This window comes from Coenobita brevimanus, chromosome 95, assembly GCF_032717465.1.
Source record: "Coenobita brevimanus isolate Jiangsu-jjx chromosome 95, ASM3271746v2, whole genome shotgun sequence".
In the NCBI taxonomy this organism is placed as follows: domain Eukaryota; kingdom Metazoa; phylum Arthropoda; class Malacostraca; order Decapoda; family Coenobitidae; genus Coenobita; species Coenobita brevimanus.
Window position 1 is genome coordinate 33,809,984 of NC_137048.1, and position 72,089 is coordinate 33,882,072.

The 72,089-nt window shown below is 40.9% G+C and overlaps 2 protein-coding genes across 2 annotated transcripts in view; one reads left to right on the plus strand and one right to left on the minus strand.

Moving 5' to 3' along the window:
• Positions 1–1,470: 1,470 nt before the first annotated feature.
• Positions 1,471–38,233, minus strand: Pgant35A (polypeptide N-acetylgalactosaminyltransferase 35A). Its single transcript, XM_080283012.1, has 13 exons — positions 38,135–38,233; positions 35,661–36,056; positions 30,139–30,233; positions 28,174–28,337; positions 26,367–26,494; positions 25,898–26,029; positions 22,551–22,663; positions 20,219–20,336; positions 16,725–16,877; positions 12,494–12,736; positions 10,318–10,551; positions 8,420–8,550; positions 1,471–1,753 (listed from the first exon to the last, which is right to left on the minus strand). The coding sequence occupies exons 1-13, from the start codon at positions 38,231–38,233 to the stop codon at positions 1,471–1,473; spliced, it is 2,289 nt and encodes a 762-aa protein (XP_080139138.1).
• A 32,166-nt stretch (positions 38,234–70,399) lies between these two features.
• mRpS35 (mitochondrial ribosomal protein S35) overlaps positions 70,400–72,089 on the plus strand; it is an 11,348-nt gene continuing 9,658 nt past the window's right edge. The window contains exon 1 of the mRNA XM_080282884.1: positions 70,400–70,526. Coding sequence (XP_080139010.1) covers positions 70,412–70,526 — 115 coding nt within the window. The 5' untranslated portion in view covers positions 70,400–70,411. The remainder of the gene's footprint in view (positions 70,527–72,089) is intronic.

Here is a 72,089-nt window from a genome sequence, read left to right on the forward strand (position 1 = left end):
CAATACACTCCAGTCCCATCCTACATCTCACCTCTTCCATCGTAAACCTAGCCCCCCCAGGCCTTACACTCAGGAACACACTGCATATCCGCCTAATCACTGTCATTTCTGTACGTTTGAGCCTGCAAATATCCTCTTCCTTTGCTGCCCAGGTTTCACTACCAAACAGCATTACACACCTAACACATGCCGCATACAAAGATCCCTTAGCATGTAGGGAGAGCCCTCTCAATGTCAGGAGAGGCAACAGCTCCCTGAACTTCTTCTAACCATTCCTCACCCTAGCCACAGAGCTACCTCCAGCCCCACCTCCAGCATATAACATGTCTCCCAAATAACAAAACTCTTCCACACATTCAAGAGACTCACCAGCAAGTTCAATCCTTTCATGCCTGACAATCTCCACCTGCTCTCCCCGACAAACCGCACACGTAAAATCAGCATTATCTCGCAGTCTACCTGTAATACCACTACATCTCCTATGTACCCACTTATCACAAACACTGCACAAGATGGAATTTTAAGTGTACATATTCCGTGCTGATATACAATGTATTCTTAATATTACGGCAGTACTTACGGATACCTCACATATTCAGGCCCACTGTTTTTCAGTGTCATGACTGGTTTTGGGTCTAGGAAAATACAGTGCCAGCAACTGGGCTGCAAATCCACCTTCAATCCACACAAACAAACTCTCTGCATCTCCCATTGTGTGCTATAATCATGGATTCTTTTACTTTGACAGTTGCAACACTCAGAAGCTCCTAACACTTCTTACAAGAGACATTCGTACAGCTTTTCAGTCCATCCCTCAACAAACTAATCACCAAAAATTAAATACAGACACTGAGATCAATAACAAAGGCTAGCTTACCATCTGTACTTACATAGCAGACAAGAGCATGTAACACTCCATGGCAAATTATCACGAACACAAAACTTCCCTAACAGAGTTCTACAGGGCTCAACTCTTTAACCTACACTTTTCAACCTATATCTGTATGATATTCACACATCCCAGCTCATCAAAAATATTGGCTCATTTGAAGATGACATTACCATAACATTCACCCACTACACTGTAGACACAGCCTGTACATTGCACCAGGACTACCTTAACACACTTCTGGCACGGGTCAAGGACAAAAGGCTGACAATTAAAACGGGTCGAATCTAATACCTCATCCATCACCAGCAGCAACCATGAGCACCAGTGCACACCAAACATCACACTTAACAATGAACCCATGCCACACACTCCCACCATTAAGTGACCTATGACACTGGACTCACCTTCAGGGACCACATACAAGACATTGGGAGATGACACACCCCTAGAGTCAATGCACTTAAGGCACATAGAGGGGAAAAAAAAAAAAATCTTACCAAACAATAAATCTAATCAATGATATCCTATGCCTCCCCAGCAAAGGTCCCCATCCTATCTAACACCCATTACAATATCTCTCAGATCATTAGGAACAATGCAGAGCTGGGCACCTCCGCAATCACTTCCGCAGTCTGCAAATTCTGCAATAGCAGACCGCATGATTTCAGCTGCGGAACAGCAATTGTGACAAACTCATCCGAAATTTGCGGTATTGCATTGCGGAAGTACTTCCGCAATCGCAATCCTGTTAGCAATCTCCCATGTGGCAGTCGGTGGCGGTTAGCACAGGCTACAGCATGACTCATGAATATCAAACTTGAACAGGATTCCCGGCCAGCAGCAGCAGCAGGCAAGGCATCGCTGTGTCAGTTAGCAGTAGGGATGGGCAATACCAGGAGAAATGATTTATGATATGATATACTATAAGCCACCATGGCAGTAAATTTTGTGGCATGCATAGCTAATCATGCACAGTTGTTCCACAAATTGACAGATGACGATCTTAAGGGTTAATGTAATGGTGATCACTGAAAATACTTATTTTTATGGTCTTACTGAGTTATTATCTACAAGAGTAAGCATACTTCTATGAATTATCTATTTAAGTTCTATGGACTGCATTCCGCTGCCGGTCAGACTGATTTTCCCGAGTGCCATAAAGGCTATTTCTTTTCCTTGTAATATTATTTTTTAAAGTTATGAACAGAGTCACTAGTGTGTAGTGCGGGTCACAGTGACATAAGTGTCAATGTGGGAAATTAATGTCATAAATAGAATATAAATACAATAATTCACTACATTACAATCAATTTACCCCCCGCTTGTGCACTTTGTACTGAAAATTATGAAACTGGATTGTGGTTGTGGTACTGAGGTAGTGGAACTGCACATTCCAAGTTTACTGAGGAATTGCAGCACCAGAAGGTAAGTGTCAGAGGTTGCAGAATTGCAACTGCAGAGTTGAATTTTAGACTGCAGTGCCCAGCTCTGAAACAATGTTTACGTACCATCACTGCACCAGTAACATTCTCACAGTTGACTTACACTGTGAAACTAAAGTCCTTCCTGTGAGAGAATATATTGATAAAAAAGGCAAAGACTTCTATGAAGCCATCTATGCTCACAAACAACACCCTTGTCATTATATGACTATGCCACACAATACAACTAGGCACATAAAACATTCACCATACACTCTCAGCAGATTCTCTTCAACAACATCCCACCTGCAGACATTCCAACATTAACAATGAAGAAACACCAAAAAATGTATTTTACATGCATGGCACTACAACACTTCAATCAGAACACTATACTAAATGCTCCTCCTCCCAATATTCACCCACCAGAGATACCCTTACCCAGAAATGATCGAGTTCACCTACCTAGGCTTAGATCAGAATATCACCTAGCCCTCCTTGGTTCTCGGCTTAAATCTGGGCTGGGTGGAAGCACAGATGACACATGCCCTGCTTGCAGACTACATCCACATAACGTGCACAGTGAAAAATTGCAGATCACATGCCACACTAAGACACAGACACAACTTTAATGGTGTAGGGAACTTATGAGATGATCCCATAGGGGCAGTTGCTTACCTGCAGTTGAAGGACCTGCTGGGCAGGGCAGGCTGGAGATGAATAACAACAGCAACAACAAGTGCTCTCCACATTCATACTCACTACAAAGAATAATCAGGAAAACAGGTGCAATGTACATGTGCTATTTAAATCTGATCTGTAATCATGTTTGTGGAAGATGTAACATAATACGGGAGATTTATCACTATTACGAAAACCAGCATAAATCACCACCATCAGTATTATCATCCCATTATTGTTATGAGTCATTACCAACATCTTCATCCTCACCAGCATTATTATAATCATCATCATCAATATCTATCAGTATTAGACAACACAGCTGCCGAAATTCTATTATAACAACCAGTAACATCACCATATGCATCTATATCATGACAATACAACAACAAAAAACAATCACAGTATCACAATCTTCATTATCATCATCATTACAATGTTAAAACACTGGATAATTTGTATGCCATCAGTATTTACACATTTAAAAATATTTTGATCACCACCTATAATTTTTCTTAAGCTCCTAGAGTGTGAGAGATACATTAAAATCATGGTGTGTGAGAGGGAGGCAGAAGGAAAAAGAAGAAAATACGTGTAGGGAAGGGTGAGAATACGTGAGTAAAGGTATGCTGCACTATGAGGACTGCAGCAATGAACAAAGAATGACAGAAAGAACCATATTCTAAGGAGTTTAGTATGCTTTCCAGCACTTTTTTTTTTTTTTTGTCATATAATATGAACATTATGCCTTGATAATCTCTTCAAAAATATAGGTGCTTTTCCATTATTAACATACTTTGCATATATAACATATAGGAAAATGTTAATAGGTATATCTTCAAAAAAAAAAAAAAAAAAAAAAAACATGCTTGGGAGCCTCCCTCAGTGATAAGAGTATGGGCAAAAGAGATGACACTAAGCTCAATCATATACCAATCACCAGATTCACTCCTACAACCTATCTTGTACTCAGTTCCACTAAGACTTTGAATATCACAAAAAATATATATATTTCTCAACAAACTATACACTTATGGTAAGAACAATGACAACAGGTTAACAAATTACATCTTTTCATTGTTAAAGAAACTACTGGACTGTACACTGTCATCTTCCTAACACACCTTATTAACAAAATATAGATGACTGGAATGTTAATTATGAATTTAACATGTTCAAATCTACCCAGTAAACACCTCCATCAAAAGTGAAATATCAGACATTCATAGAGACCATACTTCAACAGCAAAACACAAAACAAAAGCACTGCCAAACTAAACTGCTCCCTTAAAGTATCTCAGAAAAAAAAAAAAAATCCAATGTTATTCCTACAAAGAATCTCATTTATATAATTTTTTTCCTGTACACCAGGAAACCATTTACTATGCTGGGTGGTAACCATATAACCAAGCTATGGCATCTGGAGGTTTAGTAGGTAATTAAGGCGCTTCAATTGGATTGAGCCTGTGTCAGTTTATAGCCATGGGGTGGTTGGGCTTTATTGCTCACATAATGCCACTCAGGGATGAGTGAGGCTTAAATGTCAGAACCAACCTCCCTGGCCCCGGGCTCCTACACTCATCATGGGGCAACCCAGAATTAGATGATGCATTCTTCCTTAGCCAGTATCATTCTTTTTCTGTGCCTGCCCTCCTCTCTTCCTATTTCTCCCATCTTTCCTGTCACTTCTTATTGCTTTTCTCTCCTTTACAGGTGGCTTTACATTGAGTGACAAGCCTAATGGTTTCCTGTACTCCAAGAAACCATTTAAAACGCTGGGTGGTAACCATATAACCATACCATACATGCTCCCTACGTGTCAGTAAGTGGGTTGGTGGAGGGTTAGTGCCCCTCCCCGTAAAACAATTAACTCGAAGTCAAATGGCCACCCCTTATGGGATTATGGCATCTAGCAATAGATAGACAGATAGATGTATGTATGTCTTCATCATCAATATGAGGTACAATGGATGCTCGATTTAAGGAATTAATTCAGCCAACCCCCACTCCATTATTTTGGATTTTTCGCTAAATCGAGTTCTGTAACCAAGGCTCAAGTTAAGGAAAATTTTCCAGTATTTCAGAAATGCTTTTTTTCTATTAAATTCTTGAAGACAACTCGAAGCTAGCAAACTATGCTAACTCTCATTGCTACACATTTCAGTCTGAGCCCATAATTAATACCCCCAGCAATGCATTACAGACAAAACCCCAATATGTGATATGCGATACCCCGATAAGTGATAACTCAGCTTAACGATGGGGTTAGAAATACCACCATACCCCGCCTAATGATGGCCAGATCCCAGTATAACGATGGGAATTGTTTTGTTTTTTAACCAATTTTGATTATATTTTAGACTTAAATTTTGTGTTTAGGTATATTTATAGTTTTTTTTTAGACTTAGATTAATGTGTTTTAGTCACTGGTGGGGTGAACACTGTCATTTGGGGAACGGATTTTCGCCCATCAGATGAGGTACAAAACAGTGTGGACAAGTAGGCGACTCAACAAAGAATATTTTGTGTATTACTATTGAACATCTAACATAACAAGGAATACATAACAGTTTTAAATAAATATCAATAATTATGAAAGCCTTAAAGAGTAAATATTTCCTGCATTGATGAAAACTGTGACATCGATAAATCATATGTTTACATTCTGGCTGTTCAAGGGAAAACACTTTGAAAAAACAATGGTTTCTAAATAAATGTTGGAAAATAAGAGAGAAGAAAATAAAGGAGTTCAGCAACCAGGGCAGTAACTAAAATAACAAAAAGAGGGGCCACTGAAAAGGCTATCCCTCAAAATCATTGCATTCCCCCTCAACACAATTCCTCGTCAAAGCATCAACGACTCCCCGCAACAACAATTTGCACCTTGGACGATTCTCTGTCACTCATACATTATCATGCATAACAGACGTTAATTTAACTGTTCCAGGACTGTCTGATGGTGAGATTGTATAATATACTCCTCATCCTTCTTCTCTACCAAATTTGAATACGAGTCAGTGATCTGATTCTCAAGTGACCTTGACTGGGTAGAAGTGAGACAGGCACTGGTTTTAGGCTTAGGTTAGCTTCTTTTACAGCTGCTAGGCCATTTAGATTACCTATAAACTTGTTTTTGGACTCATTTGGGTGGGTTTCTTGGTTGCAGGGGACTCCCATGGCTCAAAAATGCATTTCTATAGTTTACATGTTAAATCAGCCCCAATATATGATATCCCACCTAGTGATGGGTTTTTACTTAACACATCCCATTGTTAAACTAGAGTTTGCCTGTATTGTGTACGGATTTTCCTTAACTTAATTATGCTCAATTTAAAAGAAATTTTCGGTTAAATAAGGCAAAAATGCCAGAAAAAAATAATTCTGTTATCTTGGGCTTCCGCAACACCAGAGTTTGTTACATCGAGCACCTAATGTAATTATTATCGGTATATCTGTTCCTAGATCAGACAATCTTGCTAGTATGTACAGTATATATGGTAAGGTAAAGGGGCAGATGCCATGAGGTGCTTGGCTGTGGTGCTGATTTCTATAACTTAGACCTATGAACCTAGGGCATTCAACAAAACACATGAAGTCTCCATAAACAAGGAATAATATCCTGCTAGCATTATAGAAAACTAAATTATATCAAGAATTTTAAACTAGGCTAAAAGAGTACCAGTATTCAACTTACTGTACAGTAATGAATCCAAGCTTTCGAAACTGTTTTCAAAACTCATTCTGGAATCATTGTACAGATAACCAAGCACTATGACTGCCACTTTTAAACATTTCTTTGCTTTGTTCACTGACAGATACATACTGTCTCAAGACAGTATTAGCAGATGTGAGTATGAATGAACAAAAATTTACATGTCACAAAATAATTAAACAAGGAAAACAAAATAAACAAAACATACAGTACAAAAAGTCTGGATATACCATATACCCTTCAAATCTGCAGATTCTATTATTCATGGGCATTCAGGTGCTGCAATTCATCCAAAGCTTAAATTCATATAGGTGAGAATTCATTCCATATTTGGAAGTTATTACATATTTACTATACATTACACTTTTATTGTGCACATTTCTTTGCAATAATACTATTCACTTTATACTCTACTGTATTTTCATTGATGTTCTGACACCTGTTTATGGTCATTTAGGAAGGGGAAGGGCTTTTAAGCTGTTATATGCTGTGTATAATACAGTGTATAAAACATCAGATGGCTTCTGTAATACTGTATTATCAGTGAACTGCACATTAAATTTTAGGTCCATGAAGAGTATATGCAGATCCATGATGCATAATCACAGTTTTATATTCATGGGATCTGGGAGAACCTAACCCCACAAATATCAAGGGTATAGTATCCTGTAAATGAAACCTGAGGTAAACGACATCTGATGAACCATCTGAATAACTGGATTCTAGATGAAAAGGAACAATATACGGATACCTAAATTTCTATGACACACTCATGAAGAGCAGCAATGAATGCACTCCTCTGTTCTGAAGGTAATGAACAATGCTTCTGACTGCACTGTTTCTTTCCCTCTCTCACTACCAGTATTCTGATGATCCTGAGAGGAAGCAGGTCAATGATACAGTACTAAATCACTACTGTTGGCACCCTTCAGATGGCAATACCCTTATTGACCAATGATACAGTCAGCAAGGTTTAGCAATGATGGAAATTAATGACTGCTTAATGCCAGGGCAGCATATGCTATCCATTATGGCATTAAGAAAGCCTGTCTACCAACAATTATTTGAATACATAAAAATACATTCATGTAATAAGCACATAATTATATGAAAAATAATAATGGAAAAAAATATTAAAGGCAATACCTGACAGCTCTATTATAGCCTTCAGCTGGGTGTGGGTGTCAAACGACTGTTACGTACAAATGAGGACAAAAGGTTGCCAAATATTTCATTTATACTTCTTACTTTCCTCTCCAGATTAGCATTCTTCAACCAAGAGAAGCTTGGAACATTTCTCTGGCCATAGATCATGCAATTTAAGAGTGTGTGATAGATCAGGGAAGAAAGTAATGAACATGCTACACTGAAGCATACACTGGAATAGTAAGCGAACTTTGGTTTTTTAGTGTACCCATAAGTATGAATAATTCTTCAGTCCTGTAATGTTTTTTATGACATTTTATTCCTGCTCTCTCCTGATGATGTTATTCAGCTTTGAGGAAAATTATTATACTGAAAAGGTTCAGAAAGATTATACCAAACCCTTCTAGTTTGAAAAGTTTCTCCAAAACTGAGAAAAATCATCTATAACAAAAATAAAATTAAAAGTATATCATCATACTGAAGAGGTTAAATTGCTAATTACCTGCTCTCACCAACCTTCCATTCTCGTCACATGACAGCAAAGGTCCTGCCAGACTAACGAGTCACGTGGCATGGAGAAGGTCCCAGGAGGCACGTGCAGGGACAGAACACATCTCCATAACCACTGCTGCCCCCACACGCACTTCCTCAACAGCCAAACACAGACCCACAGCTAGGTTGTACAGCGCAACACCAAACTTCAAGAGGAAATACCAAGAATTTGCATAAAAGTACTGGTGGAAATATAAATTGATAAAATGCATTTACTTGATCAGTTCATCTCAACTTTCACTTCTATGCTGAATGTTTATCTTACAGAATTAAACACGGCACAGGAGTATGTTTGATGATAAAATGAAATAACAAAGTCTTATTTCCACCTAGAAAAATGGGTGGGGTGAGACAGAATCCAGAAACAAAGAAAGAGAACCCATAAAAGTGGCTGAGCTATCAATAACACCCCAATGAAATGGGCCATGGTCATTCAATCCTTCAGAATCTATTTATCTACTACCAGAAACTAAACTGCACACTCAATAGAGACTGGTTGCAATAAAACAACCTAATTTCTTGATAGCCTCTTATCACAATTCCATCCTACTGTACTACATCCAGCAAAGATTGCATTCCTTCAAAATTATATGGTAATGGCAAGGGCAAGAATGTGGCATGGTTGAATTGTCTAAACAGCTACATTACAGACTACCTGCATGATCTCTTATAGCTTGCTGAAACAGGGAAATTTAAATAAGTTGCTGATAATGACTGGGTGCTTCTATAGCAGTGTGAACATTATACTAAGTTTCATTCATCTGTCTCTATACTCTCTACACTTATCTCCCAATTGGTTTACTTTCTCTCCTTCCCACCATGCACTCACTAGTTCGTATGCTGAGGATGTATAATTATCTGTTATCAATGACAGCACTTTAATGTGTTTGGACCAGCACGTTTTTGTCACCATCGGACAAAATTATTAATGATTACCACACCAAAGGTTGGTGGCTGTGAATATTCAGTGTCGAGGTAGTTTTGGGATTCCATACAATATTAGTCAGAACTACATCCACTCACTCGATGGAGTACTGTTCTCAGGTGCCTGCTCTTTCTTCTCTTCCTTCTTTCCATCCTTCCTCTCTGTCCTTTTTTCCTTCATTCTTTCCTCTTCCTTCTGTCTATGGGTGGCTCTACACTGAGTGACAAGCCAAATGGTTTCCTGTACACCAAGAAACCATTTACTATGCTGGGTGATAACCATATAAACAAATTATGGCGCCTGGTGGTTTAGCAGGCAATTAAGGTATACCACTCGGATTAAGCCGGTGCAGGTTTATATCCATGGGGTGGTTGGGGTTTATTGCTCATGTAATGCCACTCAGGGATGAGTGAGGCTGGTCACTCTCATCTTAAATATCAGGACAAACTTGCCTCGCCCGTGGCTCCTACACTTCTCATGGAGCAACACTGGATTAGATGATGAATGAATGAATGAAAACAAAATACTCAGTACGATTTGGCTCTCTGCTACTCAGGGATCATACAGGTAGTCTGCAATGCTGTTACTTACACAAAGCAACCATGCCAGGTCCTCACCTAGGCCATTACTATATGCAGCGGAACACAAGCTTTGCAGGCTACAGTTCTTACAAAATAATTTGCTGGAGTTATGGCATGTGCAGTTCTCAACAACACATACCTAACCCTAGATTCCTGTCGACATAAGCCTAAGGGTACAATAACATACAAGGTGGAAAGAAAGAAATACTCTGATGTGGTTCATTCATGGGGTAAGTATGGTGAGTGAGAGACTGAGTAAGAGTATGATGATGGTGGGTGACTGGAAGAGGAAGAAGCAGAAACAAGGTGAAGGGACAATAAGGGTAGCACATGATGAAGGAAGGGTGTAATGAGAGGAAGTGTTCCCACCCACTTCAAATTTTGAGCAATATCACTCAGCAACTAACCTGCTTGGTAAGTCGCCACTCCTGAGTACCACCCATCTCATGACACTTAGTGAGACGAGGCTGGTGATGGGAGGCCTCAAGACACAACAAGCGGTCCAAGACTAATTCATGGCGAGCTGTCTGGTAGAATGTCTGCCGTGGCACCTCCCTGCATGGACCTAGTTGGAGTCTGGATCCTTTCTTGGATGTCTCACCCTCAGATTCCACACAAAGGTCACTACCTGTTAAACGTATCTGTCAAAAGACAAGAAATTAAGGTATTAATATGAGGTAGGTATGTACACAAAAACACATACATACACTCTATCTATTCTGTCTGTTGCCTGATGTCACAACATGTGAGAAGTGGCCATGAGTAAATCACCCCCAGATATTTCTGCACAGTCAGGTCTTGCTATATGTTTGTTCGCCATATGGTAAATCGATAGAATGATGAACTAAGTTATACTTAGTTTTGCAATAACAATGGCAAAATTTGCTTATACGACAACTGTACTGGCCAATTATGACAATGCTGTGCATACTCAGTGCCTCTCGCTCACACTGACTGTCAGATGTTTAACCCCTAGATGTCATGAATGTTTTGGGCGTGGCTGCCCTCTCCTTATGGATATATTTCCAAATACAGCCTTTTTTCAAACCATTATATCTGGGAAAGTATAGCAGTTAGGGAAACAAATTAAAGACCATATTACTCACCAACTTTTCTTCTTGTGAATGAAAGCATCCTCTGGTCTGCAGGTGGTCGTGTCGATGAGTATGGATGTGAAGATAAGTAACTTTTGGCACTCAAAGCAGGATGTATTTGTGTGTGTAAGCACAGCCTCGGCTTTGGCTTCACTCTCAACGTGGTAACTTCTCCACTGCTAGATTAACTAGACACAGTGGTGTACAAGGCATGCCCAATGGCACTACCACTGAGCCCTTTCCTCGTATCCTTGGAAAGAGGCTTGGCAGGGGTGGATGAGGCAAGGGGTCCGTGTGAGGCAGGAATGGAATCAGAAGAGGAGGTTTCAGAAAACATCGTTTTACACCTGGCAGTCACACTGAGGCACGCTTGCATCAGATGGCAGGAGTCTCTCACTATCCTTTGGTGCTGAGATCAAATCGCAGCCAGTTTAAACTTTGGCAGGAATACATTCGCAGCTCCTCCCAATACCTGGCGGTCTCCGTCCATCCCATTCGCAGTGACTATAACGGGTAAGGGTTAAGTCACGATGGCTGCCCAGAGTTTACAATCACCGTGATCGTCTCCCTTACGTTTCATTTCGTGTGTGTGAAGCCACTGAAACACCAGTGCTGTCGCTAAATAACAGTGCAAGTTCTTAACATATAGTGAAGTGTACAATACTGGTTTGTTTTGTTTTTGAAGGTTCCAACATGCTTGTATGCGTCGGCCTTGGTCACCTAATGGTGGCTCTCCACGCTGGTTGATCTCTGGCAGCTCCCCTATTTAGTCCCTTATCCCTGAGGTCACACTCAATGACCTCATTCCTTGGCTTTTTTTGTACTTCCTCTTGCTACCCTACTCATAACATTAACACTTCTCACACTCTGCTCCCAATAATCATTCCCCATCCTCTCCACATGCCCAAACCATCTCAATCTACCCCTCCCCATCACAACACGAATATGTGGCAATGTTTATGGGCAGTCGGGGTGTAGGAATATCATGCACGTATAGGTTCAAAAGTGTACGCAAGAGAACAGAATCCCAGGAAACCCTGTTTTGGAAATTCTGTGTGATATGATAACTTGTCCTGGAATGTAACATATGTGCGTTTGCCTGACAAACATTTGGCAAGCCAGTGCTTGGCATTGTACTCCATGTTTGTGTTGTAGATTCTGGTGGTTAATTTGTGTCAGGGATGACATCAAAGGCTTTACTAATGTCTATTGTTGATAGACATACATTGTGGGGGTCTTGTGGAGTTAATGCCATCAGATATGAGTTGTGTGTGGTTGGTCAGAAAGGTGTTAACAGAGTGGAGTGCTCTCTAGCCATGCTGTGTGGGAGCAGGGGGAATATGAGGTACGAATTAGTCAATAATTAGGCATTCAGTTACCTTGGATGGCGAACAAAGAAGAGCACGTGGATAATTAGGTTCTTGAGAACTACAATATCTGGATACCATGACTGATAATGTAAGCAAATTAACTTTATGTGATAACTGACCTGCCACTTGTTAGTGTAATTGCGAAAGCGTTTATCCCAAGGCTGGAACTGCCTAGCCCCACTGTCGAAGTCAGACTGTCCTTTTGTCTTATCTTCCTCCCCAGGGAGATGTAGATCTGGGTAGATACTGCTGAGGTACCATGAGAACGGCTTACATCCAAGTTTCTCTCGTAGATGTATGCGTTCCGAGACATCACCATAATCAACTTTACTTGCCCCAGGATGCATGTTCAAGAAGTGTTCCTATATGGAAAATCAAGAATCACTTTACACTTCACACCCACCACATTCTAAGTAAGAATTACTAACCTCTTGAGTTTGAAGGTTTATTCAACAGTGAATAAAATTAGCTGGCAGTAATCAGAAGAAAAAATATGTTCTTTGCCTTAAAAAAAAAAAAAAAAAAAAAAAAAAAAAATTACCAGCTGGGTGGGTGGCGGCACCCATCATCCACTTACATGATGTATTGCTACCTATAGCTAAGTCTACACTGAGTAACATGCAAAAGGGATTCCTGAACCAGGAAATAATTTAGTAAGAAGGTATGTTGAAACTGAGGTATGCAAATTTCCAAGTCAATATTGCTCTAGTTTAGCTGTAACATGCACCAAAACAACTGAACACACACACACACACACACACACACACACACACACACACACACACACACACACACACTTTTATCAAGAACAGAACAGTAAGGCTTAAGCTTCATACAAGTCCTCAGTTAGTGCTATTAGTACAACTGTCCAAACTGGTTTGAACTAGCCAGTTTATATGTGGATGCTGGGTTTGGTAATGTGTCTTTCATGTGAATGTTCAACACAAATGCACATGATTGTTGCTGTTGTTGTTGCTGATCAACCCCAGTCTGTCTGGCTGAGCAGACTCATCAATTGCAGGCAACCAACTGCCCCTGGAGGCAATGTGCACAAATGAATGTAATAGCATTCCTGAATTATTCCAGTAGATACCAATAGCATGAGAAATATGAGAGAATTTGATGGCAGTGATCCCCATGAATATCAACCAATAGCATGAAAATATGAGAGGATTTGATGGTAGTGAACTAGTGATCCCCAAAAATTTCAATGACAGTTTATTTATTTATTTATTTATTTTTTTTTTTTAAGTGTCCAACTCTGGGCAAAGGTTTCAAGGCCTATACCATGGTCCAGCAGTCCTCCTGCACACCTCCACTTCGATGCTAACACCCACCATCCATACTGAATACACACTAGGGCTGTCTCATACAGGACTGGTGTACTGGTATTAGCAGGAGTATATTTACGACATGTCAGCGGGTCTTCTGGTAGATGAGTACTGTAAAGTTTGCTTTTATGAAATTCAAATCCTTTAACTGTTCCTTGCCTAAGCCGGGATTTGATCCTGGGTCCATAAGGACTGCAGGCCGCCTCTCTACTGATTCAGCCACAGCCTCCCCCAAGTGTGTAAAGGAAAAATATATTGCAGTGATCCCTTGGTTATGGCACATACGGTACCTGGTACCATGCCTAGTGAATGGTAACGAAAATCCACGATAACGAAAGCACAGAACCATCCATCCATCTATAATCCAATCTTACGTTGCCCCATGAGGAGAGTAGAAGCCCGGGGCTAGGCAGTTGGTCCTGACATTTAAGATGAGAGTGAAAGCACAGAACCTATGGGATTTATTCTAACTTGTACCAGGCATCCCACTTGTAAACCCAAACTTTAGCTGTTACAAAAATTTAGACCCACTAAATACACACACATATTATTATGTTAAGTATCTGAAACACACACAGGCATGGTTAGGTTAACAGAAAATGATGAAAAGGGCGCACTATGGAAGAAACAAGTACCATACGGAGACTGAGGTGGGCTTGAGGAGAGTTAGTGATCTCCATCACCTAGAATTAATTCCTCGAGTTGGACCTCACTGAATATCTCAAAGCCATCAGAAGCCACAGATTTTGCACCATCATTGTCAGCAGAAACCAACTCAGGTGCATGATAATGAATCTTTTTGGCCAAAAAATGTGCGATGATTGCAAGAGTGAAGATTTTCATCTAGCAGTGACAACGAAAATCATTATAAGCAAGTGCGCAATAGGCAAGGGATCACTGTATTTAGCACCATCATCCTGATCTTTTTTCCCACCTAAGGATGGGTGAGGTAGAATCAAGAAACAAGGAAAAGGAAATTATGAAAGTGGGAGAACTATCAACAACATGCCCAGTAAAATTGGAGAATACTGCAATGCTTATGGACAATCACAGGCTGGACCTATTAGTAAGAGGGCATATATCAGTCTGCACATATCACTTGGCACTGTTGGTGGTAGGTGGGGGTGTCCACTGTCCACCCAATTAATGTAGTGCTGCTTACTTCCATTATGCCTCATTCTTTTTCTGTGTCTGTCCTCCTCTTTTCCTGTTTCTCACATCCTTCCTGTCACTGTTTATTACTTTTCTTACCATATCAGGTGGCTCCACACTGAGAAACAGGCCTCATGGTTTCCTGTAACACGGAAAACTATTTACAATGCTGGTTGATAACCATATAGTCAAATAACGAGGTGACATGGAGTCTACTATGGTGCCCCTGTTAACCAGCTAGAGAGACATACAGTATGTGGCATCCACCCAGGAACTGAACCTTCACAAAAATCCCTCTGCCTCGGTGGGATAAGATGCTATCAGGCACGGGAGAATATTAGTTCACTGCACAGGATGGCCCTGCAGGGGCTGCTGTTTGCCTCAAGTTGATGGGTCTGCTCAATCAGACAGACTTGGGTAGCACAACAACAACCTGACACTGTTAGACAGGCAGTCTGAGCTTGAGTGTGTGTATGAAATTAAAACTCACCACTGCATTACACCTTATCTATCCAGTACTTTAAAATGTCCTTGACAGTCTGTTGGATTGAGCTAGTTTAGATTATTAGCCCTTGAAACGAAGGACAATATTTTACTTGTCTGACCTCAGTCTGTGAATTCACAAACATCACTGCATTACACCTTGTCTAGACTTTAAAGTGCTTGCGGGTAAATTGGTTTGAGCTAGTTTAGATAATTAATCCCTTAAGGCAAAGGATAACATATTACTTTCTACTCAGGAGTTCCAAGCAATCTTATTAAATTCTGAATGATGCACAATAGTAAAAAAAAAAAAAAAAAAAAAAGTCAGTTCAAAGCTGAATAGAACTGTCTAGTAGTAGCATAAAATGTCAAATGTCACCAGGGTGTTGGAATTAGGATGAAAAAAGCTAATTACAGAGAATTAAGGTGACTGGAGAATGAGGAACGAAAAACTATGAATGAGACAGAAAAAAAACAGTTAAGGAATAAATGAGGGAGAGTCATCTAAAGTGGAAAGATGAAGTAGTAATGAGTGGTAAATCCATGGCTTAGAAAAGCTTTTGTTCATGCCATTCTGGATGCATTCCCAAGATAAAGACTGACAAATAAGCAACAGAATTACTGTATATTCTGTAGGTGAGCAGAGAAAGAAATTAGGCTACAGATAGAAATACTAATATTTTGTAGGTAAAAAGACAGAGAAACAAGACTAAAAACAGACAGACATACTGTATTCTGTAAGTACACAAACAAACTAAACTTAGAATTCTGAATGCCTTCATTCTAATGCTGTCTATTGCATTTCACTCTTGGTATCACTAGATTATTTTATTCAGTTTAGGAATAATCTCAAGAAAAAATAAATAAATAAATAAATAATAATAATAATAATAATAATAATAAAAATAATAATAATGAAGGCTATAGTTAACACTGCCACCTAAAAAGTAAAATCATCTGGAGACACCAAGAATAAAATGACAAGTACATCACTAGATTAAATGTTTCCTGTACACCTGGTGACCATTTACTACGCTGGGTGGTAATCATATAATCAAATTTTGACGCCTAGTGGTTTATTGGGTAATTAAGGAGCTGCAGTCGGATTGAACCTGTGCAGGTTTATATCCAAGGGATGGTTGGGGTTTATTGCTCACGCAATGCCACTCAGAGATGAGGCTGGTCACTTTCATCTTAAATGTCAGGAACAAACTGCCTAGCCCCAGGCTCCTACGCTCCTCATGGGGCAACATAGGATTGGATGATGAATGGATGGATGAAGAAAAATTTTCATACTAACCCTAAATATGCAGTGGAAAATTAGCAGACACAGACAGATATCCACAGAATCATCAGACTGCCAGACATTAAAGCAACTGCCCACCTTGTACTCATCGAGCCAGACGTGGGCCAGTCTGAGAGAATTGCGGAGGAGAGCATCACGACCATCTGGACCAGTGTAGGGGCGGCGGCGACGGAAGATATGCCCTACCCGGGAACATGGGATCACTTCCAGGCTCCCTCCACACTGCCAGATCTGGCACAACCCAAATAAATGAGTAATACATACAGTAATCATCCTAGTTTCAAAATAACTTCTAATTATTGTACAATACCTCTAAACTGCCATGTGACTCACACAGAACATGTACAGTATTAAGAAGTCATACACAATCACTTCTTGTCTGCCTCTATACTATACCCTTGTACTATCATATCAGACACATTACACCAGATATGTACAAGTCATTAACAATCACCTCTAGACTTACACCACACTACCATGCATGATGTTCCACACTACATAATAATTAGTACAGTAAAACCTCGAGTTAATGTACCTCGTTAAACTGAATATCAGATTTAACAGACACTACAAAGCCACCAGACTTTCGTCAGGTATAATGAAAAAGGTTCATTAAATAGGGTACAATGGGTCCCAACAGATGCATTTCATAAAGACGTGCAACATCAAGGGTGTGATATAAATTACAAAAGGGCAAAATTATAAGGCCAAGTTAGTGTAAAATGGGTAGTTTTCATTTTCAGTACTAGAATATGCTACTGTACTCATTTATTTTCAAACATTTACTTGAAATCCCACCTCAGGGGGGGATCATCAGATATAACACATTTTTGGCTTTACGTATCAATTCTCCCTCCAAATCAGTCTGTTACAGTGAGATTTTACTGTAGTTCGCAATCATGTCTAGGCTCCATCCACAACCTCCACAATGCAATATCTAATACCCCAAACACAGATAAACATATACACAATCACTTTTACATTCCATCCACACAGAAAGATCTGAGGTGCCACACCACACTCCTCATTAAACACTCTGAAGATATATGGTGCCTATTTGTGCAAGAGATACTGGCAATTACTTCATGGAACTAGTACAAAGAAGAGGAAGAAAGTGCAAGAGGTAGTGGTGGCTTTCTTTATGTACAGGGTGGCACTGGGGGTGGTGGAGGATGTGTGGATAGGTTTGTGGGAAGGACTATAAGGTGTTTATGGCATTCATGGATCTGGAAAAAGCATAAGGAAAAGCAAACAGAGAAGGATTGTGGAAGGTTCTGCGTATGTAATGTGTAGAAGGTAAGCTGCTTGGTGCCGTTAAGAGCTTTTATGATGGTTGTGATGCATGTGTAAGGGTAGTCTGGCATTTAAGTGAATGGCTCACAATCAATGTTGGCGTGCGACAAGGTTGTGTGATGTCCCCAAGGTTGTTCAATATATACTGTATATGGACAGTGATGACTGATGTAAAAATACAAGTAATGGAGAGAGGGATGGCACTGGCAATGAATGGTGATGGATGAAACCCCTCAAATTTGATGGACGCTGATGATGCAGTATTACTTGTAAATACCAGACAAAAGCTTGGTAGACTAGTGCAGTGTTTTATTGATGTTGTTCAGCATCGTGCCTTGAGAGTAAATGTAGAAAAGAGTAAAGTGATGGTTAATGAGAGAGAAGGTGGCTCCCAGTGTGATGTTACTGTGAATGAAGAGAGACTGGAATTGGTGAGAGTTCAAATGCATAGGTACAGTGACAAAAAAAGGAGAGGAAAATGTGCAAAAGAAGTGGAAAGTTGAGTGACACAATGATGGAAAGTAGCTGGTGCTATGATGGCCTTGATAAGAAACAGAGGCTTGAGTGTTGCAGCAGCACGAGGCTTACATGAAGGAGTGTTAGTGTCAACTTTAACATACGGGTGTGAGACCATGGTGTGGCATGAAAATGAGAAGTCAAGAGTAAGAGCAGAGGAGATGGGACTGTTGAGGAATGTATGTGGAGTACTGAGAGTGGACAGGATATGGAATAAAGTGATCCATGAAAGATGCAGAGTAAGGAAGTCTGTGGACACCAGAATCGAAGAAAGTGTACTGAGATGGTATGGTCATGTGGAGAAAATGAATAACAATATGGTGGTGAAAAAGGTACAGTAAAAGTCCTCTCATTCAAAATCTGGTCTTATGGTATTTCTGGTCTTTCGGTTGTTTTCATAAATAGTCCCATTACGAAAGTTCTCTGCTCTTCCGGCACATATGCTGAGCCAATCAGCACCCGCTACGGAGTCGCCAGCTCATCGCTGGTACCCATGCACCCATAGTTGCCAAGCTATCACTGTTAACACTAGATCTATCGCTTTTCATAATAATACAGCGCCAATGAATATAGTATTATATTTTCTTCTATATTTAGCACGTTTTGAAGTCTGATTTAGAGTGAAAATTTGAACAGTTCACCTATAGTTTTGTGCATACTGAAGTTGAGCTTAGCACTTTTGAAGATTTCTGCTTGCCAACACTGCATACACAGTTGGCCATCATGACTTGTAAGTGTCTGGCTTTTTGAGCAAGATCTAATGAAAGTCTGGAAACTTTGTTGTGCTACTTTACGGTGAAAATATGCAACTACACCCCAGTTAAGGTAAGTTCATGTGTATTGTTTCACTAAATAAATTAAATATAAGTTGCTTATCAAATATTTAGTGCTTAGGGTTGACCAATAATACCGTACTTGCTAGGCACTGTGACTGCATTGGGGTGACTGACCATGATTGCTAGAAACTTTTTGGCAGGTTTTCCCGGTCATTTGGCACTTTCTGCCAAATAAGAGGACTTTTACCATATATCTGAGCGAATATGAAGGAGAGAGGAGGTGAGGTAGGCCAAGCAGAAGGTGGAGAGATATGGTGGAAAAGTGTGTGAGGAAGAGGGGTATGGAAGTTGGTGAGGCAAAGGGACTGACAAGAGATCGAGCTGGCTGGATGAATTTTGTGAGGAGAAGCATATGACAAGGAATGAGGCACCCCTTTTTAACACGACAGTGTTCAGACTGACTCTACTGGATAAGTATATGTGAAGCTACAGCACATGTTGAAACCTTTTGGCCTATCAGATGAAGTCAGCATTCCGTGGGCTTGAATGATTAGTGAATGGAAGTGTGGCCCATTGAAATTATCAAACTCTGGCTGTCTGGATGCTGTTACTTCTCACCTCACCCTAGGGTGAGAAAGGAGGTCCGGATGATGATGATGATGAGTAAGATGATGATGATGAAAAAATTGCTTCTGTTTACTTCAGTTTTACTCTGTGGGAATGATGAGTGGATACAATATGTCCATCATCAACATCATGACATAATCACCATCAACAGTACCTTACCTCTTTCTCTGACCATACCCATGTGGCATGAAGTTGAGAGAGAGAGAGAGAGAGAGAAACTAATCAACAGCATGAATAATGAAATGGGCCACAATGATGAACACCACTAAACTTTTGTGACAAAAATGTAAACCACAACACATAGCTGGGAAAGAAAATCCACTGGACTAAAATGATGAAAAAAAAATATAATCCACTGACCCTAAATGATATCTCAAGGTTTTCACCACCCCAAACGTCCATGCCGATGTCGTATTCCCCCAACTCGATAAAGTAACTCCGGTCTATGGCAAACAGTCCCCCTGCCATGGTGGGTGATCTGGGGGAGAGAAGAGATTGGAGGCTTTCATTAATCATCATCATCATCACTACCTTTTTTGTGGTAGGTGGGGGCACTCACCATCCACTTTTTTTTTTTTTTTTTTTTCCCCCAACTCTGGGCATAGGCTTCAGAGCCTGCTATCAAGGCCCAGCAGTCCTCCTACATACCATACACCTCTATTTGATGCAGTGCTGCTCTCAGGTGTCTGCCCTTTCCTTTTCTCAATCCTTCTTTTCTTCCATCCTCTTCTGTCTTTCTTTCCTTCATTCTTTCCTCGTCCTTCCGCCTACAGGTGACTTTACACTTCCTCTTCTGTCTTTCTTTCATTCTTTCCTCTTCGTTCTGCCTGTGGGTGACTCTACAATGAGTGGCAAGCCAAATGGTTTCCTGTACACCAGGAAATCATTTACTATGCTGGGTTGTAACCATATAACCAAATTTTGGAACCTGGTGGCTTAGTGGGTAATTATGGCACTCCAATCAGACTGAGCCAGTGAAGGTTTATATCCAAAGGATGGTTGGGGTTTATTGCTCCCGTAATGCCACTCAGGGATGAGTAAGGCTGGTCACTCTCATCATAAATGTCAGGACCAACTTGCCCGGGCTCCTACGCTCCTCATGGGGCAATATAGAATTGGATGATGGATGGATGGATGGATGAATCATTACCTTCTATCCAACCTACACATGTGGTGAGATAAAATCCAAAAAGTAAGGAAAGAGAACGCACAAGAGGAAAAGCTTTTATTAATACAAGTACTCATTAATGATAAAGATTAACACCAATCCTACATTACTCCTCTAAAGTTGTACGATCCGTACGTTAGGATCTATTTATCTATCTATCTAATGCCAGACACTATAATCCCTTAAGGGGTGGCCATCTGACTGAGTTATTTGTTTTACGGGGACAGGCACTAAGCCTCCACCAACCCACCTGTTGACACGTAGGGAGCATGTATGGTTTGGTTATATGGTTAACACCCAGCATTGTAAATGGTTTCTTGGCTTACAGGAAACCATTTGGCTTGTCACTCAGTGTAAAGCCACCTTACTGTAAAGGAAAGAAAAGCAATAAGAAGTGACAGGAAAGATGGGAATAATAGGAAAAGAAGAGGGCAGGCACAGAAGAAGAAGAATAAAGGCTAAGGAAGAAGTAGGGACTAGGAAGCACAACATCAAGTGAGTGGATGGTGGTTGCCACCCCCTACAACTTCTGTAATGAAACATTTAGTTAACCCCTGGAACACGAGGTTTCTTTGTAGCAAGGGAAAGTTTGGGTTTAGCCAAAGTAAATGTATTTGGCAATTGTACTACTGCAAACACACAAAAACAAGACAAAGGACACCTTCAATTGCCACACTCACCCCAACTACATCCACATCCCTAACACATCCCAAAATGTGTTATTTGTCTTTGGGCACACCTGTCAGACATACCCTAGAGACACCCTAGATTCTCACCAAATGCACCTTAGCCACACCCGAGACATACCCCATACACACACCAGACACTTCACCAATACCCTCCACCCCTCAACACACACCCCATAAGGCCTGGACTCCTGTGAGTGTGGCAACAATCAATGGAAATAAAACTGTGATGCTCATAAAATTCTATGGTTACAACTTAAGTCAGATTTCATTTTTTTAAATGTACAATGGTTCACAGAGTGACACAGTTAGAGAAACACTGCATTTAGCTGCCTCTATGGGATCAGTAAAAAGTGATACTTTTTAATAAACAAGTTATCCTTATAATGTTCTCTCTGACATACACTTACAGAAATGAATATAAGTTGCAAACAGTTTTGCATTTTCCACATACTGTACAGCATAAATACAATTTCTTCCTGAATCTATTAATGGTGACATTAGACATGTAGTCAGTGTTTGTCCTTATTCCCAACATCACTAATGAGACACAAGTGGTCCTAATGGGGCTTTAGGAGTTTTCTCTACAGCACAATACTATCACTATTCTTATAGCACATAGTAGCCTCATTAACCATCATAAAAGTGACGTACAGGAGGGTCTCAACATTTACAAATTAGGTACTAGGAAGGCCACACACATCACTAAATCACAGATGTGGTAAGTTAGTTTTATAGATGACCTGAAAGGTGTAATATAAATTGGCAGGCATAATATAAATTGCTTGGTTCTATTTACTTATCATTCATCAAAGTATAAAGCAAACAAAGAGCTTACCTGATTGGCTGCACATAATTTTCTTTGTCTGAGAAATATGATGCAGGGATGGTGTCCCATTTGAAGTGGAGCCCCCAGTTGAACCCTCCACGTACCAGGGGTGATGCAGTATACTGGAAGACAAAAAGGCTTGAGTGACAATAACAACTTTCCTCTCAGTCACTTGATTATCCTCTTATTTTGCAATAACAAACAGGGTAAGAAGATCCTTGAAACTGGAGTAGGAAACCATAAAAAAAAAAGTACATAAATAAATAAAAAATAAAAAAATCAACAGACTGTATCAACAAAGTGTAGTGAAATGAACCACTCCATCATCATTCAAATCCACAAGCCTCTTTACTCCACACTGTGCCTAAATCATCCAGATATTTTTAAATACTGTACAAAAGAACCTCCTGTACCGAGAATGCTACTGACCAGAAAATATCATAAGAAATAAAAAATAAAAAGCATACGGATGCAATTTTTATGTTATTTGTGCTACTGCCAGAACATTTTATTCAACTTACTGCACACCTTTCATAGTGAAGGAGTTAGAAGGCTATATCTAATAAATCCAGCTTGAAATATCTATTATACTGATTTGTTGTTGTGTTACCCCAGTTTGCCTGATCAAGCTGACCCATCAACAGCAAGTAATCAATCACTCTGTCCACATGCAGTTTATCCATGACACCCCATTATTTGGCTCTATGGTTACCATCTAACGTTGTAAATGATTTCCTGAGTTACAGGAAATCATTAGCCTTATCACACGGAGTAAAGTCACCCAAAGGGAAGAGAAAAGTAATAAACAGTGACACGTTCGATGGGAAATACAAGAAAAGACGAGACAGACACAGAAAAAGAATGACAGACATGAAGGACAGATAGCTATGAATAAGTAGGCACCACTACATCAGGTGAATGGATGATGGGTATCCCCATCTACCACCATCAAATACTGAGTAAAATCATCTGTTGACAGCAACAACAAAACACAAGATACAGTATTACAAACTGTAGGGGTTAGTTTAAAGTTTAGTTAAATAATAAGACCAAAACAAAAGATGAAAATTTTTCAACCTCTCTCTCTCTCTCAAAAAGCCATTCATCTACATACTTCTGGATTTTTTAAAGAGAATAAGAATGGGTAAAGTATGGGATCACTGCACCCCGGGCTAAGACTGAATAAAGAAGAGAGAACTGAGGAGGAAGTGAGAGGTAAGAACTCTGCTGAGTTTTGAAAACTTCCAACCTGCCACCTAAAGAAATACTGAGCTTACTTTTACGCCATATCTTTTTCCTCATGGGCCAAAACAGCCTCCCTCTGTGGGAATTTGATAACTGAAGTTCGTGAACTCTTCAAAATCACTGCTGGGAACTTCTGTACTAATCCACTACACAAGAAACTTTTAATACCTAAACAAGACTTAGAGGACTGGATGTAAAATTTCAGGTTACAATTAAACTCCCAACAGACATGCTAATACAGTTGTCTCTCACGTTATACGATTAATGTGTTAACCTAGAGTCCCACTTAACTCAGATCCATGTAATCTGGACAAATGAAACCCATTATAATGTATACAGGGTAATGTGCTACCCTCATCTATCAGCCTGACCCCTACTTCCTCCCTAATAGGGCTTAGCTTGCTTATTGATATGCTTTCTAAAGACATTCAGAGGTAAAATATATGGTGAAATTTGAGAGGCTTAAAAAGCAAACACTGGCTTGGAATGACAGTTACTATCACTAGTCCACAAAGGCTTACACTGTCATCCTCTCATTCAGTGTGACCCTCACTTCTCCCACTCTCTTTTATCTTTTCTCCTTTTTATTCTTTTTTCTTCTCTCACTACTCTTCCTCTTTCTTTTCCCCCTCATATCACTTCTCTCCCACTCTCCCTCCCTCCTCCTCCCACTCTTCCTCCCATCTCTCTCTCTCTCTTTCATTTATCTGTCACACATGGATGTTTTTATTATCTTCTACAAATGCTTTACTATTGTTGGTGTATCATTATACTGCTAAAATACAGGTAATATCTGTCAAAACCACTGGAAAAATATGGCAAAAATTAATTTAATGCTGAAGGTTTTGAAAGATCCCTGGAGAGTCAAGATCAGCCTGTGCAAGTTGTGTTGAAATTTACTTGTGCCAGACTGGGGTCATGGGTTTGTCTCCTGGTAACACAGATCTGTGCAACTTGGATCCATGCAACTTGGAAGATGGCTATGCAGAACAAACTTAGTAACTTTAACTTACATACTAAGTTCTAAAGGTGTAAGGGAGGAATGATGAAAAACTATAATACTGGAGGATGGAATCAAGAGAGCATAAATACTGAATATGGTAACAGGGCTCTTCTGAGGTAATATAAACCAACATCAATCCAGCAAGAGCAATCAGACTGATTGACGTGATAGAAGACAAATGAGAATGACCTAGAATGACCCTGTGAGAATAAATCACTGATCCTGCTAGACTGAATCTACATGGACCTTCTGAGAAAAACGCAGACTGATCTCATGAGAGTAAATCAAAATATACCTTGTGGGAATGACTAGCTATCTATCTAAAACTCATATGAGAGTGAACTTGTGAAAAAGAACTTTGTGAGAGTAGAACACGACACCTTCTGAATATTTTCCCCCATAAAACTTTGGACATCGTTAGTAAATCTGTTTCTGAAGTCCACCAATCAACTTACCAAATAGCACTTGCCCTTACACATCACCACTGGAGCTCCAACACCCACCATTTCCATTATGATATGCTATGGATGTCACATTCCAAACATGTTGTGACAATACTAGAGGGAGTGCTTTTATGATGTGCTGATGGGGTCATACAGACCAATCTGTGTTCTACTGTACACAAATAAAATCCTCACTTTTCTCTGTGCAGCAGCCAAGAAAACTAGCATTCTAACAAACTGTAATCCACTGGCTTATACACTCAACTGAACTGTCTGCTTGCATTCCTCCACCTCTACGACGGGCGCGTAGCACCCATCTGGCAGCAAATTCTCATCCTTTTTCTGTCCAACTCTCTAATGCAAGAGTTAACCGTTACTCCCAGTCTTTCATTTATGCAACAGGTCAGCTCTGGAACTGTCTCCCTCTGTCTGTATTTCTTGCTGCCTATGATCTCCAGTCTTTCAAACGCAGTGTGTCCAGGCATCTCAAAATGATCGGATCTTGAATTTGGTTCTATATTGTATTTTGTTTTTCTCTTGGAGGGAACTGTTACTGCGGGCTCATGGCCTTTGGTTCCTTCTTCCTCGCATTAAAAAAAAAAAAAAAAAAAAAAAAAAAAAAATACTGGATCTGTATAGTCACAAATGTCTAAGAGATCACTAACCTGGAAAGTGTCAGGTGAGATGACGTCAATGATGGGGGTAACCACATGGGTGCGATCTTCAGCCACTCTTGCCAACAGAGGTTCCAGCCACCCTACATTTACCTCCACATGACTATCGAGGAACACCAGTACCTGCAACACACCTCTACATCATTACAGCAATATTCAAGCACATTAATAATTTACCAGCTTTATTACAACAATAAAGTGACTGTTTTCCACTGTTATTATATCTCACAGTCTGCTCCACTTTCACTTACTTGCTCAAGGAAGCTCCATTACTTTTCCAAAGTTACTGCACCCTTACGACTCTCTCAAAGCCCTTCCAACCACTCTTATATCAATTAAAAATGCTAACTCTAAACAGTAAAAAACAAAAATGATGCCACAGTAGCACCATCAAACATTATATATGTATATAATTTATCATAGTACAGATGCAGCCATGTCCCTATACCCCTATACTAACCTGCCCTGTGGCTTGCCTGGCACCAAAGACTCTTGCCCTGATAAGTCCCTCCCGGCGAGGGGTCTTCACTAGCCGTACCTTCTCGCTAACACCAGCAGTCTTGGCTGCAACATCAGCATGGTAGCTCTCTGAGGGGAGGGAAAGGCAATCATATATCGTAAATCATCTTGTCCAAACTTTCTAAGTCATACTGAGGCAAGAAGGACTCAGAAAAAGGATACAAGACGGGAGGATCCATCACAACAGAAGTCACACATTATTCACTTCATTATGATGATGATTTTTCTGTTTTATTCTTGCTACCTTAAAAAATTTTTATATACTTTAGAAAAGACCTATCATTTTCATCTAACACTTCCACACTGAGAGATCTGTCCTACACTAAATATAACAATCTGTATTTTAAAAAAAGGGGGGGAAAAAAAAAGGAAAAAAAAATCTCGGCTGTGGAGGTTAGGGATTATGATAATGGAAAATCTTAATTGCCACTACTAGAAATTAATTCAGAAGACTTCAGGAAACTGGCTATTTCAGCTGGGCAATCCCAGAGATTTGATGCTGAAATACAGTCACTGTATGTGCCGTACGGGTGAGGGATGCATTCCAGTCAAGAATGGATCTTTACCAATCAGTTAAAGTCAATCCATCAACCACCATGTTAACAAAGGAGTGTCAAACCCATGTCAAGCACTCCTGCTTACATAATTCATCTAGCCAAATCAATCCCATCAGTTCCCCTGCCTCACCAATCTCCATATCTCGCTTTCCTAAACAATTAATTACAAGTACTATATCTATCCACTTAGCCAACCATGCTTCCTCCCACCTTCAAACTCACACAAAACCTTTTCACAACCTATTTACACCCATTCCCTCCATATGACTACACCACCAAAGGACTTCAATCCTGCTGTCAACATAATATTTCCTTACTCCACATCACACTTCCTTACAATACATCTTTCACAAATCATATAATTATTCTATCTACTATAGGCACTCTACACACATTCCTCAATAACCAAATTTCCACTGCTCTTACTCTTGACATTTTGTTCTCATATCACACCCTAGTCTCATATCAACATGGGTACTAAAATTCCCTCATACAAGTCTCCTGCACCCTCAACATTCAGACCTCTGATTACTATTACAGTCTTCACAGCAGCAGCTACTTTCCATCCCTACGGGACCCTACTTCCTACATCCTTAGCATATTTATCTCTCTTTTCTATTATTGTCTCAAATTACTTAAACATCCTCACAAATTTAAATCTCTTTTCACTCACCAGCACATCAAATTGAGGGCCACCTTCTCTCAACAACCATCCATTGCTCTTATCAACATTTACTTCCCTTGGATATAAATCTGCACGAGCTAAGTTCGACTGGAGCTCCTTAATTACCCACTAAACAACCAGGTGCCATATTTTGGTTATATGTTTACCACCCGGAGTAGTAAATGGTTTCCTGGTGTACAAGAAACTATTTGGCTTATCACTCAGTGTAGAGTTACCCACTGGCGGAAGGAAGAGGAAACAATAAAGGAAGGAAAGACAGAAGAGGGAGTGTAAAGTCACCTGTAGGCAACAGAAAGAGGAAAGAATGAAGTATAGATGGAAGAGGAAGGAAGGATGAGAGGAAAGGGCAGACACCCAAAGCAGCAATACATCATCAAGTGAGTGGATGGTGAGTGTCCCCACCTACCGCCAAACATTTACTTCAAAGCAAAATATCAACAGACATCAACAAAACTCCACCAATTAGCACATCTCTTGTTTGCTCTTTAAAGGACTCTCTTACCCACCTTCATCTGTGTCATCCACCAGAATAATTTCATGCAGCAGGGCTGGTGGGGTTCTGTCAAGGATGGAGTGCAAGGTACGGAGGAGGGCGGAATGTTCCTCTCGGTAGAAGCACACAATAATTGAGGCCGCAGGAAGCTTAGCTGGATACTTTACTGACTGGCATCTAGAAGGGAATAGGCTGTCTCAGAAATGTAAACCTCCACACACACTAAATCCTCACTATGGACTGTACTGTAGATGTGATCCTGAAAACTAATTTGTTAAATGAAAATAACTTAACTGAGAAATATGTTCCATCATGAAATATTATTTAAAAAAAAAAAAAAAAAAAAAATAAAAAAAAGCTCCCACGTTGGATCCACATGGGATCACATTACCACATCAACAATACTGTACATTCACATGACTGCTCATTAAAAGTAAAAATATTGGATTTCTTTTTAAACAAGACCCTAATATATATATATATATATATATATATATATATATCAGGGGTTCCCAACCTTTATTTACCCATTACCCCATTTTCCACACCTCCCTTCACTCATTAACCCTAATTGCTTATGTTTCCACAATTGCATTTTAGCTGCTTAACATTTTGATGCCTAGATTTTAGTTTGAATGTAGGACTTAATTAAAGGTTAGGCTAAAACCAAGAGAGTTATTGCAAGGAGTAATTTATTTTTATTATTAACACTGATACCAAATAAACATGACTTTAAACATTCATCTCTGAATTTTAGTATAGGTCTGAAAGTCTATCATAACTGGTATGATTTTTAGATTTTTTTTTTTTTTTTTTGTTACCTCCCCCATTACCCTTCACAAAAGACCAAATTACCCCACTTGGGGTAATTTACCCCAGGTTGGGAACCCCTGATATATATATATATATATATATATATATATATATATATATACACAGTATATACTGTATATATATATATATATATATGATGACAACAATAAATGATGGCCATGACAATGATAATGACAATGATGATGATGATGATGATCTACATCCACTACTGAAACAAATGTTCTACCTGAAACTACTGTATTACGATGACGACAACAATAATGACGACCACAATGATGATAATGACGACAATAATAACAATGATAATGACGATGATGATCTACATCCACTCATGAAACAAAGGTTCTACCTGAAACTACTATGATAAACACCAACCTAACCACACTCATTATCAATTATTACTTAAAACCCAGTTAAATAACACTACTACATATTACATCTTTATGCATCACTCGCTTAAAGGCAGGTGGCCTCTGCTTGATGTCAAGCAAGAAACTGACAAACATGCAGAAATTGGATCATTATAATACAGATTATACTATGCCATTATACTAGACAATTTTAGGAGTAAAAGGAGGGAGGAAGGAGAGGCGAGAGAGTGATAATACATGAAACACGTCACTCTTTTCTCTTGTCATGCTGGTAATTTCAACGCTGGACCAAGAACAAATCCATCCCCTCCACTCTACACAAAAGGCCAGAAATGAGTCATAACTTGGGAAACGGCAGCCAGATTGGCTTGGAAATTGTTCTATTATTTCAACTTGGAGCATCTTAACAGTAACCTGCTCTAACAAAAAGTTGCGCTACACATGCTATTTTTGCTGTCTTAAGGTAACAAACCAACAAACTAACAAACATACAGAACTCAGATCATTACAATATAGATGCAGGAGGGAAAGCCAAAAATATTTACTTCAGGGTTATACAGAGAATCTGGGAGTAACATCTGGATTTCTGTGACACACTGTTTAAACCACAAAAGTTTCTTATACCACCAGTAATATAGACTCTGACTATAAAACGGGGAATATATTAAAATGGTGTAAACTAAGGACTCATTGTAATAGTTTCCACAAAAAGATGTCTGTATGACATCAGATAACTGAGCTTTTATGAATCTGCTGAAGGTTATGCAACTGACCTTTTATTTCTTGTGTCAGGAATGGGTCGATGCAGGGAGAGGCGTGATGAGATGAGTGTGTTGAAGGCATGTAGTCGGTACCCAGCCTCCTTCTCCTGCATTCAGTGGTTAAAAAGGGGTATTCAGTACCTCTGAACATGAAGATAACACTGGTACAAGGAAGTAAGTAGAGGGGAGTGGAATGATGGACTGCTGTTGGACCAGGATACAACTGAAAGCTGTATTCTAAGTGGCTTTGAACACTTTGTAACACCTTTCCATGCAATTTAATATGAAAATCACACCTCAACCTCCCCTTGCATGCTAGCGATGCAATTAGGTCGATATCAAAATTACATAGGCAACATATGAGAATAATAAAGTACAGTATAACATACACTATCATCACATGGGATGTAAAACCACGAAGCTTCCTATACTACCTAAAATACTAGCCCTGAATGGTAGTTCACATGCAAAAATGTGAAAAAAAAGTGAAGGACTGATGCTATGATCTGAAAGGTGCATTCTGATGGAATAAAGACATACAGTAGTCAAGATACAGCAAGAAATATATACTGGTACATGTTTAGTGGGTAATTAAGGTGCTCCAATTGGACTGAGCCAGTGGAGGTTTTTATCCAAGGGGTGGTTGGGGTTTATTGCTCATGTAATGCCATTCAGGGATGAGTACGGCTGGTCACGCTCATCTTAAATGTCAGGACCAACTTGCCCAGCCCTGGTCTCCTACGCTTCTCAGGGGACGACATAGGTGTTGGATGATGGATGGATGGATGGACATGATGGTTAAGTAAGGCAGACTGAAGGTCAATGACCAAGTCAGGATAAGATCAAGTTTATGCACGTGGGAAGAGTGACGATGGCAAAAAAAAGACCGCAGCTAAGCAAGGATAAGATTGAGTAAAGCTTTTTCTCAATGCTACCATACATGAAAAACACAACATGGCCATCAGATGTGACAAAAAATCAGTGTTGATTTTAACATTATTTCATTTCTACAACTTCTAAATTATACAACTCATACACATTAAGATTTCTCAACATAAAACTCCACATGAACACACCTGTCTGCACACTGCAATATACATCATAACAGGCTCAGGGAGAGTTTTAAAATAAATCAAAAGTTATATAAAATAAATCATAAGTTATATCTGACCAGTGCTTGCCTGCAAACTTTGAGGGACTGGCTAATAAACTTTCCATCACAAAATGTTTGTAAATACCATTATATTTGTTTCCATACTGTAACTGAGCCCACAATGATGAATTCTGACTCAAAAGTCAAAAAAATTATTATCTAATATTTTCACATCACGATTTCTGAAAAATTTGCACCATCACATCATGCGCAATCATCAAAATTTTTGTTTGGTATTTTATGACACTCCCTGCATTTCCTTGACCTAATGCAAAAAGAATTAGGTCGATATCCATCACCGTTCTTGTGAAAGAAATGAACAAATGCACAGACAGACATACAAATAAACACTTTGACTTTATTATTTAGACAGCCATTCCCTGGTCACTGAATAAAACTGGTTAGGCACATTTGTAAGTAAAATAATAATAATAATGAATATAAAAAATAATAATAAATGTGCAATTAGGAAAGCCAAGAACACAAGACTGTACACAAAAATAAACAGCAATGACATACTGCGCATATATACAACCATACATTCTGAAAGGCAGTGTTCCATCCTTGCATGGGTCAACCTTGCTCACTTGATGGCCACCCTCCAAGCTATGCAGTAACCTTATCATGTCCCCTAACTGTGAGGTCCCTTCCCACCAAATCATCTCATTTTCCTTGCTATGCTAGCAGGGACTCCCCTTTCCACATTCAACCATATGAAATGCTTCACTTAATTACTCTTACATGTAAAATGCACTTGTCCTAATCATCTTCACTTACCTGTGTGCATTACCTCAATAACACATTTGATACCCAAATGTTCTATTACCAGTAACTCTGCACACAATGTGCTTCCCCTCAGTGTAATATCACACAGTTGTGTAACCATTTCCATTAAATCAGACACTGCTGTTACTAGCTACTCTACCACAGATAATTACACTTCTTACATATGAAGGACATAACTTCACTGTCATACATTTCCTTCGCTCCCAGTAATGGCTAACAGATCTCTACATATCTTCTAGCCATTTCTGATTGTCACAATTGAGCTAGCTTCAGCAACTTACCCTAAATAATTGTGTCATCCAAGCAGCAGAACATTGCTAGACTCCCTACGGAAGTCTCTTCCATATTAAACTCCTCTCTGGCATATGGCAAACTCAGAACTTACAGTTTACTGTTCACACCACTCCATCTCTTATGTATCCACCTTCCAAAAACAAAACACTACTCAGATGAAGTTACTACGACATTGTGGCCACAGGGGTGGCTGGGGTGGCACTGGCCACCCCTGATAATATGCCTGGCCACCTCAGGGGCTACTACAAATTTATGGGGGAATAGCCCTAAACCCTCTAAAGAGTTCTCCTTAACCCAACCCATAACAAAGGTTGGCTACCCTATTGTTCAAATCCTACCCATGCCCCTGTACCTCAAATCCTCTTTTTTCATACAGTACAAGAATACAGATTATTCCCTATCTCCAGCAACATACATGTCCAGCTCACTGACCATAACCTTTTTCTTCTACACATTCACTCCCAGATCGCTGGACTCTGAAGGAGGTAAACAATGTTTAACCTCCTAAAGTCTGCACAACACCCTCATTCTTATCTTCAATAAGTACCAGATCACCTGCATACAAGTTACAACCTTCCAGAAAGGCCAAATGAAGCTGCTACTTCCCTTGATCTCACTTAGAACAACCTTACACCTGCCAATCAAAACACATGGAGCGGATTAGAGGAACTTCCATTTGGCCACCTCCTCAGTCATATTCTACATGATCATATCAGTTCCAACCAATGTCAGAAAAAAACAAATTACAAGATGACAAACTAGGTACAATTTACAGAAGACATACAAGCAGCTGGAACATTCAGTGTGATCTCTCTCTTATCCTCCAATAAAGCATTTGTCTAAGTCAACAAAATTAGCATAGCCTGCAAGTCCCATATTCTCAGAGCCAAATGAACACTGAACTCTAACTTCCCTCCCCAGATCAAACAGTTCATAAATCAGAGAACAATTCTGAAACAAATAACTCAGACAACACCTAATGAGGGAGAAAACAGCATGTTGCTTAGTAAAAAAAATCCCTATATCTGCAATAGGGAATAAATTGCAGCCACCCAAATAAACTGAGATCTCACACAGCAGAATTGTGACTAGCATAATTAAAATCTTGGAAAGCTGAAGGACTGGGTGGAACTCACTACAGGATGCCAGAAAACAACAAAGGGAGTTAGCTTCCAGCATGTTTTATCTTCATGAAATTGAACACTAACCCTGATGTCAAGTCTTGTGATACTGCTTAAGCATCTACAGATGCTGGCATCACCACTCTTTCATAGGGTATAAACAACAACAGTGACTCAAAGTGTGTGGATGGAGGGAGGCAAAGAATCTTGAAAGAGTGACAGAGACAGGAAGGCTCCACTCATTCCCTTTAACTGAGAGATTTCTGACTGGGCATTTTTTTTTTTTTTTTTTTTTTTTTAATAATCTACAGTCATTCCAACAAGTTATGCACAAGAAGGATACCGGAGACAGAGGGTGGACTGTTGGTCCAAAGATAAATTTGGAATAACCTGAAATAAGAGAAGCTTTATGCATTTTTATCAAGGGTGGCTAAGCACTGTACAGTGGTTCTATTATCTGTACCATCATATTTTCCTCATAATTCTCTATTATACAGTTAAGAAGATGACAACAGAACCCTGCTAGACTACATTAACTACATGAAAAACAAAACAGAGAAACAAGGAGTTGGTGAAATTTAACCACAACCAGACCGACATGTCCTGACTGAAGTTGCCCTGCAATGCATAACTGTGCAAGCCGAGAACATGTAAAGGAAGGGGTTACCATATGCTATGGATAACACCCTTCCCTATTTTTGCATCAACATAAAATACACCTCACCAACAACTGACATTGCACTGACAGTAATGCAGCCTCTCACATCACAGCTAACACACTCACCTCATGTATCTCATGCTCATGCTCACATCAACACACTCACAGCATGCACCTCACTCTCACATCACAGGCAAATCTCTAACATAATCCCAACAGCATATATCTGTGAGTGCCTGGTTGATGTGGTCAAATTTCTATATTTCATCAGACTCATGTCCAAATGAACTTTGGGTCATCCCAACAAATAGTACCTTCATTCTCATCCTGATTCTCATCTCTATCCTCCTCTTTCTCCTCCTCCTCCTCCTCCTCCTTCTCATCATCATCATCACCATCATCATCATCATCATCATCACCATCATTTGCATTCAATAAATCCCACAGCACCCTGACCTGCATACCATAATGAGCAGTAGAGGGTTCAAAACAGACTCCTGGCACAGACTCACTTATACAGTAGTGTAAATTCTCCACTTTCTACACCACTCATTTCCACACACTCTTAAAAATATTATTTCATCAACACACAGACTGGCCCTTTGTTTTTAATCCCCAGCCTTCTAACTGCCCACTGTGCAACCCTTGTAAGCATCCTGCCAAGTGACCTCTACTTCACAAAAACCACATACTGTATATGCAAGTAGCATTTAATGCAAGCCTGCGTGGAATAAATCCAAAGTACATCTTATCAATCTTCATTCTCTCCCCAGCCATACTCTCCCAGATCCTTTTACCATCTTTATTTGGTCCAATGGTTCCAGACCCCTATCACTGCTACACCCAGGAGCATCTCCCTCCTCTTCATACAGTACTCATTCACCATTTCACATGCGACCACTAACCAAGTACATAGTTTTCTCTATTTCAGCTCGACTAAGTCAGCTGCAATCCTCACATCTACATCATCAAAAAAGTTTGAACATTTTAGTGAGAACCTAAGCTAGCAGCTGCCTTTCATAATATTTATAAAAATACTGCAGTCTGCATTCTGTCTCATTCAACTGGACAGAGTGGGTTTTGCATGGTGCTGCTCTGTTCAAGCTATCCTTGCCCCATTCACATTCCACGTTCAGCAATCATTTATAATACACATGACTTTTCTCCACTGTGCACTAAAAAGGTGCACTGGAACTCATATAAATCAATTCAAAACTTTAATCTCTCCTTTAAACCAAATGGGACTGAACACTAACTTAATAAACTACAAGTTCACACTTTTACTATAAGACCTACCATTATCTACTCTTCCATTCATTCATCATCTAATCCTTTATTTATTATTCTTATCTGAACTGCAGGGGCCATCAGTTCAGACATTCAAGGCAAGGGTGGCCTGACCCTTTTCCCCTGGGTGGCATTCAGTATTAGCTAATGATGATGTTAACTGATTAGCAGAAAATGTCTAAGATGGATCATACCAATATAGAAGTGACCTTCAACCATGCATGATCAAGCCTACCTCCTGGTCCTGGTGTGTCTTGACCATGCCCAATGCAGCCAAGTCAGCCTCATCTTCTGGCACTCCAACCAATATCTGACCTTTGTCCTGAGTGTTCTGCTTCTTGTTCGGTGATGCTTTGTCCAGGAAACTTCGCTTCTCTGCCAGACTGGCTTTGTCAAGGCGGTTCTTATGTAAGGCGTTACTCTCCTTTTTCCTGATGTCTCCTCGCCCTAAGATCATGTTGCTCTCTACATCAAACACTGGGAGTTCTGCACCCATCCTGCCAATGGGAGGGTGGAAATGGTTGTCCTTCAGTGGTTCCACTGCTCCACCTCTGCTTCTGTCCAGTGCCTGAGCCTTCACTCCATCAGATGTGCCCAGACTGTGACGAAACCGAGGCGACACCCCCATTTCCTGTTGCAACATGAATAGTAGAACATCATAATGTTTTCTTTTGAAATACTGTACAAATTTTACATCAGATACAATTAAAACTCAATTCAGCAAACATACTGAGACGTAAGATATAAATTGAGAAAAAAAATGCTTACCTATGATTCAGTTTAATAACTGATATACCTGTACAACAAACAGTAACTACAGCAACTACTGATGCTGCCACACCAATACAGTATGGTATTTGGCTCCCTAAATATTCTGATCACACCATCATGATATCCTTTAATCCTACTGTTAACTATAGTGACATTACATGACTTAAGTACTGTATTATTATTAGTTGTATTTAATTTTTAATGAAACTATTTTGGAGATTTGTGCAAAATATATTCACGCATAATAATATGATTCGTGTATAATATGATATGAAATTGGACGCACTTCTGAACAGTAGATTGCCAGGGTATGATAATGACAACCTGTATCCAGATCTGGATCCACTTCAAAATCTAATCAGCTCCTCCTTGACCAAATACACACCTATCCACCAGATCTCTTTGAAATCTGATAACTTTTTTATATACAGTAAAACCTCAATATAACAGACTTCAATAGATATACAGTAAAACCTCAATATAACAGACTTCAATAGATATACAGTAAAACCTCAATATAACAGACTTCAATAGACCAGAATTCGTTTTTATCGGAACTGAGAAGGTACCAGGCTAAATTCTTATATACCGGAAAAAGTCCAATAAAGCCAGAAGCAGTCTGGACTGCCTGACCAGTTCAGCTATGTTCACCACAATAAGATAAATAAAAGACATGTTTTTCAGTGTACAGTACAGTACAATATTATTATATTTATTATACTATTTGATTATTGAAGTGAGGTTTTACTGTATCTTGTCAACAAACTGAGAGGCTGACAAACAAGGATGAATACTGGTAAATAGCCTCCTCCACCTCAGATGATGGAGGTAATAAAAGTGAGAGCTGTCTGACGGAGTTTTTTGTTGTTCACATCGAGTACTACTCAATTCTAGTGCTAATGGTTTGAAAACTAAAGTTATTCTACAATGCTGAATTATCAATATATTTTGGGTTTACAGTTTAGTCTCTCATTATTCCATCCTTGGATCCTACAAAACATTCTGTACCTTATAATCTGGGCATGTTATGCAATTAATCATGGAAATATAACATACTCATGTCTAACTGATTCATTCATTCATTCATCATCTAATCCAGTGTTGTCCCATGAGAAGCATGGGAGCCTGGAGCTAGGCAAGTTAGGCCTGGCATTTAAAATAAGAGTGACCAGCCTCACTCATTCCTGAGTGGAATTGCATAAGCAATAAACCCCAATCACCCCTTGGATATAAAGCCGCACTGGCCCTTCCAACTGGAGCACCTTAATTGCCCACTTAACTACCTGGCGCCATAATTTGGTTATATAGTTACCACCCAGCATACTAAATGGTTTCCTGATGTACAGAAAACCATTTGGCTTGTCACTCTGTGTAGAGTTATCTGTAAACAGAAGGAAGAGGAAAGAGTGAAGGAAAAAACAGCAGAAAAGGAAGGATGGAAAGAAGGAAGGATAAGAGGAAAGGGCTGACATGACAACAGATATTAATAACAGATAAATACAGATAGATAGATAGACTAATTAATAATACTGTTAACTTAAAACTACCCTGTATGCATCAGAGAAAGGCAAACTGGAAAATACATTGGGTTACTGTTAGTCTGTGGTCATCAATCTCAGGTTCTCCTTCATTACGCTTGTCCGAATGTTCTGGGTTTTCCTGTCTTCCCAATCCCATAGGGGATATAAAACTGATCTTAATTTGTTCATTACATCCTACAATAACATGAAACTTAGCTGAAGCTTAATGAGACAGGTCAAAGTACAGGCTATATGTCTTACAGAAACAAATAAGTTCACTTAAGTTTAATTAAATAAGTTTTAACATACAGTATAGTCTAGGTTGTTCATCCAACAATAACAGGAAAGCTCACCTAGGGCTTAATGAATCAGGTTTTACAGTTAGGGTTATGTGTCTTACAGTAACAAGAAAGCTCACCTGGACAAGTGAGAAGTATAAGTACATGACTGTGGCCCACGTAACAGACGCAACGATCACCCCCAACACAAAAGATCGATTACGCAGCGACCATGCCATCTTGTCACAATGCAAACTGCCCACCTTTATATAACAGAAAATTGTATTTTTTTAGATCTTTTGGTCAGTTCATGACAATGAACATGCAAATGCAAACTTACTGATTATTCCATTACAGTATTCATTAAAAAAATAAAAACTTATAAGTAAGTCTTGGTTATGGCTGTGACAACTGTACAGTAAATTCACTACAGGTACAGTACTTCGTTTTTCTTTAACAATAACCATTCAGTATTATCCAGTCACCATCATATGACAGCAGTTAAAAACACCATGTGTTGACAAAGCTGATGGCATATGGCATCTTCATCTGTGGGGCACTCCTGCACCTCCAGTAAATGTGTCAGGTACTTAAGACTGGCTGAAAATGATGTAAAAACATCTGAAACAGCTATGGCTGATGTTGATGCTTAATCCCAGGCAGTCTGACTGAGCAGATCCATCAACCACAGGTATGCAACTGCTTCTGGGATGCCAACGTATAGGTATAAGAAAGGACATATACTATGTAAGAATCTGGCATCCCCTTGTGGTGGACAGCATCTTATGAGAGTCAGAGTGACAGGTACAGTACAGTACACTGTGTGGGGTAACGGGTAATGGCATACCCTCGTGACAGACAATGCCCCACCAGGGTTGGATCAGGGTCCTTCCTATGGCGAGGTGGAGGGAAATATGACGAGGTCTTGCTCCTGGGTGGACGTCACAGTTGCTCCACTAAGGGTGCATGGTGCTACCACATGCAGGACCCTCATCAGCACCAACTGCAAAAGTATACTCTGTAGATGAAAATATTATCGTGACTATGAGGCAATAATTTACACAGTGAATTCATGACATGCTGAGCAATATGAAAACTAATACTGTACATTAAACAGGTACTGCATGTGGAATTCACCATGAGTTATCATACTGGTGAGTTACAAATAACTACCAAGAGTAGAGCAGTAATATCATTAAAAGATACCACATACCCTAGTACTGCAGTATCTACCTATCATTTGGTAAGCATCTTAATCCAAGATGGTGTGGTCACACCACGTACGTTTCTAAAAAAGTTAATTGTGTGCCTTCTCAAAATTCATACACTATACATACGATATCATAGTTATATGCAGTTTGCATTTCATACTGTTTTGTTTATACAAGCTACGAAATGCTTGCATGAGTTGGCCTTGGTCACCTAATGGCAGCTCTCTATGCTGCTAAATCTCTGGCAGCTTCCCTATTCAGTCCCTAGCCCCTGAGGTCCCATACTATGAGTATTATAACAGACAGCTTGCACCTGCCAGTACAGCTGTTTTATAGGTCCTAGTGGGCAACTACTCCACAGCCAAGAAATAGCACTTTCTGTTTCTTAACAAAAAAACCATCCCCACCTCATGCTTCACAACTAACACAAAGCCAAAGTAAGGAAGACTTCTGAGTGTTGGGTGAGATATGCTTGTAAGAATTACACTGCAGTGGTTCTGACTGTGGCAGAGACACTGTTTATGTTATCAATGAAACCCTGACGGGTTGAGAACATGAGAAATCATATTAAAGGATATATTACTGCTGTTACTTAAATAACAGAGGACTTAGTTGGAGAAGAACAGGGATGTTTTAGGAAGGAAAGAGGTTGTGTAGATCAGATATTCATTCTTAGATCTTTAGTGGAAAAGTTTCTAGAGAAGGGAAAGAAGTTGTATGCAGCCTTCATGGATCTGAAGAAAGCATATGACAGGGTGGATAAACATGGACTGTGGAAAGTACAGTAAAAGTCCAATTCTTCGGCATCCAATTCCCCGGCAAATCTGACATTTCGGCAGTTTTGAGAAATAGTCCCATTTACGAAAATCTCTGATCGTTAGGCAGATTTTCCAATTTTTTTCGTCCCCTCTACTGCTGGGGACTTCTTCCAGCAGTAGCAGACTCCAATCAACCCCTTCTATTGTACATATGTAAATAAGGAACTTACTATAAGTTTAGGTAAGTGCATATGAACTTGTAGGCCTACTGTATCATTACATTTATATACAGTATGTTCACTAATTTCTTTATTTTTCATATTCATGTATAGTACTGTATTCATTACAGTATTGTACAGTATCAAACAGTATACAGTACTCTCTCCAAACACATTTGTAATGATATGAGTAGTGATGATAATGTTCACCGAAACATATAAGGTACTGAGAGGGTAGGGTTTTTGATAATTTGGCAATTTTGATATTTCGGCACTTGCCTGGTCCCATAGATGCCGAAAAATTGGACTTCTACTGTATTAAGAATATATGGAGTAAATGGGAAGTTGCTGAAGGCCATGAAGAGTATGTATGAAGGTGCTAAGACTGCAGTGTGTGTGAATAGTGAACTGAGTGAATTTTTCAATCTGAAGGTTGGATTGAAACAAGGATATGTCATGTCTCCAAGGTTGTTCAATCTGTATATGGATGGGGTTACAAAAGAGATACAAGGTGGGGCAGTGGATGTTGAAGGGGCCCTAATAAGATAGGGCAGTGTTTGGAAACTCCCTGTACTGTTGTTTGCAGATGATAGTGTTGTCAAGTGAAGACAAAGCGGAGCTGCAAGGCTTGGTGAATGAGTTTGGGAGTGTGTAAAAAATTGAATCAAAAGGTGAATGTTGGGAAGAGCAAAGTTATGGCCTACGAAAGAAGTGAAGTCAGTGAATGTACAGTACAGTGAGGTTAATGAGGAGGAAATGGAAAATGTGAGTGCATTCAAGTATTTGGGTAATGTGATGAGTAAGGATGGAAGTTTAGAGTGTGAAGTGCTTGAAAGCATACAACAGGGAAGAAAGGTTGTTGGTTCCTTGAATGCAGTGATAAGAAACAGGGAAGTGAGCATGGAAGTGAAAAAGCTAATACATGACAGTATTGTGATACTAACTCTAATGCATGGAAGTGAGACTTGGTCACTGTTGGAGGGACATAAATCAAGAGTGAGAGCAGTGGAAATGAGACATTTGAGAGGGGCATGTGGAGTCACATGGAGAGACACACTGACCAATGAGGAAGTGAAGGAGCATTGTGGTGTGGATGTGGATGTGATAAGAAGCATTAGGAAAAACACACTGAGGTGGTTTGGCAGTGTGGAGAGAATATTCCATTCTTGGTTGGGTCAAGCTATCATGTTGGGATTATTGCAGTTTCTGATGGACATATATTTTTTTTTTTTTTTTTTACAAAATTAGGAGGGCTTTGACTTTTCTGTCACAGATACTTTGTTAGTAGCACTTAGGAAACAAGGAGGGGGGGGAATTCTGCAGCTCCTACCTCTATCTGCCATTTCATCTACATTAAAATTAGGTTAGGTTAGGTTATGTCAGGTTTGATTAGATTGGGTTTTGCTTGGCTACATTATGGTAGGATGGCTCATTTTAACACAGATGCACTATCAGACTGAGCTAAAAGACAATGAATTCTACCCTCCTTATTTACCACAGGTGGCTTTAACCCAGACATAAAAGGATCACTCTACTTCCCCCCATCTTCCCACTTGGAAAGGACACTACTGTTGAAGGTGATAACCCCTCCCAATTTACAGGGAATGGAAAAAGAGCACAAAAATTCGCAAATCTTGGCATGGAAGGAAATGGTATTTATCCAGTATTTTAACTAATGGAGCTTCAAATTCGGCTCGAACTAGGGGTATGGCCTAAATCAGCTTCTTAAGTAGTTTGCCTACAAAGAAAAGATGGCAAATAATACATAACAGATGTCTGTCTGAACAAAACACGGATAGTTTGGTCACGCCAAAAAAAAAATAAAAAATAAAAAAGCTATTTCCTTTCCTAATAAAAATACCAAAAGTTTATAAGCTATTCAAAAATAACCCTTACATTATAGTATAAACAGCTTTCTTGCTCACCAAATGACAGTCACCAATGCTGTTCAGAGTTCTGTCGGCAACATGATAGGACAATGAAATGAAAATATGTATTATCCAGAAATTTCACCTGCTGAGTCCCGAACCTACTCGCATCAGTCGTGACAACCAAAACACATGTCCGGATAGCATGGCTCTGGCCTCTGGCTTTATCCATTAATTACTCTATTCTAGAGCATGCATATATAAAACCATATATAATATATCTGACCTTCAAATATAATTGATAAAATGATGTAAGTCTCATTACTATCCTGTTTATTACAAAATTTAAAAAGGAGTAAAAATCAAAATCAGCATCACTACAAACGAACGTATTGTGGTCATTTACGTATTTTAGCATTAGCCGCGGGGAATTTAAAGGTCAACCATGTGTCCATCTATAGAGGTGAAACACTGTAAAACTAATAACAGCATTATAACTGTACAAACTACGTCAACAGCAACATAACTGTACAAACCGCACATATACAAATTAGAGAGAGAAAGAGAGAGAGAATATTTTGGAGGTGGCAGTAACTGAATTAAACAAGTACCTCCTCGCGTTGAAGGAGTTAAAACGTTTAAAAATCATGAAACAATGAAAATAATGAATACCGAGGGAATAACGCTAGTAGGAAGGGGGAGGAGGGTGTGAAATGGAGAAACTATACTCTTTTCACCCTAACTTGATTTTCGTCCTTTTGCAGCCTATTTCATGTATAAGTTCATGGGCAGAAAGTTCCCCATCCATTCCACAGTACTTGTTTGTGACTAGTACCATATTCTAGTCTTAGTCTATTGTTACAGCTTCGTATTTATGAAGGACTCATGGCAGTTTTATGCCAAGTTATAGTAAAATTAGTATAAATAGTAGAGGAGGTGGAGGAAGATCGAGGAAAAGAAGAGCCACGAGTAATATCTGAGAGGGAATCAAGGAATAATAATGAGGTGGGGAAGAAGGACAGAAGAGGAGTTGGAGGAAGTTTTATTTGTGACGGAGGAATATTGGAGACAGGAGAGATATGAGAAAGAGAGGAATATAGAGAAGAGGGGGGGATATCTAGCAAGGGAGGAGTATCACAGAGATAAGAAATAGGCACCACAGGAAGAGCGGAGAGGAAAAATATCTGGAAGGGAAGAAATAACATAGGGGAGAATATCTGGAGGAGCATTAGGAGGTTGAGAAATACCTGGGAGGGGAGAAATAGTGGAGAGGAATATCTGGGAAGGGAGAAATAGTGGAAAAGAATATCTGGGAGGGGAGAAATAGTGGTGAGAAATATCTGGGATGGGAGAAATAGTGTAGAGAAGAAATATTTGGAAGGGGAGGAATCTCAAGTGGGGAGAAATATCAAAGAAGAATAACGGAGATAGGAGGAATATCTGGGAGGAAGCATATTACAGGAGGAATATCTGCCTGTGGAAAAAGGTGGGGGTGGAATATATCAGGGGGATAGTTGGGATGAAAGGGATATGAGGGAGGGGAGTACCTGGGAGGAAGACTATCAGATATGAGGAATTTGAGGGTGGGGAGGAATATCAGAGATGGAGGAATATCTGGAATGGGAAGGACTATCAGATATGGAAGAGTATGAGGGAGGGAAAATATATCAGACAGGGAGGAATATCTGTGAGAAGGAGGGATATCGGGGAGGGAGGAATATCTGAGAGAGGGAAGAATATCCGAGAAAGGGAGGAATATCTGAGAGAGGGAGGAATATCAGGGAGCGAGGAATGTCTGAGAAGGGGAGGAATACATGAGACGAGGAGGAATAACTGGTAGAGGGAGAAATATCAGGGAGAGAAGGTATCATCAGGAGAGAAGGAATGTGTGAGAGAGAAAATGATGGAACAGATCAGCAGGTTCAGAGCTGACTCTCTCTCTCTCTCTCTCTCTCTCTCTCTCTCTCTCTCTCTCTCTCTCTCTCTCTCTCTCACACACACACACACACACACACACACACACACACACACACACAAACACACTCAAACACACACACACACACACACACACACACACACACACACACACTCAAACACCACACACACACACCCCATACACATGTACACACCCTCAAACACTACACAACCCACACGCGCACCAACATACATGAACAAGGAAAAATAAAACATATACACAAACATAAATTATCGACGCCAAGGTTCGGTTACGGAAGAAAGAATTAGTACACCATAACGTTGCGGTGGCAGGAGGTGGCGACCATCATCCACTTAATGCAGTGTTGTATCTTCCTCCTTTCTCATTCTATCTGCCATCCTCTCTTCCTACTTCTCCCTTTCTTTCTTGTCACCTATTTAGTAATCTTCTTTTCATTTCAAGTGACGACACTGAGTGAAAAGCCTAACTGTTTCCTGTAACACAGGAAACCATTTACAACGATGGGTGGTAACCATATAACCAAATTACGAGGTGAAGTGGAGACAACTATGGTGCCCCTGCTAAATGGGTGGAGACAAAAATGTGGCGTCAACCCAGGAATCAAACGTTCACACTTTTCCCCGCGCATCGACGTGGCGAGGCGATGTCAGCTGCAAGGGAATATCGGTTCACTGCAAGGAATGGCCCTGTCTGGGCGGTGGCTTGCCTGCGGTTAATGGGTCTGTTCGGCCAGACAGGGGCACGATAAATAAAAAACGACCCTCGTACTGTAAGAGTTAATGGAGACTGCATGAAACCCCTGAACTGAAAGGTGTTGGTTAAGCTGTAATATAATTGGCTAGAATCTAGGGGTGGCACGGGCAAAACAATCGATGTACTGAGAGGATCAGTGATATATTTTTCAGTAAACTAATCTAGAGAGATAATTTAAACTCATTAAACTGGAAATCACTGGTAGGTTAATTTTTGATAACCAAGAGTCTGCAGTTAATCTTTCAACACCCCAAGTCAGTATCAACTACGTAAAACATAAACAGATAAGTCTGTCGCTCACCTCCATTAAAATATAAACCAACAGAGCCTTGAACCCGCCGATAACGCGTACTGTACTGTACTGCACGTCCTTCTGCCACCAGCCCTCGAGAGGCACTGAAGAAAGATGACCGTTGCCTTGAACTGTTCCACTGGATACCTTGCAGCGTTATCTCCTATTACTGTATTTGTTTTGTTTTTCTGGGTCCTCCCGTTAGTTGTTTTTGCATATTGTATTTCTTTCCTGTCAGGTTCCTGTGCTTTATAGGTTTTACTGGACACATGTGAGATACTGGGATAATAAAAGGTAAATATTGCCAGGGGGGTCACATGATTGAAGCTGATATGAGCTTTGAGAAATGTTAAGATGAGGTGGTGGAACAGCACATGAGGAGGGACGACTTGATTTCGTGGGAAGGAATGTCAGCTTGGAGGTGTTTTTGTTGCGACGGTCACCCTGGATGAGCTCAGTGAATGGCGACTGACAACAGACAGAAAGGTAGACATATAATTTCGAGGTTACTTTTATACTGCAACTGCCAGACGATTGTAATCCCCCGAATCCTGATGACTTCCATTTCAGTTAACTCTTGCTGCTAGGTTGGGGCGTGCACTATCCACTCACTAGATGGAGTGCTATCTTATGGTGATTCTACACTGGATAACTAGCCAAATGGCTTACTGTAACCCAGGAAACCATTCACCATGCAAGGTGGTATTGTAACCAAATGACGCCTGGTGTTCTAAAGGGTAAGGGCGCTCCAACCGGATGGGGTTTGCGAGGGTTTACACCTGAGGGATAACTGGGGCTCATCCCTCATATAATGCCACTGGGGGGCGAGTGAGGCTGGCCAACCTCCTTAAATGTCGGGAATGAACAGCCCGGCGCAGGGCTCCTAAGCTCCTAATGGGATAGAAAACGATTGGATGATGATGATGATGATGGAAAGGCCTCTTGTAATGAAGGGGATTATTAAGACCATATTATATTTTAACCCGTGGAAGAGAAGTAAAATCGTAAAAATAATAATAATAATAATAATAATAATCCTCGAAATTATGTCTACCTTTCTGTCTGTTGTCAGTCGCCATTCACTAAGCTCTGTATTTTTTTTTTTTCCTTTTGCCCGGGTCGAAGGTGCACCGCTTCTAAGGTATTTTGATCTAACCATTGACGCAGCCAAAGGGGTGGGGGGCGGAGGCTCCCCACATTGTAACAAAATAAACTAAACGAGATTGTTTTCATTTAGTCATGCTTTTTTATTTATTCACTGAGGTATAAATAACTGCTTCCTGGGCTGGATCTTTTACTATTTAATACCAGATACAGTACATTTTTAAAAATATAATCTAAACACTATCTCTGTCCTTTCCAGGCAGCTGTATTTCCATATTGACAGCCCAAATTCAGCCCACTCCCCCATAATATAATCCTGGTTACGTCCCTGGTCTTAATTCATTTTTCCCAAGATTAAAATGTCAAAATGAATTCGGATATGTAGTTACAAATATATTGTGGCTACATTTTCCCAAAAAGCGAGAAGCTAAGAAAATGACAATCTTGAACACTCAGCACTTGCATAACTGGAGGTCGTAGAAACCAGTTAAGCTGCTATATAAATGAAGAGTTGGGAACAGCGAATATATACGAAACTCAGGAAAGTGATGAGAGAGTGTGTGTGAATGCAAGTAGCCTGTGGGATGGAGGAAGGATGGAGAGGTGGTTGAACTGCAAACAACCAGCCAGCCAGTCCGCACATAATAACACCTCTCACCTGCGGCATAACAGCTGCTACAACTAACATTACATCGTAGTTTTGCGACAGTTCACTCCATTACAATTCCACCCTAATCACTCTACGTAGACCTTAGCTAATTGTTCAGGGGCTGAACTACACACACACACACACACACACACACACACACACACACACACACACACACAAAGCATATATATATATATATATATATATATATATATATATATATATATATATATATATATATATATATATATATATATATATATATATATATATATTAAGGAGCATGAAGACCGCTTTAATCCCTGGTAAACAGTGATTTTTTCCACGCGAAGATTCAATGACCCTTCTACCCCCACCCCCACCCCATTCACCACCCCTGCTCTAACAATGGGCCGCTAAATACCAGCACCCACACACCTCCCCGCCAACAAAGCCCTGGTATAGTCACACTTTTTTTGTTTCTCATGTGTCTTACTCTGGACATAGACTTGACAGTGCAGCAGTCCTCCTCCGTGCCCCACACTGCCTCACTTCACCCCTTCGGACAACGTTTACAGCGAACAAGGCACCCCAACGGAGGTACAAATCTAAACCAACCAACCAGGGCACCCCAAGAACTCATTTATTGAAAGTCGTGGCGGCAGTACGAACTGTAAGGAGTGTTCCTTTTCACTATTACCAAAGTATGTAGGATTAAAAACTCTACACCCTGCTATTACTGCTGCTTCTGCTACTATACTACTAGTACTACTACTACCACTACACCATTAACATTATATGATCACCATCCTTACCACAAACGCTGGTTTTATTTTCATTCTTCTACCTAAACGTTCAAACAAATTTTCATGAATTTCGCGCCAGAATTCCCTCAAGCCACACCCATGAGGCAGCCACACTAGGGCCACATCTCAGCAACACACACCTCTCACTTCCTGCACTGTAAGCCCGGAAGCAGAGCCAGCCAGGAAGAAGTAATACGCCTTTTTGTGGTGGCAGGAGAGGTAGGTGCTACGGCTGAGGTTTGCGCGGGAAAGATGGTGGACCCCTTGACTCCCTCGCTGCTATGATGTACGAGCATTTATAGTTTGTTCTTTCTACTCGTAGTACCCGTTTCATACTGTAGAAATTGGAAGCAGTCACAGGCAACTCGCGACTCTACGGGGAATCTCTCGGACGAAATAAATCAAATTTCTTGGCGGCAAGAATAAGTCATCGTAGTGAAGAGATACTTTGGAGGAACCGGCCAATTTCCGCCATGATGACTTCAAACCTCCTTCATTTTCAGTGTTAGACAGAGCTCCCTTCACTACTATGACGTCTTTGTGTGTGTGTGTGTGTGTGTGTGTGTGTGTGTGTGTGTGTGTGTTTAATGTCAGACTGCCTTGCTCAACTTCGATACGTAAAATAAAAGTAAAATGAAATATTATATGCATTATCTGCTCTAGGGAGGTGGAGAACGAAATCAGGAGAAAGTACCTCATCCATTTGCATTCAGTCTAAGGTGTTGTTAGTAAGGGTCTGTAATATTCCTTTGTAGATCAGTCTATGCCTGGTATTCTCGGCGGTTATGCAAGCTCCCTTATCACCTCTTCTTGAGCGGTTTGTTTTGCTTATTCCCTAGGACACGCAGAGAATATGTGGGTAGCATTCACTGACATGACTATTTTTGGTGCTAACATATACACACCAGCCACAGCACCACCACCACACCACACCACACCATTATGTAAGCCACTGTGAAGGGCCAACGCCACAAAAACCACAGTGATATTAAAAAGCAAGGACCGGTCACACAAAAACGGGAAGAGGACAGGGTGATGTGATGTTTGAACGGAGGTCAACGCAAAAATCTAGCCTTCTCACTGACCATAAGAACAGCTGGAAGATATAGGATAGATAAATGGCTGTGGTGGTGGTGGTGGCGATGATGATGATAGTGGTGGTGGTGGTGATGGCGATAATATAGTGGTGGTGGTGGTGGTGGTGGGATACAAAAGAACAAATACACCCTATGAAAATTCTGTATGAAGGGAGAGGTCGTCATGCGGAAAGTTAAGTCCCAAAGTTCGATGTAGGGGAGGGGGATAGGGAAAGTGTAAATGAAGGCTGAGGCCGGCGTAGAGTAGTGGGAGGGACGGGCTGAGATGGTGATGGATGTTGGGTCAGGTGGCTTGTTCTCACCTGACGGAACTGGACCATTCTCACAACGCTAATACAAAGTCGTGGTTCCTTGAAATTCGATTAGCCTAGTTATAATGTAGAAATGAATCTCCTTGGTTACTAGTTAAATCAATCGTCCAGTCTGCTTATACCTGACAGCCAACTGAGCTGAAAAGGGTTAGGCTAGGGATAGCCTATATGTCATGGAAGAATGAAAGCGATATGGGAAGGGATAACTAAACATGTGAAGACGGGCGCTGTAGGTTGTACAGTAAGAAAGAGCAACGTTTAATATTAAAGTTTTCTCCGTGCAGAGCCGGTAGTAGAACAACAACAGTAAAATCAATGCAGCACGGGGTTCTCCAGTATGGAAGTGGAATCGTTTCGTTTCGTTTTTAAAGGTGCTAACATGCTTGCATGGGTCGGCCTTGGTCACCTAATAGCGGCTCTCCATGCGTCTCGATCTCTGACAGCTTCACTATTTAGTCCCTTATCCTTGAGGTCACACTCAATGACCTCGTCCCAGGTCTTTTTTGGTCTACCCCTCGCAATCCTACCCTTAACGTTAACACTTCTCACTTTCTGCACCCAATTATCATCCCCCATCCTCTCTACATGCCCAAACCATCTCAATCTACCTCTCATCACAACACCAATACACTCCAGTCTCATCCTACCCCTCAATTCTTCCATCGTAAACGTAGCCCCCACAGGCCTCGCACTCAAGGATGCACTGCACATCCACTTAGTCACTGTCATTTCTGTACGTTTCAACCGGCGCATATCCTCTTCTTTTACTGCCTAGGTCTGACTATCATACAGTATCACACTCCTAACACATGCCGTATACAAAGATCCCTTTGCACGGAGGGAAAGCCTCTCAATGCCAGCGGAGGCAACAGCTCCCTGAACTTCTTCTAAACGCTGGTCACTCTAGCCACAGACCTAGCTTCAGCCTCACCTCCAGTATATAACATGTCTCTCAAATAACAAAATTCCTCCACACGGTCAAGAGACTCACCACCAAGATCAATCTTTTCACGTATAACAATCTCATGCTCTCCTTGACACACTGCACTCATGAAATCAGCACTCTCTCGCAGTCTAACTCTAATACCACTACATCTTTCATGCACCCACTTATCACAAGCACTGTACAACATGGAATTACTTCCCACGCCCTTGTGGGAAACCGCACATGGTCACTTTCCCTCTTCTTTGACAGTATCGCCACCTGCCCTAGATATCATCACTTTTGTTTTATCTGCCTTTACTCTTAAACCCTTGTGCCCCATACCACTTCCTACATCTTTCCTCCGTCCCCCTTTCATTCTCTGCGGGGATAGGATTTAATTTGAAAGTTTTCTCCAAAACGGAATAGGTAGAACACTCAAAACAACAAAAACAATAACAAAATGAGTAAGCACATCTGCCATATACCCTGCTTGTCACGATGAAGATGAAAGCAAACACTGTAAATGTGACTGGATGAAATAAAGGACAGCATCTGAGCCAAGAGTAACCCATTAGCTCCCAGGATTCCTGTGTGAGGGATTGTACTGGTATGGTACTCAGTGTACTGCCCTCTGCCTATCGGTTCATAGTCGCAAAGCTCATAGATCCATACCCCGGGGCTCCTTCCTTTATGAACTTCTGAAAATGCCCGGTTCCGTCCTATATTAAGGACACTGGACGCAAATGGGTAAGGTTCCGGTACATCATGGTTACACTGGTTAGTCAAATTTCCACCGGTACACAGACACCAAATGTAGTGATGGGTGTTGGTGAGATACATAAATAAATAGTAATGATGAATACACTGACACCACGTTGATAGGATGATATTACTTTTATACTGCTACTGCCAGACGATTGTAATCCCCCGATCCTGATGACTTCCATTTCAGTTAAGTCTGGCTGCTACCAGCCGACATTATTCAACTTAGGTAGGGATGTGCACCATCCAATCACTAGATGGAGTGCTACCTTATAGTGATTTTACATTGGATACCCAGTCAAATGACTTACTGTAACCCAGGAAACCATTCACCATGCAGGGTGGTAATCATATAACCAAATGACGCCTGGTGTTCTAAAGGGTAAGGGCGCTCCAACCGGATGGGGTTTGCGAGGGTTTACACCTGAGGGATAACTGGGGCTCATCCCTCATATAATGCCACTGGGGGGCGAGTGAGGCTGGCCAACCTCGCCTTAAATGTCGGGAATGAATAGCCCGGCGCAGGGCTCCTACGCTCCTAATGGGATAGAAAACGATTGGATGATGATGATGATGATGATGATGATGGAAAGGCCTCTTGTAATGAAGGGGATTATTAAGCCTATATTTAACCCGTGGAAGGGAAGTAAAATCGCCAGAAGAAAAAAATATATATCCTCGGGTGATGCCCTCGAACTAAAGAGCGGTACCAGAATCACTAAACCTTTTCACTATATAACTTCCCTAAACTGACTCAAATCGTCCTGCGGTAGAAATAATAAAATTAATAAGACCCAAATCGTATTAATGACGGTATCATTCTGTCCTCTTTGTCATCAGTCACAGTTTCTAGATGAATGGATCGCTTTTACTTTTTAAACCATAAAATAATAAAGTATGTGATTCTGTAATATATATTCCTTACAAAGTTGAGCAAAAGGAAGCCAAAAGTAAGATATGATCCCAGTTTGCCATGAATGTTAAACTGACAACGACGACGAAGAAGAGTAGAAGAGGATAAAGGAGACGAGAATGAAAGAAGTAAATGGACAAGAATGAAAGAAGTAAATGAAAGTACACCTTGAGAAGTAAGATAGGAAAGGGAAGGGAACAGCAGGGATAGAATTCAGGGTGAACGAGTGGATGGTGGTGTCCGAGGGGGAGGGGAGGAGTGAGGGGAATGGAGAAAGAGGGGAGAGGGAAGGGAAAAGAGGAGAGGAGGAGCGGGTAGAGGTGACAGAGGAAGGAAGGGGAGGAGAGATGAAAGGGAAGAAGGCAAGAGGGGGCAGATGGGGGAAAGGAGGGGGGGGAAGGAGTTCGGGGAGTAACATGGCGAGGGTTGTCAAACTACAGTAGAGGCTCGTAGTTTTGCCAGGGTTTTCCCCTTCTCTATAGCTTCCCACCCTATATAATACATCAGGTAGTTTTTAGTTTTTACCCTCCTCCTGACAAAGTCAGAGGAGGGTGTTGTTATCACTGGTGTCCGTCCGTAGAGCTGGGCGGCAAGGCGGCTGGCCGGGTGTGGAGATATCGTTTCCGGGTCACAACTCAGAAAGTATTACCTACAGTCATGATATTTCACATAGATGTGTCTTATAGTGAACTGGTGCCTTCTGATAGGTAGAATGCTGTGTCCAGTATTTTTTTTTTTTTTTTCAAATAATAGATAATTTTTTCAGAGATTTCAACGTGACATGCACAAAGAATCTGAAAGGCACAGGTTATGTTTCCGGGCATGGGTCAATGCTTAGTTCCATTGTAAAGAGTGACTGTTAGTAATGACTGATCAGATAGTTTCTAAGTCATTTTTTAATGTTTTTTTTTATGCTCATTATGAAATGAATCTATAAACTTATTGACAACTGACACATTGGTTTTTGTTCTCTTTCTTCCAGTGGCCTTCTTTCTGCCAAAGCATATGTATAATGAAAAACCAAGTCTTTGAAAAGAAAGGGTTGTGTGAAATGTGCTTGTAGTTTGGTGTTAACAGTGGAGAGCATGCTGGCCTGCTCTCTGTATTGCTGAAACACTGAGAAAGTTCAGTAGAGGGGCATGGTCAGAAGCTAGCCCCGAGGGCTGATGAAACGGGAGCTCCAGCTCTCCTTGTCATCAACTTTCCATCCGCCTTGGGAGTACCGCCCTGCTCGACTGGTTCATCAGCGTTACTTCTAAGCTATTCCTTTGTATACATTATCATCGCCATTGCCATGACCTTGTTTCCCACTTAAGGATGGACTGAGGATGTGTAAATCAGTCACTAAAGAAAAAAAAAAATGATAAAAACATTTGTCTGATTTTTGTTGGTCTCATTAGCATCCTCACACTTCAAGTTTTTATATGAAGGAAAAAAGGCAATAAAAACCATGCCAGACGCATCTACAATCTTCATTTTCCTTGAAGGCTCACACCTTCCCTTACTAACTCACTCACTCTTCCCTCATCTCAGGCCCCTCATCCCCACCTACCACCATACATCCAAGCACCTCATCCATCTAACTCACTCACTTTCTCACTCACTTACTCACCCACTCAGTCCCCTTTTCACTCATTCACCCAGTTACACATCCAATCACTCACTCATTTAAACTCTCCCTCTCACTCTTTTACACCATCTCTCACTCTTACAGCCTCCCTCACTCTCATAATTATACCCCCCTCTGTCACTCTTACAATCACACTTTCACCCTCTCTCAATCTCCCTCTCTTTCACTCCCACTCAGTCTCACACCCTCTCTTACTTTCACTCTTATACCCCGCCACCTCACACACACACACACACACACACACTAAGTTACATCCTGTGCTTCGCTCTCACGCAACGCCTCTCATGCACTGCGTCCCTCTTTCTCTCTCTCTCTCTCTCTCTCTCTCTCTCTCTCTCTCTCTCTCTCTCTCTCTCTCTCGCATACCCAGTCCTAGTCTCTCTCTCACACACTCACGTATACACCCTCACTCCCCCTCCACTCCCCTTCCTCCGTAATATCCTTCCATCCATGCCACCAGCCTAGTTTTTATCCCTTCTTACCACCGTCCTATCTCCACTGTTTCTCAGCAACTCAAGGTGGTCTGGTGCATTGGTCAGAAGTGTGAGCTTTGGGGAGGAAAAGTGCAGGAAAATCTGGTCGTATCAGGGCTACCGTGAATATGGATCTGTCACTGTTTCTTTTTTTCCATACTCTGTCACTGTTGTGACGGTTATACAGAAGTATCTTGTTCATAAAGTACTTAAGTATTGAAAGTAAAAAATAAACACTAACTTCTTAGCCAACCTCAAACAATAAAATAGTTAATTATTTCGTACCGGAAAAGTGGCACTGTCAGAGGTGAGGAATGCTGAGTAGCGGCTGAAAAATAGGGAGGGATCAGGTGTCGATGAGGTGTATGCATCAATGATTAGGAGTGTTAGCTGGAAATATGCAAGAAAAACTGGATGACCGCTATTGTACCAGTAGGGTGGGAGACGACTGTGATAATGCTTAGTACAGAAACACTGGTGATCGACACAAGTGGAAAAAAATATCCCACTATTAGGCTACAGAGGTTACAGGAAAGATATTTGGAAGAAAAATGCTAGAGTAGGGAAGGAGTGCATCGGAATATCTGGTGAGTTACGAACACGGTGGCTTTAGGAGCGGTAGGGGATGTGCGGAGAATAAAGATCTGAAGTGAAAAAGACAGTGGGAAATTGCTATAAGGTATTTAGGGCATTGACGGATTGCGTGAATGTAGTTAAGAGTTTTGATGATATTGATGAAACCTGTGTTAGGGCAGGTGGGCACTGAGTGAGTGGTTTGAGATCAGGGAACGAGTGAGACAAGAAGTGTGATGTCAACTTGGCTATTTCAATGTACTGCTGTGTGTGTGTGTGTGTGTGTGTGTGTGTGTGTGTGTGTGTGTGTGAGAGAAAGAGAGAGAGAGAGAGGATAGCGACCTACTTTCCTATCTGACCAGTTATATGGGACCGGGAATTTGATAACCCTTTCCTACACCAAAGAACAAGAACAACAAATGGGTGAGAGGGAATATACCTACCCACTCCTACATCAAAGAAGAACACGAAAAAATAAGAACAATAACGCTAAGCGGGAAGAACAACGAAATCACAGGAGGAAATGGATCTACTTCCCCCTACACGAAGAACAAGGAAAGAACAAGTACAGTAAGTGCAAGCGGGAATTTAGTTACCTTTGCCCACACGAACATAAAAGGACAAGAACAGCTGGAGAACGAAGGACTTTGATAATTCCCTCCTACGCCAAGAGCAAGTAGAACAACAAGAACGAGAACAGTAAAAGAGCAGGCGATAAAACTCCCTCTTACCAGCGATCATAAAAAGCAAGAAGAACGACGGGGCTAAGCTAGATTTTCCTTACTCTCTCCTGCCCTTTTCGTAGCGGCCGACTTGCATATATGCCTGACTTGCGTGTGTGGCTCTACTCTATATTGGCTCTACTCTATTTGTATACGGGTTCTGAAGAGCAATGATTCGTAGGGCCGAGAAACACTGCTGTCTGTCATAGGAGAAGTGACCCGCCCCCACCCAAGTGTTTCACGCAAGGGTATAGGTATGGAAGGCTTTGGGAGTGAGGAGTGTGGGTGGAAGTGTGTGTGTGTGTGTGTGTGTGTGTGTGTGTGTGTGTGTGTGTGTGTGTGTGTGTGTGTGTGTGTGTGTGAGAGAGAGAGAGAGAGAGAGAGAGAGAGAGAGAGAGAGAGAGAGAGAGTGAGAGAGAGAGAGAGAGAGAGAGTCTGTTTAAAAGCGAATGTAGAAATTTAGTTTGTTGGAATGGCTGTGTTTGTGAGTGAGAGAGTCTATGTCATGGAGGGAACATAGGGTGCTAGCGTGGAAGAACTTGCGACAGGAAACACTAGTCTATCTATCTATAGCCCGACGCCCTAATCCCGCAAAGGGTGGCCGCAGACAAAACGCCTCCAAGTCGCTATGTCACCCACCATTTGAGTGTCCTCCCCCCAACTCACTCCCCCCTCCCTCATATACTAGTGCATCCTATTTAATCAATAAAAAAGAAATGTTACGAAATCTCCTATGGCCAACAAGAATATGACCCAAATCTTGGTCAGTTCCTAATGGTAAGACATAATTTTTCTCTTCGCATATATATATAAATGAGTGGGGGATATACTGAACAGTGACATTTTTGGCATCTTACGTTATTCACGAATTCCTGCTATGAAGATTAAACTGCTCTCTCTCTATATAAGCAGAAGAGTAAATATATGTTAAGAAGCATGACATGCAACGTATCAAATTCTATTCATTTAAGTATAACTCCTAGTACATGGGTGTCACTATATACATTTTACAGGCAAAGTAATGACTGCCAGTCATGCTAAGAAGTTAGAGATGAGACATATCATATTCTAATCACGCAAAGTCTGTATCATGCCGGGTGCAAAAAATTCACTGTTTTCATTTCATAGCCAGAAAAATGAATCTGAGACATGGCCATAAGAAGTGAACCATGGGATACGTAATGGGCTACAATGAAACTAATGGTGTTAAGGCTAAAGTGTAGGGGAAGAAACTGGATCCAGCCCTCCCCGTTTACACCATCCCTTTCCCCCATACACCCCTCCTGATCCCTCTTCACCCTCCTAGCTTCCTAATCTGCTCCCCCCCCCCTTCCCCTGTTGACATAACCTGCCCCTACCGCGCCCCAGCTCACCTTGTGCTGGTATATAAGAGGACGCAGGGTGGGCTGTGTCAGTTGCCTCAGGTGGTCCTCCTCCAAGTTAGTTCCTCCCGTGGTCCTCTCCAAGTTCTCTGCAACATGAAGTGGGTAAGTGGTCCACCATCATATCAACATTTTACACATCTGCCATCACCAGCCTCACCCATTCTTTCACTAATACAAGTTACTGTTACCAAAACAGTAATATACACCTGCTTCATCCACTCCTTCACCTTTACAAGCTACTGGGATGATTCAGGATGAAGTGAAGAAAGAGGTGCTGTGAATGCCCAAAAGCTATTGAGAATATAAGCTCTGTGAGGCAGCCATAGGAGGGCGTGTAGAGTGTCGCTAAAACATCATGGGATGGGAATCTTCACCGTATTTACCATCGATTCCCTGTCGTAAGAAAGGGAAGACAAGGAAATCGTTCTCACTGGGGCTGGATTCTCTTAATATACTAACGATCGATTCCCTGTGGTAAGTACAGGAAAGACAAGGAAATCGTAGAATCAGTACTTGGGAGTGATTTTCTGATATACTAACGATCGATACCCTGTCGTAACTTATGACAAAGGAAGATGCTGCCCTTCTCTCTCCTTGTCCTTCCTGTTAAAAGAAATATATAAACGCACGACAGTTTCTGTAGCATAACCCTTTTTTTTTTTTTTTTTTTTTTTTTTAGGTGGAACACGAGACATGGGAAGCCTCTGCAGTCTCCTTCCCTTGTCCTTCCTTGGAAAACAAATCACAGTTACGATAGAAAACTGATCCTGTGTTTGTTTCTTTATTCTTTATTCATAATCTGGTTCTTTGACTGGGAATAGGGTAAAAATTTTATCACCAAAATTTTTTAAAACTATACGTCGAGCTGACCAACTGAAGGGTAAGGTAAAAATTGTAGCACCAGCTTCGCTCAGAAACATCTTGCAAGTTGACACAGCAATAGGAAATTTGGCATGTAGGTAGTAAAGGCTAAGACGATCCTATTCCAGCTGAGTCGAGCCAATTCCAGCGATCATCTATCCATTTCTCTATCTATCTATCTACAGTTGGTGCTGCTGGCGCTGGTGGGACTGGCGAGCTGCCGCACCGCCCTTAATGGAGGCAACAAGGCCAGGGACGTCACCATCTACTACACGTGAGTTCAGTCTTTGTGTGCTGCAGCTCCTATTCTACCTGATATAAGAGGCTTCGTAGCTCCTCTTCCTTGGCGATTTATTTACCATACTTCAGCTTAACATTCTCTTCTACATAATTTACCATACAAGAAAATATTAAGGCGTAATGTACAAAATAAATCGCTAAGGACGAGGTGTTATGCCCCAAAGTGTCTTGGAATACGAACGCAAAATCCTTAATAATAATTAATCGCAAGTTCACAGAGTCCAAGTCCAAGCTGACTCGCACTGCTACAAATCCTCTACATCACACGTCACAATACTTTTACCAAATAGCTGCTGGCAACTGCTGGGGAGTAATTAGTTGTATGAATAGAGTTCGGTTAGCCTCACAGAAATCCTTCAGCTGCATTGCGGCCAATCTCAATACAAACAGAACCGTACAGGTATTTTCCTGATGATGATGATGATGATTTGCATTAACTATCTGTGCGTTTCCTGCATGTCCCGTTGATTACAGTATATACTCATGCAATATGCCTCCCAATAAGTAATCACTGTCTAACAGAACAAAATAAATTTATGAAAGGAAGAACTAGAATATTTTTTCTAAATCATTCATATCATGGCAGGATTAGGGGAACTTATGACAAAATTAACCCGCTTACTTGCAGCCAAGAAACCCCTCCCATTAACTGTCCACAGGTACGAGGACCAATTCGGAAAGGATGTTGACATGGAGTATGAGGCCGACCGCTTGGACCTTTCCCTCCTGCAGGCTGCCCCTAAGCCAACAACCAAGGCCGCACCCGCACCCGCACCAGCACCCAAGGCCGCACCCACACCTGCACCCGCTCCCAGGGCCGCACCCACACCCACACCCCTGCTCGCAGCTGCACCCGTCATGGCGGCCTCACCCATGTTCCTCCAGATGATTCCTGCTGTACAGTTCATGCCAGTGGCTACTTATGCTGTCCAATCTACTCTCATGCAGCAGGCAGCTCAAGCCCCTGTCCCTGCTCCTGCCCCAGCCCCTGCAGCTCCTTTGTCAGCTGACCCTCTGATGCTAGCCATCACCCCAGCTAAAGCTCCTGCCTCAGCCCCTGCAGCTCCACTGTCATCTGATCCCCTGATGCAAACCACTACTCCAGTGAAAGCTCCTGCCCCAGCCCCTGCAGTTCCCCTAGCCGCTGACCCCCTGATGCAGGCCATTTCCCCTATCACTGGTCCTGCCTCAGCTACTCGTTACTCCGACGACGACTCAGAGGAACAAGTGTCCCTCAAGCCACAAGCACCTTTGAGAACAGCTGCTCCTGCTGCCAAGCCTCGATCTGCTATTCCCCTTGCCAAGTCCCTTCCTGCTTCCCGTCTCTTGGCTACCGTACGCAAAAGTCTGGCTACCATGGACGCCGCAGCTCCCAAGCCCACTGCTAGGAAAGCTAAGGAGAGCGATGAAGACTCGAGCGGTAACTGAACCTCGCAAATCACATTAACAACATATTTTTCATCCTCTTCACAGTTTTTCGCCACTTTGTGGGCCATCATCTTCGTAGATAAATTCACCAATTTGTACCTTGATTATTATAATACTGAATATTAAAAAAAAATACACTTGAAATTAACCATATGTAAATATAAATGTGATGAGACTGAAGGAGACAGCTTCAACAATTAAACTGAATATACAGAATATACTATGAGTATTTTGTGCCTACTACAGCAGTGATTATACTACCTCGTTATATTTCATTACCTTTACGTTATGCTTTGCTTTTCATTGCTCTGCAAATCTCATAAATACCGCCACTTAAGGTTTCACCGACACCTATAAAGCTAATTTTGTCAGTTCAGTATTCTACAGCACAAAAGGTCTAGAAAAATGTTATATTCTGAAACCTACACCTGACAAATGACCTGTATATCTATGCCTGGTCGTTTGTTTGGCTGTTGTATATTTGACCAGTGGTATCGAGAGCAAGGCGCCTTAATCTCAGAGGGGATGGCCACAAACAAAACGCCTCCATGCCACACTGTCCTCCGCCATTAGATTACCCTCCCTCCAACTTACATCTTCCTCATTTATCTCTCTCCATCTCATCCTCGGTTTCTCCCTCTCTCTCTCTCCGCCTCTGCCAAGATCAGTGCTCCTGCTAAATCTTCCTACGCTGTCACATCATACATGAATGAGAAACCTGGCTAGTCTTAGATATTTTATAAAGAAAAAATGTTGACGACTATCCAAGCTTAAAATAAAACAAGAAAATGATCAAGAGGTGAATACGTATCCCGCCTAGGTTTGAAGTAAATAGCAGGAAAATATTTACTAGGAAAACAAAGCAACACACAAGGTACACTGACTTGCTGTGACTGCTGTTTCAAATCAATATTACAGAGATGATCATAATATTTTTCAAGGATGTCATTGCATAATATTTTTTTGGATATTACACCGAGGCTTATTATTATTTTTATGGATATTACGATACTAATCATATCATTTTTTGGAAAGTACAGCAAAGATTACTCATATTATGGATATTACTTCACTACTAGCACTTTTTTCTTTATTACAGCAAGGATTATATCATTTTTTATAGATGTTACAGCCCTGATCATAATATCTGGATATTAAAGCAATTATTTTATTTCTTTTCTGGGACGTTACCAAAAAAAAAACAGAAAGTGAACAGATAATTAAAGAGAAGATATAGAGGTCTGGGATCTGTAGAAGAGGAAATGGCGTCGATGATGATGATGATAATGATACAGTAGGAGACAGAGAGACACATTACACACATCAGAGGCATGAAAATAAAGGAAATTAATATCGACCAAAGACTTCACTTTTCTCACCACAAGAGGTCCTTCCTACGAATAATAAGATAAATACATAAATAAATGGATGAATAAATAAAACGAAAAATGTAAATACGGTGAGACTGTCAGTGGATATTTTCTGTAGGTCGTTCATTTCAAGAAAGTGTTGTTAGAGTGAATAAAATCGTCCTGCTGTATAGTCAGAATAAGACAGAATATGTGTGTTGGTCGACCGCATACTTGAGTTGTGTGTGTGTGTGTGTGTGTGTGTGTGTGTGTGTGTGTGTGTGTGTGTGTGTGTGTGTGTGATGAGAGAGAGAGAGAGAGAGAGAGAGAGAGAGAGAGAGGAGCGGTGGCTGAGGGGAAGGGAAACACGAGAGTAAAGAGGGGGTAAAAATTGGGGAGAGGAGGCTGAGAGATGAAGGCAGGGGGAGGGTTACAAGGGGGGGTACAGGAAGGATAAGGGGAAGGGGAATGGAGGTGGGTTGAAAGGGAGAGGGAAGATGCATTCAGTAAGAGGGAAATACAAGGGAGGTGTTAACGGAGGGGTGGTAGGTGAGGGAGGAGGTGACGAAACAGGAGATGAAGGAGGTGAATGGGGATGAGGAGGAAGAAGGAAGGGGTGAGGGAAGAGAGAGAAAAAAAGAAGCGTATGAGTGGTTGAAGGGGACGGGTGTGGAGGAGGTAGGAGGGGCGATACGGGAAAGGGAGGGAGGGAGGGAGACCAGCTGCAGTGAACCTTGCTTAACTCTTCCTAAGTTATGACCAGAGGGTTGACATAATCTGTCTGCATGTCTGTCTGTCTGTCTGTCTGTCTGTATCTCTAATGCCACATGGGTGTAAATACATATATATATATATATATATATATATATATATATATATATATATATATATATATATATATATATATATATATATATATATATATATATATATATATATATATATATATATATATATATATATATATATATACACACACACCAGATATCCACCCCTCAGATACCACCCTACTCAGAGAGACACAAATACACCTAGCCAGGCTGTGACGCCATCTCCTCTCATCCCAGCTACAATACCAACACAAAATACATCTTACAAACAATCCACTACGACCACAATGCAATCCATTCCCTCAAACCACAATACACTTGTTTACTTCATGCATAATAATCACAGCACAGACATCCTCCAACATAACCTCAGAAAAAAAAAAAAAAAAGACTCTAGGAGCGAGTGTTAGAAGTGGCTGACTTCCTGCAATCCACTGGGTTCACTTTTCAATCAGCCAGGGGCTGCAACAACAACAAATAAACACATCTAAGCACGAACACCCAGGGCCTAGATAGTACACTGCAGTGGAGTTCCTCAGTGCATAGGCCGATCCTTACCAGTAAAAGAGGAAAAATCACAAATAAACTAGTGAAGAAAAATTAATAATCTAAACACTACTGTAGTTCTTTCACTTTGTCCTTTTGCGGCTTGTTTTACGTATTTCATTTGCAGAATAAGATAATGCTGCGTCTCTACATCCTTTTCATAGTACTCTGTCGTGACTAGAATCAAGCTTTTGGCATAACTGAGCATAACTGAGCATTCAAGACGGAATTATAGCACTTTTAGGCTAAGTAAAGGTAAAGAGAGTATAACTGCAAACTACATATTGAGTTACTTCATTCTTAGTATTGGTTTCAGCCTTTCTTATAAAATTTCCTTCAGGCATAACAGTCCTGCAAGTTAATGCCCCTCACTGCGTTCCTGTACGGCATAACGCAGGAGGCTCTGGAGGGTGGGGGAACGTATACCGCTGTTCTATTATTTCAATTAGAGTCTGTGATTATTGCTCAAGTCTCACTGTTAGTATTAAGGCCTGATCGTCTCGTGTGTATCATAAGTTTTTGTAACTGTGGTTGTGTGTGTCTGTCTGCTTGTCTATCTCATGTCTGTCTATCTATCTGTCTGTCTGTCTGTCTGTCTCTCTCTCTCTCTCTCTCTCTGTCTCTCTCTCGCTCTCTCTCACTTATGATCACTCACTTCCTCAGCCTGCCTCGTCATTTCCTAGAACATTCTTTTTCCTCCTCTTTTTCCTCGTCCCTCCCTCCCTCCCTCCCTCAGCTTTGTCTCTCTTCTCTCTCTCTCTCTCTCTCTCTCTCTCTCTCTCTCTCTCTCTCTCTCTCTCTCTCTCTCTCTCTTCTCTTCTTTCCTCTCCTCCCTCTCTTTCTCCCTCTTCCAATCTTCTCTATCTCCTTCTCTCTCCCTTGTCCATTTTAGTTTCCCCCATCTGCCCCTTCCCCCTCCTCTCTCTCTCTCTCTCTCTCTCTCTCTCTCTCTCTCTCTCTCTCTCTCTCTCTCTCTCTCTCAACAAGCACAATAACCTCCCGCCAATCACCTCCAGTCAGTATGCTTACAGCCTTGAGATACGGAGCGAGAGAGTGAGAAAGGAACTGTGAAGAGTGAGTGAGAGGGTGGGTGAGTGAGGGAGGGAGGAAGAGAGAGGGAGAAAAAGTGATTGGATAACTTAAGTAGCTCCCTGAGTGTTTTACGGTGTGGCTGTTCACAAGATATAACGCCAATTCGCAACGATCACATAACCAAACCTACACCACACCACAGCCTGCTACCACCGTCTTCCGCGTCACCGTCAGTGTTTTGTATCTGTCCTACCACACCATACCACCGTCTGTGTTTTATATCTGTCCTACCACACCATACCACCCTCTGCTGCCACTGCTTTGCTTGTCACCGTCTGTGTCTTGCATGTCCTACGCTAGACATCACATCACTGACTACAACCCCCGTCTTCCACATCACCGTCTGTATTTTGCATCTATCCTACCCTCATCCTAATTTCCCATGGCTGTACCCCTATTGGCTCGGTTGATCTGGTACTGGCCTTATGTTCGGAGGACGCTCTGACGTGGATTCCAGTACCCCTGAATTAAATAACTAACCTTACAGCTTAAATCATTGTCTGCCAGCATTATCTTCTCTTTCACTGTCTGTATCTTGTCTTCCTAGCCTTCTCCCAACTCCATTGATATTTAGCGTTTGAGAAGACAAGGTAGCGTTGTTTTCATGTGTATTGTGTCTTGTAAAATGGAAACTCAGAACAGACTGTGTGTATCATTGATTGATTGATTGATTGATTGATTGATTGATTGATTGATTGAGAGAGAGAGAGAGAGAGAGAATTTTCACTCCCATATCTATTCATGGACGTCGTTATCATCGCAATGGGTGAGTGGCAATGTCAGTACTTTTCATCTTTGGCTTCCTTATAACTAACACACTGAAGTACGCACGCTCCATTGTCAAAAGTTCAAATCATAGTTATTTTCGAAGAATGTGACTCTTTCAGAAGTTCATCTTAACATAAAGGCCAACGCAACTTCATTTTAAAAAGAAAAAAATCCTCCTCTACTGTTTTTACTTGGCCTAAAATTGCCATCCCTCCATCTTGAATACTGACTTGTAGTAATAGATTAACATTAAACTATGGTGTTAGTCATGAGATGTGTTATGAAAAGGATGTAGAACCCTAGTACTGTCTCTTTCTGTTACTACGGTAAGTGAAATATGCTACAAAAGGACGAAAATCAGGGCCAAGTTAGAGTAAAAACAGTATAGTACCATGACACCAGCCTTGAATGGGACATCCCAAGTATATCAGTATAAACAGCTGGAGGTATTGTTGAATATCTATGTCCAGTTGAGTAATCCGTCCCTCCTTCTTGGGCTGAAGAATACTTGACTAAGAGAACTTCGTCGCCCGTATGTCAATATTATAAATACAAAAGCAGTCGTAACATATGGGGTGCCTCAGGATTCAATCCTTGGTCCAGTTCTGTGTGCACTCTGTCAGTTATATGACAGACAGCATTAAAGACTGCTTGTTGGTACAGTACACCAACACACAACGCCTTGGCTCAGACTTCATTAGTGATCTATAAATCTCTTCAGCAGAACGTAAGTCACGCTTGAGGATCGTATTCCTCAGAAACGTTGTATAGGTAAAAAAAAAAAAAAAAAAAAAAAAAAAAAAAACAAAACACGGCAGCATATGTCAGGTTCCCAGACAATACTGCCATTCACTGGAAAACAATGATATCCTACCCAACAAGTATAAAAAAAAATCTAGTTTATGTACATCGTCACCGTTCATTTGATTGTCACCTATCACTAGATAAATAAGAGTTATTAGAATTACCATGCACTGCACTCAAGGACAACTCTGAGAAAGCAACAGGAATAACAATGGTAGAGTAACTTGTTCTCCACATACTGAATTACTGTCTGAAAATCTAGGGTACTTCCAATGCTACTTTAATAAAACAGTATTCAAAAACCCCTACACTTTGCTATTAAGTGAGCAGTAGGAAAGGTTTGAAAATATAACCTGTCTTGCAGAAATTAGCTTGCTAAAAACAAAACAGAAACTGGTCTATCATAATGATGAAGAAGTTTTAAAATGATGAAGTTACTATTATCCTACTGGTTCTTGCAACTTCCGACCCTGAGTAACATTGCAAGTCCACACACACACACACACACACACACACACACACACACACACGAAAGTACCGCAGCTACAGATAAACACGGCCCGAGGGTCACGTTCAGTTACCGTTTGGACTCTCCAAGCTATAGAGAACATTACCAGACACTACAAAAGACACTGCTATTTAGGAACTTGTAGAAGATGATTGGAAGACTACTTAGGGACGTAAGTTTGCCTTTGTTATGAATATTCTACGCATTTTTGTATGCAATGATCTATGTATTTCACAAGCAGCACGAAATGGTAATTAGTGATATGTTGCTCTCTGTTGTAATTATTTTGTGTTCTCTACGCAGTATTGAGGTATGATTTTAGAAAGTCCATGGAATGTAATTAAATTACCGTAGTGTTTTCTATTATTGTTGTATTCATTATGCATCAAGAACTACTTTTGATGGAATAAGCAATGCTGATTCAGATTCTGCTCCTAGGTCTGTGGATGTGTGTTGAGGGTGTGGTGGGTGTGGGTGTGGGTGCTGGTGTCAGGAATGAGGACAGAGGTGATGATGCTTGGCGTGCTGTACCGCCGCCTTGGTGTTACTGGCTGCCGTTCGAGCCCTACCAGCGTGAGGTGGCCACATACCAACAGGCATCCCTTACATGCAAACTCCGCGGCTTCTACCTCACATCAGTACACTCACGCACCGAGAACGAGTTTGTCCTCTCGTTACTCGGCAATGGTTAGTTATTTATATTTCATTACACTTGTACCACCATCTAAGTTCATCCTGGTATTACTGAGCAGTTACTGACATCTACTTATTAAATATTTTCACATTAAAAAAAAAAAAAAAAAAACGAGTGCCTGTATTATAGGAATATCTGAAAATTTAGAGCTTCATATCCTAAAGAACTCTGCAGACAACATCCTGGTGTGTGTGTGTGTGTGTGTGTGTGTGTGTGTGTGAGAGAGAGAGAGAGAGAGTCGTTATTGTACTGAATAAAGTACACTATTGCAGGTGCAGCGTGGCTAGGGGTGAGGTTTGAGGAAAATGAGAATGAGGATGAGATTGAGGAGGTGAGATGGCAGGACGGTACGCCGCTCACCTTTACCAACTGGGGAGATCTGGACAGTATAGGTAAAGAAACAACAACAACATCAGCAACAATTATATTATTATCATCATCATCATCACGACCACGATAAACATTGCTGATGAGTCTTTTCATTACCTCTTCCTTACCAACTGATTGCCACATATAGCACGGTATTTTCTGTCTTATTATCTATGTCAGTAACGAAAACAAACTAGCATAACAGAAGAAACTGAGGTGATATAAGTTCACGAGAATACTGGGCCAAAGGTGGTTCTGAACATATACATTCGTGGCTTATTCACACGTTCATTTGCCATAGTCATCCGTCTTCTCGGCCTTACACGCCCCGTCCTTCCCTCAGCCTCATTCACAGACACCCTTTTCACCACACTATTCATAACTAATCTCACTGTGACCATATCATCTTACACAAGGCAGATGTCGTGAATCATGTGAGGGTGTGTTGGAGGTCTCACCCCACTCATTGACCCCACCGCCTTTATTAGCGAAACATACAAGCATTTCCTTTGAAACAAGACAGACTACTACAAAGCCCATCAAAATACATTAGAATTAAACAAAAGATGTTCAGTCGTGCTGCGCAACAAAACTCGACGCCTCCAGTGCTCTTGAGATAAAAGATGAGGTTACAACTGCCAATGAGGAGTTATTTCCGATGCAGAGCCAACATTTCGAGCAACTGCTAAAATTAAAGAAGCGAGTCCCTCAAAAGCATTTCCACATGATGCGCCAAAGTCACTTTTAAACGTGTAATGCATGGTTTTGGATTTTCAAGTGAAAACTGTCTCTACTACGGAGTGATGTGGACACAGTCACGAATGGATGTTCAGAACATTGCTGGAGGCCTCGCCTCTAGTCAGTCTTGCTAAAAACAACTTTCATGGCACGCATCTCACGAAGTCCATCAACCAGTCATTCATAAAGTTTCTATTCCTAATCAATAACAAGTCCTCTTCACAGGAAACGCCACCCAAAGTTACAAACTTTTGCACCATAATGTTTTATCGATCTCCATTTTCTAAACTAAACCACTTCACCCTCATACACTCTCCTATTCAGTTCCTCACTCTCCAAGGCCTACCTTATGCTACTTTTCACGCCAGCAATCCTTCCATTGATCCATCTATTCCACCCTATCATTCCATCTCTCAGTAGTGGGGTACACACGCCCAGGGGGAGGGGGTGGATATACAGGACACGTGCCCCTCCCGTACGATATCATAAATATAATTAATACGATGTCATAAAAAAATCTAAATCTCAGTCTAATCCGAATACAAATATCATGAATATAGTAAAAATAAGTTTGAATCTCATCACTCAGATGCTTTGTTACAAACTCTAGATATGTTAGTGCTGTACTCCCCCCAAAGCCTCCACCCATCCTTCTAAACTATGAAAACATATGGATCCCTCCCTACTCATCCCTCCTGATAATCCCAGACTCGCCTTTAGATACATCAGCTGTTTATTGTTACTTTTTTTTTTTTTTTTTTATCACCGAAAAATATTTTCTTTTCTTTTTCAGTCTTGTGTCTTAGTCTGCTCATTGACGTTCATGCTTCCCATTATTAGGAAGACATGAGCTGATATAGTCCCGTACGTTAGTGGTGGAACTAATATACTGTCATGAAATTTTTCTTCTTTCGTTATTCCCACCTACACATTCCTGCTTCTCGTCACTGCTCTCAATCCCCCTATCACCTTTCTTCCTTGCTCACTTTATCCTTCAAAACATCCATCGTTCACAACACTGCCTAAACACTTGAATACTCGCATGTTTTCCATCTCTGTACTAGTAAGTCTTAGCATAATATTCGTATCAGTCCCCTACTCATATAACATCACTCACATTTGCTCATATTCAAGTCTGTTTCGTCACGCACACACACACACACACACACACACACACACACACACAAAGTTTTCTACCAAACTGTAACTTCCACTCCATACCTATTACCACTGATTGGTCTGCAAATAAAAGCGCAGACGATTCCCATCCATTACTTCGTCTCTTCAAAATCACCCCCTTTCCAAGGGTCCTAGCTTTCACATCTCGCATTACTTCATCCATATGCATATCTCATTATCCCATCCATATACACATGAAACACCCATGACAAACCACAGTCCTGTCTTAGTCATTAGTAAGGACGAATCTCTCGCTGAATGCACCATCCACTTGCACAGTTGCTTTTATTCCGTAAGTAATAGTCGACTCTGAATGTTTTCGAGTAAACTGCCCTCCATCTAACACGCTATATCGTAAACCTCGCATCTTTCACAATGCCTGCCTTCTTACACTGTTATATGGGGGCACGGTGGCTCAGTGGTAGAGCATCAAGCTCGTAATCGGGGGATTGCGAGTTCAAGCCTCGCCCGGGACTGCCGTGCCGGGAGTGGTAGCGCGCTCCTGTAACCTAGCGGGGCTATATGATCCAATACAGGGTCTAGCTCGGGGGAATTCCATTTCTCCCATTTTTACACTGTTACATGCCCTCTCCAGAATCATAAATGCTACATGCAACCTATTGTTCACTCCCTAAAACGTGTCAGACATCTTAGCGCAGATATCTGATTAACACATCCCCTCCCCTCCCTTAATCTACCCTGCTCTTCATATACCGGTACCAACTTTTCTGCAGTTGCCTTCGCACTGTCATTCACTTCTTTATTCCACCAAGCTGCACACACTACCTCCTTTAATATTCTTCCTCTACATTATGGTACTTAACTATTCTCACACTATTCCTCTTAACCTCTTCATCCAACTTCTCGACTGTCAGTACTTCCTCGTATACCTGATTTTTCCCTGTATTTTGCCATTAATCAACAACCTCCTCTCTGACAAAATCAAATATTGGTGTGATAGTTCACTCCCTTTTCCTCTAACTGCTGTCGTTTCTAAAACCACTCTCTTCAGTTCTTCAGCCACACAAAGTCAAAACGTTGCATTCTGCTCCACCACCCTATCTTGCAGAAACAGTTCATTAACTTGTGGAACTATTGCATTTTGGTTTAATATTTTTGCGTGTTCTCTTATTTTGTGTCTTATTCTGGTCCTCAGTTTGGTCTGGATGTGCGTATATGACAGAGATGGGCCTGTGGGGCACGGACAGATGTGATCAACCGAAACGCTATGTATGCAAGAGGCCCCTTAGGAGCCATAAAAACCACAACACTACTAGATCATAATTTGGTCGTGGAAATAAAAGACTGATGAAGTCTTGTCTTTTGTTTTACTGTCATTTACAACACAATGATATCAAAAGCTCTGAGAAGAGGACTCGGCAGCACCAATGCAGTGCAAGTTATGGAGGGAAAAAATGCGTTGGCTGGATATCTATCAGGAACGTATACCTTTATAGCACTGCGGGCAGTAACAGCAGAAAGAACATCTTTTCATGAAACTTTTATGTCAAGCACGGGGAAGTATGAGAAGTCGTCACATTTGCGAATAGCGGATTTGCAAGAACTTATATATGACTCTCATTGTAAACCATAACTAAGTAAATAAGCACTCTTCGAGTGCTTCCAAAATTGAATCACTTCATTCTTGCGTAGCCCTCAACTCTTCCTCCAAGTTTGGTGTAAACTAAATGAAATCTTGAAGAGGATTTTACTAGGTCAACGTTTGACATTGCCTTGTGACCTTCGCCTTTGACGTATTCTTTTCATATAGCCTACATTAGATGTCTTCAGGATCTGCCCTTCCACCAAGTCTGGATAAAATCTGATAAGAACTGTATTATTCTGTTTCACACACACACACACACACACACACACACGCACACAAACACACACACACACACCGCTCTCTGGCTCAGTGGTAGTGTTCTCGCTTGCCATCTGGTAGACGGGAGTTCGCGCCTCGCTCAGGTTGCAAAAAGTTTCACTGACGAAGTGGGTGGTTACTGTCCCCCTGGAGCAAGGGGCCGGGTGTGTGCGTGTGTGAAGGTCACAGCCTTGCCCTTAGATCGGACTATATGAGCTCTCAGCTCCCTTCCGGGAGGGTAAAAACTGACGATCACGACCATCAGGTGATCCTGACCGACCCGGTGAACACACACACCCACACACACACACACACACACACAAAACACTAACCAATCGCTCCGCCATCGGAAGTGTAATGTCCCCTGTCACTTGAGGTTCATTTCAGCCTGTAAATTGTATTGAAAAATTATTCTTATAATTCAAGATGCGATCAATGAACGAGAACACTTACCTTAGGAAAGCAGCTTAATCCGAAATCCATTACATCCGAAAGAGAAGTAGCCGAATCCGAAACGGCCAACTATGTAAACAAATAAATATAAATGACAGAAGATACACTGCAACTATAAACGTCACAACTTCTTCGTTGCAGTATTGGAATCTCATTAATCGTATCCGATAAAACATTAATGAATTCGTTGGTCGTCTTTTGTTATCTATTCCATAACAATGTCGCCCATGCCCGGTGTTGGGCTGATTATGATGTTAAAGCCACACATAATCGGCGAGCTGCAAGTAAGACAGCTGTTACGGGTGACTAGCCGCTTCAAAAGTAACACTATAGCTTCGCTCAGTAATGAGGCAAAACCTGCAGGTGAGTATGATAAGGCGGCAGACTTACCAGTCTTGTCAGTGATTAATTCAATGAATATAACCTTAAGGACGCCCAACTTTGTTGTCAATTTAAGTGTACATATAGTTCTGTTTCTGTTACCTGGAAGAATAAAGATTAACAAATTACGAGTGACGCGGTATTTTCTACTAGACACAAGTATTGAGAGGATCATGTGTTATTTTGGTAATTCTTTACGGTAACAGACGTGCGTGCCGATACCAACTATGTTATAATAAACTCATGATCTCAAGGTAAGTACAATAATTTTTGGTACCGGGTACATATGCAACACAAAGTTAACTGATGCAATTCTGACTGCAAGAAGTGATTGGAAAAAAAATAAAATATACACTACATATTTGGGGGCATTTAAAGAAGTGGCCAGGTCACCCATGACAGTGTTTACCAACGACCTCTCTGACTGGCTGTGTTATTTACCAGCCACCACAAGTAAGTGCATCACACTTAAAACACTAATAATCATGTCAAAGCTACGGGAAAGTTAATGAATTAACCAAACCTAACCTAATCCAGCCTAACTTAACATGTGTTTGACAGCCAGCTCTCAAATTTAAAAGCATGAGTTTGAACATCAGATCTGGCCAGCTACTGGTAGATGTTGGCAGAATATTTACTTATTCTAAATCCTCATTTTCGTTTTCAGAGATAAGTTTATAAAAATGCCCAATAGCTTTGGCAGTCCTGGAAAAATAACAAGTAACCTGTGAAAGACTTATTTCAAAAGAAAATATGAAAAGGCTACATCCCTGTATGGTAAAGAATTAGTGTTAATTTTTATAGATTAGCATAATACTGTGTATACAGTATATTAGTTGAGAAGCTGAGGATTAAAGACATGGCAGATGAATACAGGGGCCAAAGTAGGGGAGGAGTTGGAATCAGTGAATTGGAAAGAAATGGAAATGGACAACCTGTGGAATGCATATAAGGACTGCTTGGATGGTGTGTGGTGTGGCAAGAGTAACTATGAAGAAGAAAGGTATGGCATGATGGGATGAAGAGGATAAGAGAGCAGGGGAGGAAAAGAGGAAGAAGTGGCTTGAGTGGATACAGGACAGGGGTTCAATGGAAAGAACTGTATATACTGAGAGCAAGAAGCACATAAAGAGACCAGTGAAAAGGAAAAAGAAGGAGGTAAATATTGATCTAGGAAGAAAAATGAATGCATATTACTGTACTCTGAAAATAGGAAGTTATTCTGAAATGAGGTGCTGAAATGTAGAAGTGACAGTCAAAAGAAATGTGAAAGTGTGAAGGATGTAATTGGTAGATTATTGACCCATAGAGATGAAGTAAGGACCAGAGGGAAAGAATATTAAGAAAATTTGATGAATGGTAATGGGGAGAGAGCACAGCAGCAGTAAAAATGATTGATTTTGAGGGTGTGCAGAGAAGGAAGGCAGTGCCAGGAAACATGACACTCACAGAAGTGAAGAACGCTGTCAAACAAATGAAAAATGGGAAGGCAGCGTGTGTTGGTGAGGTGTAGGCTAGGCAGAAGTATGATTAAATGGAGTGGAG

Coding starts and splice junctions, on each gene's coding strand:
- Pgant35A (XM_080283012.1), bottom strand. CDS start 38,233: ATGGCATGGTCGCTGCGTAATCGATCTTTTGTGTTGGGGGTGATCGTT. Junction 20,337..22,550: donor AATTATGTGCAGCCAATCAG/GTAAGCTCTTTG, acceptor TCTCTCCCCCAG/ATCACCCACCATGGCAGGGG. Junction 10,552..12,493: donor ATTACACTAACAAGTGGCAG/GTCAGTTATCAC, acceptor GTCTTTTGACAG/ATACGTTTAACAGGTAGTGA.